General features: G+C 43.8%; 4 protein-coding genes across 5 annotated transcripts; 1 reads left to right on the forward strand and 3 right to left on the reverse strand.

Annotated features, from left to right (window-relative positions):
- Positions 1–1,139: 1,139 nt before the first annotated feature.
- Positions 1,140–21,608, reverse strand: ZFP28 (ZFP28 zinc finger protein). 2 transcript variants are annotated; one of them, XM_061173465.1, is made up of 8 exons: positions 21,265–21,608; positions 20,720–20,811; positions 13,880–14,006; positions 13,674–13,769; positions 11,672–11,835; positions 10,833–10,944; positions 10,393–10,488; positions 1,140–5,986 (listed from the first exon to the last, which is right to left on the reverse strand). In XM_061173465.1, the coding sequence occupies exons 1-8, from the start codon at positions 21,470–21,472 to the stop codon at positions 4,281–4,283; spliced, it is 2,601 nt and encodes an 866-aa protein (XP_061029448.1). In that variant the 5' UTR covers positions 21,473–21,608; the 3' UTR covers positions 1,140–4,280. The 2 variants fall into 2 exon arrangements, with proteins under 2 accessions (XP_061029448.1, XP_061029449.1); XM_061173466.1 differs by lacking the exon at positions 1,140–5,986 and adding an exon at positions 8,569–10,061.
- Positions 21,609–28,384: 6,776 nt separating this feature from the next.
- ZNF835 (zinc finger protein 835) lies at positions 28,385–33,405 on the reverse strand. Its single transcript, XM_061173491.1, is given in 4 exon segments — positions 28,385–28,501; positions 28,504–30,028; positions 32,011–32,102; positions 33,012–33,405. Coding segments are annotated over 2 exon segments (1,608 nt in total). The 5' UTR covers positions 29,995–30,028; positions 32,011–32,102; positions 33,012–33,405.
- Positions 33,406–55,249: 21,844 nt separating this feature from the next.
- Positions 55,250–56,221, reverse strand: LOC133077795 (olfactory receptor 6Z7-like). The gene is given in 3 exon segments (XM_061172540.1): positions 55,250–55,357; positions 55,360–55,501; positions 55,503–56,221. Coding segments are annotated over 3 exon segments (969 nt in total).
- A 679-nt stretch (positions 56,222–56,900) lies between these two features.
- On the forward strand, positions 56,901–57,874 carry LOC133077796 (olfactory receptor 5AR1-like). Its single transcript, XM_061172541.1, is given in 2 exon segments — positions 56,901–57,417; positions 57,420–57,874. Coding segments are annotated over 2 exon segments (972 nt in total).
- Positions 57,875–71,842: the final 13,968 nt, after the last annotated feature.

Raw genomic sequence — 71,842 nt, forward strand, 5'->3', positions numbered from 1 at the left:
TCATGATTAACCATTGCCCTATACTCCAGCTACTGCACATGCCCTAGTTCAGTACACTTTCCAAATGTAATCACTGTCATGAGAAATCCCAGTACCTAAAGGAGACAGGAGATTTTTAATATGCTGGTACTTCATGTCAAAAGAACATAGAAAAGCTCCTGGACCCTGACAGGGGAACTTGCAAAAGATAAGTCGGGGGTAGGGACATAAATGATCCAATCCAGCACTATAAACTCTTGAATTCTTTCAAGTCCTTACATATTATGCCATGTAAATTCTAACCCTCAAAATGACATCTCCAAAAAAGTGTCCTAGATTTTTGATAGTATAATAAAGGATATTAAATATTTCTGGATGACGTGAATCTCCTCCCTGTCTGCATTTCAAACTATAGGTCATTTTAAATCCAAGAAAGCAATAATGGTGGGACTAGAAAAGCAGACTCAAGAGTTTTGTCACAGATTTATGGCAGAGAATGAGTAGGGAGGTTTCTTAAGGTTTGAGAAAGTCAAAGTTTTCTAAGATGCTTGAATCTTTCGTGATAGCCCCATTCCAGTTACATGGATTCAAATCTTTCCCAACACTTCACTTTCATTTAAGAGAAGTGGCGAGGTTGGGAATTCAGTATCATAGCTCAGCAAACACCTGGATCTACTGTTGCACTTGGCTTTCAGGATTTGCCAGCCCCGTGGTTAGAAGCAGTTAAGACTCCCAACACAATCATAGAAAGATCTGACTTCAATGCTTTTCTTAATGTCAGAATTTCAAGTGGCCTTTCACTTTTAATTATCTAATTTCATTGTAAACAAGCATCACACTTACTTTTGGAGCTAGCATTGCTGCCTTTAGTTTTTGGTAAGAGCTATCCAGCCCCTCGTGTGCAGTGGGCTTATGATCCTGCTACATCATGAGTATCCTTTCCTAACACAACACAGGATTACAAGTTTCTCTTTTAACCTATCTCTTTCAATCAGCCCTTAATATTCTGCTTCTCTGTAGTCTGAGAATCATCCTCTAGTACCAATTTCTATATGAGAATAAAAGATGACTCCAACTTAGAGGTTAAATATTGAAAGGATACCAGAGACCTTGAAGATTTAAAGAACTGAACAAAACTAGGATGTGAGGATGCAAGAATCATTTTAATGGATCAGACAGGTAGAAATGCAGAAATCTTTAGGTTGCTGCCAAAGGTTGACTCAATTCCACCTATTTGCAGTCCAGGAGTGATGTTCCATATCTTTATAATAGCTGTTACAACAAGTGGCCCAACCAATCAAAATGAATATTGACTAAAAGAAAACATCCCTTATGGCCCATACATAAAGCCTAATATTTGCCCCATGTCTCCGGTCAAAATACAAAGAATGAAAAACCTGACTGGCTTCATTAGTGCCATGTGTGACTGGCAGTCCAACAGAACAATACAGAATGAAGGCAAAGTGCCAACAAAGAGCTAGGAAAAGCATGTGTTAAAGACAAAAACAGATTTCAACATATATACTGAAAAAAAAATACACACACACATATACACGCACACATATATATTCAATATTAATTTTGACTCTATGACTACAAGATTATTTTACACATAAAGTTCGGCAAATCACATATTGCATTTAATATATTGTGGACAGACAATACTCCATAGGAGCATATGTAGAGCTTAATCTCTGCTAACTGAACAATACTGTATTGAATAATCACAATTTAATCAATCTGCTTGGCAGGATACTGAAATCCTATTTGTTGTACTTAAAAAGATTTTGCAATAAACATTATTTATATCTATATATTTATTCCATTGGGATGAAACTCCTAGATCTAGAATTACTGTTTCAAAAGGAATGCATATTTATAGTGTGGATAGGTCATGCCATATTGCCACCCCAAACAGGAGGAGACAAATCTACACTGGTAATGCTGAACAACCTCCTGTTTTCCCACAATGATAACTAGTATGGGAAATTAACTGCAGTTTAGATTTTAATCCATCTGCGAGTCAAGAAGATTCGTTTTAAATCTGTAATTTTCTGAGCAACGAGGTTAAGAACCTAACAAATTTTCTTTATTCGAGTTCTTCCACTGTGACACGCCTGTTGGTAAGCACTGCCTAGTTCCCCGACTGCTTTGTGTCATAGCACTCTGTTCTTAAACGACATATTTTTTCATATGTGTTGTGTATTTTCTGCCAGCTGTCTCTTACATCTTTTTTGACACCTTTCACCATATCGAAGTTTATTTAAATCTTTGTACAGGCCAGCTTACTCTCTTCATGTCTTCCAGGGCTCCATGCCCTACTCAGTAAAGCCTTCCTGCTTTCTGTGTTTGCCTCTAACATATTATTTCATAATTAGAGCCGATAAATACAACTGTATTATATTTCTCTGTAAGGTCTAGGTATGCTTCGCTTTTTGGAGAGTGGATAATCAATTGTTACAACATCATTTCCCCAATAATGAAACACTAATCTTATTATATACCAAAACATTTTTTCAACGATTCTTTTTTTTTTTTTGGCCTCACCACGCGGCATGGGGGATGTTAGCTCCCCCAGCAGGGATCGAACCCACACCCCCTGCAGTGGAAGCACAGAATCCTAACCACTGGACCGCCAGGGAAGTCCCACCAAAACATTTTTTAAATGTCCTGCTATGTTTGACAAATCATCCTTCCTTGTGTGGTTTTCAACTAAAACTGTCAGAGCAAACACATCCTACTGGGGACTCTGTTGGGAGTGACAATTTACAAACATTTTAACAGTATTACTTCATCTAGAAAAACATAGTATTTCTCTTTTTATTGACATTTCCTATTGTTCAACAGTTTAATAACATTCTTTCACCTCTATTCATAAGTTGCTTTATAGTTTTTCTTGTTTTTGATGGAAGAGTTGTATTACCCTCATAGAAATAATTAGAAACTTCTGTGTATTTTTCTCTGCACTGGAGCAGGAGTCCACAAGCTTTCTCTGCACAAGGAGAGATAGTAAATATTTGAAGTTTTGCAGGCAATACTGTCTCTGCTGCAGCTACTCAGGTCTGCTATTGTAGAGTGAAAGCAGCCCTAAGCAGTATGTAAACAAATGAGCATGGCTGTGAGCCAATAAGACTTTATTTACGGACACTGAAATTTAAATTTCATATAGTTTTCATGTTGTCTTAAGCTATTACTCTTTTCACTTGTTCCTCCATTAAAATAATTTTTTTAAATGAATTTATTTATTTATGGCTGTGTTGGGTCTTCGTTTCTGTGCGAGGGCTTTCTCTAGTTGCGGCAAGTGGGGGCCACTCTTCATCGCGGTGCGCGGGCCTCTCACTATCGCAGCCTCTCTTGTTGCAGAGCACAGGCTCCAGACGCGCAGGCTCAGTAATTGTGGCTCACGGGCCTAGTTGCTCCGCAGCATGTGGGATCTTCCCAGACCAGGGCTCGAACCCGTGTCCCCTGCATTGGCAGGCTCTCAACCACTGTGCCACAAGGGAAGCCCTAAAATAATTTCTAAAAATCAGATCACGGGCCATACAAAACAGTCAGTGAGGCTCTGGCCACGAGTCATAGTCAAGGTTAGTGGTTCTTTGAAAGTTTAATGGAATTCACGCATAAGCCCAGGTGACTTTAAATGATCAAATCTTGCCAAATTTTCTAATTCTTGAGTAACATGTCAGAAGGTTTAACTGTACGCAGGTGAACCTTGTCTTTTCCTCTGATTGTTTCAGTTCTTTTCTTCCAGGTGGTCTCCTCACCCATGTTCTCTACACACTTTCTAAGACTGTTGTCAGATGTAATTTTCTCACCAACAAGGTCACAGCACCTTACACTTTATGCAGATAAATGAGAAGCCATAATACTAACTCAACATTATGGAATCAAGTTTTAAACCAGAACAGGCAAAGCCTCACTATCTTGAAACGCCTGTTCCTGATCTAATATCCGGCTTCTCTTAGCTTCATTCTATGCATCATTTTCAGTCAGAGTTGCCTATGGTAACTTTTCAATGTCTGAAAACAACGTTTTTAAAAGAGCTAACATTACTGAATGCTTAGTATGGACCAGCCATTGTGCTACACACATCTTATGCATTAACCAATATGAAGGATCTCAACATAAGTGTTTACATGAGGAGTAAATGAATTCTATTTTCACTTAAAACAAAAATCTTCATGTTCTAACTGCAACAACGTGAAAAACAAACTTGTACAGGACAAGAACAGAATAGAAAGAAGAGAGAGAACAGGTTTTAAACTGCTGGAGAGGTCTATCTGAGTCACAATGTCTCTGGACTAGAGTGATGGGAGTGAGGATGGATTCCAGAGAAACTTGGGTAACAGATCCACAGGATTTGATGTAGCAGGTAAAGAGGGGCATGCAGGTGACTCTCCAGTGTGGATTCTCTGATGTGCAAAGTGTGTGCTCTGCCTGAAGACCTTTCTGCTTCTCTTATGGTTGTGGGGTCTCTCTCCCGTGTGCACTCTTTTGTGCTGATTGAGGTGTCCGATTTGGATGAAGGTTTTCCTGCATTCCTTGCATTCATACGGTTTCTTTCCAGAGTGAATCCTCTGATGGACGCTAAGGGACTGCCGATGGCTGAAGGCTTTGCCACACGCGCTACATTCGTAAGGTTTCTCCCCAGTGTGACTTCTGCGATGACAGATGAGGGACGACTTTGTCTTGAAGGCCTTCCCACATTCAATACATTCATAAGGCCTTTGGCCAGTGTGAAGCCTCTGGTGCTGAGTGCAGGAGGAGTTGTCGCCAAAGGCCTTCCCACATTCCATGCACTTATAGGGTTTCTCTCCCGTGTGAACTCGCTGGTGTTGAATAAGGTGTGTAGTCTGGCTGAAGGCCTTCCCACATTCCTTACACTCGTAGGGTTTCTCTCCTGTGTGAGTTTTCTGATGCTGCGCCAGGTGAGCCTTCTGGGTGAAAGCTTTGCTGCAGACCTTACAAGCGTATGGCTTCTCTCCGGTATGAATTCTCTGATGGGTGGCCAGCTGGGAACTGATGCTGAAGGACTTACCACATTCCCCACATTCGAAGGGCTTCTCGCCAGTATGAATCCTCAGATGGCTAGCAAGGTGTATATTCTGCCTAAAGGCTTTCCCACATTCTTTACATTTAAAAGGCTTCTCTCCAGAATGCACCCTTTGGTGCTGAGTGAGCGAGGCATGATGGCTAAAGGCTTTTCTACACACGTCACATTCGTATGGTTTCTCTCCTGTGTGAATTCTCTGATGGACAGTCAGGGATGAGCCATACCTAAAGGCTTTGTCACACACATCACATTTGTAGGGCTTCTCTCCAGTATGAATTCTCCTGTGCTGATTGAGTCCGATGTGATCACTGAAGGCTTTCCCACAGTCGATGCAGTCAAAGGGTTTCTCCCCAGTGTGATAATACCTCCAGTGACGGATAAGGGATGTGTTCTGTATGAAGGCTTTCCCACATTCCATACATTCGTAGGGCTTCTTGCCGGTGTGACACCTCTGATGTCGGGCAAAGGATGAGCCATCACTGAAGGCCTTTCCACATTCCCTACATTTATAGGGCTTCTCTCCAGTATGAATTCTCTGATGCACGGTGAGGGATGAGCTCTGGGTAAAGGTTTTCTTACATTCATTACATTTGAAAAGTTTTTTTCCTGCATAGATTCCTGCATGTTTTATTACCACTGAACTTGGGGGGAAAGTTTTCTTAACTGAATCACAGCGGTGAACTCTCTCTTCTGAAATGTCCAAGTGGAACCATCTTCCAGATTTGTTATATGGACACTCTCTTTCCTTAGAGAGGATTTTGTTGTGAGTGACTGCCTCCTGCCTGAATTGTGTCTTCTGACCTGCCAGCTTCCTTTCAAACAGACCCTCAGAATCCCAGCTTCCTCTGAAAGTGGAACTCTCTAGGTTAGTGTTTGAAGTTCTGTCTGTTACCACTTCAGCAAATGAATCCTGCTTTGGTAATAACTCCTGGGTCTCATGTATAGACTGCTGGCCTGAAAGATATCAAGAAAATAAACAAGAAACAAACATTTCTTTTATTATAGGCTGGGAAAAAAGGAATCTACTAAAAGGAAAACTGTGAAGAAACTCACTAATTGGTGAATTAAACCCTAATTAAACCACATAAATTGTGCACCTCTAAAACATGTGAAAATGCAGTCTACAATGTATGTAAGACGACCCCAGACTGGGTTCATACGGGAACCCAAGAGAGGTGAATAGAAAAAAAGTTAAATGTATGTGGAATCAGTCACTCATCAGAAGCATCAGGAGTCGGAAAAATGTTCTGCAATCACATCACCTAAAAATACAGTCTATGACACTCATTCTCTTCACCCTTTCTCACCCCTGGCTATGCAGCTTTGATGCCAGGGCAGTCATCATGTCACCAAAGTTGTTCCAAGAAGCACACCAAACACAAAAGGACAGTGTATTCTATAACGTTAAGAGGCCTGAAAGCCCAATCACTCCCCTACAACCAGAAATGGTGTTTCTGTCAACCGTATCTTATTTGACTGATTTCAACAGAACCTACGGTGCCAACTGATGGCTAAAGTTCAGCGGTCACACAGAAATCATTTTTACACTGACCTGCTTCCTTCTGCAAGCCTGACAAAATCCTCACTTCTTCTCTGGCCATTTAGTAATGGAATTTCTCATTCTGGAGAGACTGTTTTTATAAAAATAGTGAGTGCTGATATTATATTTAATTACATCATACAACCACTGATCAGGTATATAGCTTACCTCAGACTACAAGCTTGCAGGGAGGAATGATTATGTCTGAAATCCCTTTGCTAAATCACTTAGCATGTACCAAAAACTTGTGCGAGTAGAGCTATATCACAATAAATGTACAGAGATGAAAGTGGTGTTGGGGAGAGAGATGATGCAGAGAGTCAGATGTTTGGGAAAAGATGATCTTTAAAAAAGGAAAATAGGGCTTCCCTGGTGGCGCAGTGGTTGAGAATCTGCCTGCCAATGCAGGGGACACGGGTTCGAGCCCTGGTCTGGGAAGATCCCACATGCCACGGAGCAACTGGGCCCGTGAGCCACGACTACTGAGCCTGCGCGTCTAGAGCCTGAGCTCTGCAACAAGAGAGGCCGCAATGATGAGAGGCCCGCGCACCGCGATGAAGAGTGCCCCCGCTTGCCGCAACTAGAGAAAGCCCTCGCACAGAAACGAAGACCCAACACAGCCATAAATAAATAAATAAATAAATAAATAAATTTTAAAAGGAAAATAAAGTATTTTTTTTAAATGGCATCTAAACACTGAAAGCTTTCCTTCTTAGGTCAATAACAAGACAAAGATACCTGGGAAGTTCCAGCCAGAGCAATTAGAAATAGAAATAAAAGCCATCCAAATTAGAAAGGAAAAAAAAAACTGTACTTGCTGATGATATCATCCCATATATAGAAAACCCTAAACAATCCACAAGAAAGGTATTAGAGCTAATACATCAAGTCATCAAAACTGCAGTATACAAGATCAACACACAAAAATCAGCTGTATTTCCATACACTAGGAATGAACAATCTGAAAAGGAAATTATGAAAATAATTCCATGAAAAATAGCAGTGAAGGAATAAATTATTGAGGAATAAAGTTACCTTAAAGGGTGCAAGACTGTACACTGAAAACTACAAACATTGCTTAATAAAATTAAGAGCTAGATAAATGGAAAGACATCCTGTGTTCATGGACAGGAAGACTTAATAATATATTCATGGAGAGAAACAAGGAAGAATTAAATAAGCAACAGAAACAAGACCAAACAAATTTGTTGTACAGTACAAATGGGAGTAATATTCTATTAACAAAAACAAAAAACCATGAATGAAACAAAAATCAAAGCTAAAGCTTCTATAAATGAAGCTACCACACAATCTAAAATACTGGATAGCAAGAAACACCACATGCAACCTTTCAAGCCACAGGAAATTGGGGGAAAAAATATCACATTTATAAAACAGGATTTACATTCATGCTATACACAGGCAAGGAAATATGACCCAGCAGAAATGTAGGCAATGGGCATGAAGACATCACTAACAGAGTATAAACCCTGAATGGATTTAAACACATGTATTCCCAACCTCACAAGTAGTCTGCAAAATAAAAATTAAACAAAACTCAATTTTCACCCCACAGCTTGGAAAACATAAAAAAAAACCTGAAATACTATTAGTGAAGATGTATGGAAACAGGTATTCTCATATATTGTTTACCAATGGTATTATAGCCTGTTATTATGTTCATGAAACTTAAAAAACATGTCTACTTTGATCATGCAAAAAGATATGAACAAACTGGACCACCGTTTATTACAGGTGAAAACTGGAAAAAACCTAAAGGTTCAAATATCCTCAACAGTAAATTAGTTAAGTAAATTATGGTATTTCCATATATTGTAATACTAGACAGCCACTTAGATGAAGTTTCTGTCTACTTTCTAAGGATACAAATAGACGGAGAAATCATAAAAGTAGTAATATATTAGACTAAAAAATTTTTTAAAATTTTATGTACAATTTAAAAAATTCTAGTGAAAAGAAAAATAATTACCATATGTGAAAGATAGTTTGAGATAATACATTAAAAAATTAATGTTTACATTAAGAAAAAACCCACTGGGACTGGACTGGCAGTGCAGTGGTTAAGACTCTGCACTTCCACTGCAGGAGGCACGGGTTTGATCCCTGGTTGGGGAACTAAGATGCCACATGCTGTGCAGCACAGCCAAAAAAAAAAAAAAAACCCAAAAAACAAAAAAATAGGGACTTCCCTGGTGGTCCAGTAGTAAAGAATCCACCTTCCAATGCAGGGCACGTGGGTTTGAACCCTGGTCAGGGAACTAAGATCCCACACGCTGCGGAGTCATAACTACTGGGCCTGTGCACCTCAACTAGAGAGCCCGTGTGCTGCAAACTGCAGAGCCCACACGCTCTGGAGCCCGTGCGCCACAGTTAGAGAGAGAAAACCCAGACACCACAACTAGAGAGAAGCCTGTGCGCCGCAATGAAAGATCCTGCATGCCACAACTAAGACCGGACACAGGCAAATATTAAAAAAAAAAATCAAAAACAAAAAAAATTTAAGACACAAATAGAGAAATGGATATAAATGAGGGACATTTTACAAAAGGATAAAGACAATAACAAAATTTGGGGAAAGTATTCAACTCATTTTCATAATATAAAAATAACTTTAGGCTATAATCTTTCACCAAATAATAAGCTAAACATTTTCACCAAACTACCCAATGCTATGATGATGCAATTAAACCCATACATCTAGTCATCTGGTCATTGCTAGTCACTAGAACAGAAAACTCTCAGAGCCCAGCAGATTTTCACTTCCAGGGATACAGGCATCCCCAAAATGTACAGCCTTCACTAACATAAAGGTGCCTATTATAAGTATATTTTTAACACCAAGAAATGTGACGCAACCTAATTGAGCAGTGGCACACAGAACGTGGAACTCACGTGAAAACATCAGTACGCAGGACGGAATGCAAACTCTATTTCTACCACGTAAAACAACATATGTGTTCATCAGGGCTTGAAGGGCCTAAAGTTGTCTTGTTAACATATTGTGATTACGGGTTATGATTTTCTATTCCTTTCCCAGACAGGTGACAGGATTACACTTTCTGAAAACCATTACTTTCAAAAGAAGTTTCTTTTCCTTCCTTGTGTATCGAAGAAATGGCCCTCCGCCCACGTCTTCTTGCAATCCGTCTGCCCACCCTCTCCAACCCAGACAAGGATTCTCTGGGGGGAACCCTCTCCTTTGCCTCTGTAAGGCCATGATGGGAACTTCACAAGCTCTGGTTTATGCAAGTCATCCATGCACATGTCATCCCCTCCATGGGAGTAAATATTTGATGGCTGAGGACAGAGGTGTAAATTCCCTCGTTCTCCAATCGCCTGCCAACGTCAAGCCGAGTGGCTCCCTCCTTCAATTTGTGGTTCTTACAGGAATGGATGCATCACGAAGTGAGTGGCCATCTGACCACGAACATCAGACCTTTGGAAGACAGCTCCAGAAACCCTCGGGGTCTGGAAGAGATCATTTAAGGAACCAAGTGGCTGATCCATGTCTGAGTGGCCAAGGACAGGAGCAGAGCTACAGGGAGGAGTTATCCACCAAGAGAAGGTGGGATGGGGGGCAAGGCGGAGGGGAGGAAGGAGGAGGAGGGGGAGAGGGGCAGGAGGGGGAGGGGAGGAGGAGGAGAGAACAGTGTAATTTTGAAAGCTCGGATCTCAATCTTCTTTCCAGACCCGAGGACGTGGTGGGTTTTCTCTGTACGTTAGGGAGCACCTGGCCTCTTTGGTGAGAACTACACTCTGGCTTGCAGTGGCGTTTCCACCCCAGGCCTCCCGCGCTCACCTGGGGACGGGCCTCTTGCCAGCTCTCCTTTCACCACCCAGGGTTCCTTCCCAAGGTCCAGCAAAGAGACCAAGTCTGGCTCAGACACACAACGTCCTGCACATGGGAAAAGACAGGGGTTTCAGTCACACCCTTGGCATTCTTAAATGGACAACCAATTCCTTGGCTTTGAAGGAAGAGTGCTTTATTACAGGAAGGACCAGGAAGGAAAGTGAAGAGTATTTTAAGGATATTGAAGATGATGCTTCAAGTATGACAAAGATATTAACTTTCAACTCTACAAACGTCACACTCTTAAGAATTGCGAGTAAATATTCAACCCAATGCTTTGGAAGACAACCCCGCCACACCACTCCCTCCCAAACACACACACAATTCAAAACTGAGGAACGAAAATGGGGGCTCCTGAAGATTCAGATTTGGGAGAGGAACGTCCTTACCTACTGCCCCCATACTGTGGTCCTCCCACACGACGTTCTTACGGAAACTCTTCCGAGTTGGGCCTGGCTGCTGGGAGACGTCTACAGCCATGTTCGTGATGGTTACCAAGCCCTGAAATGGTACAAACACGTTTTTCATCAAACCGTGCTCGTGAACCCACGATGGCTCTGCGGGGTGGGCTGCATCCACATGCTGTGAGAGGCACTCTGTACCAAGAATTCTCACTAGGTTCTGAGTGATCCTGGTCACATGCTGACTGAGTTAGTTATGTCGTATATATTTAGGGGGAAAGAAAAGAAAAATAGGGGAAACTGTTTGTGCCATGGAGAATCTATAATTTCTTGGAGGAGAATAAAGGTACAGAGGGTATGGATTTTCTCAAGTTCACTGGAGGCTTCCTGACATTCAACACACGTTGTTCAATTAAGTCTGCAGAGGGTTTTTCTCTCATATGAAATCTCTGATGAAAAGGAAGGGTTGAGATCCTATTCAAAGTTTTCTCACATCCATTACAAGTCGAACATTTCTGATTTAAACAGACTTGTTTACGACTTGCTGTGACCCAGCGTCCCCCCTTGTGTGTATCAAGACTGCAGGTACTCTCTCTTCTGGGGGGACACTGTCGGTAAGCAGCCCTGGATTCCAACGGAAACTTCTCCCACACTTCCTGCAGACAAGATCGCTTTCCTAAGGAAGGGTTTCTTTGTGAAGGACACAAGGAAGCTCCTGGGAGTCATCAGCGTTGCCTCTGTAAGTGCCTTACTAGGAATCTCGCCAAGTCTACCTCGTGCAACTTATCAGTAAGCATGTCTCCCCCTCCACTTACACCCTGACTCACCAGATGCCTCTCCAACACAGCACCGTAACCCCCGTCTTCCCCTAGAACGGAGCACTCCAGACTGTAGGTTGTGGGCCTCTCCATTAGCACCGCCTGGGATGACTTTTCTTCATAGAAGTTCTTCTCTGAAGATAACTCCTTGGTCTCTGGCAGAGCCCGTGAGTCTAAAAGATATTTTTAAGAAGGTAAATATCTCTTTGATTACATACTAGTATGAAGAAATCTTTCAAAATGTAATCAGATGGGAAAAAATCCTCAAAAAAAGTATACTGTTTCGAAAGCTGTTTTATATGACCAACTGGCCTTCCATTCACAAATTTGCGTAGCTTTAATCCTAAAGGACACAATGTGAGTTTTCACATCTAAATGTTGACCAAGTAGTGCACGTTATGGTTTTAGCAGGAGACTGGAGAAAGAGATTGAAGTGCAGGAGGTGAGAGAGCTCATAGAGATTTAAATCTAAGATAAGATGTGGCCAAAATAGACAAAGAGGGGGCAGAGCCTATTGAAGGAAATGCTATATGATCCTTATCTCAGCGCTATTATGGAAGTCTCACTTTGACTCTTTCTCCATTTTATTTAGCAAAAATTTCTTCTTCTTTTTTTTTTTTTTTTGATTACAATGCTAACTAACCAATGATCACATCCTGGCCTTAAAAGTACAAGTCTTCAAAATCAACTACAGTCTCAGCAAGAGAGGAAGGGTCAACAGAAGGGGAAAAAACAGTTCTGTCTCAGAAAACTAGCTCAGAGAATATGATTTAGTATCATGATAAATGGAAAACTTTCCCCCAAAACGCCATTCCAGTTCTCCTGGGCCATACGATGACCCATGTGAGTCGTCACAGTTTGTAAACTGTCCTGTTGACACAAACTTTTCCGCCGAAGTACGGTTTGAACAAAGAGGTCTTACAAGATTCTCAATTCTTTAGAAACGGTAGTCATTTCCTATTACAGGTACCTCCAAAAGAAATCTGTAATTCTGATTCCTTGTCTTACTTGGTTAACTTGCTATTCCAGAAATAGTGTTGTGGTTGAAATCTCTGTACTCCCAAGTGGTATAAATATGATGTATCTGCATCACAACATCTGCAAGAACATTCCATCAAATCAGAATCAGCATCCTTTCCTTCTGAGAGCCAGTCGCCCACCTGTGTGCAGCCTGTTTGCACGGGGGAAGTCCGCCTGGACCCCAGGCGGATCACGGCCCAAAACAAATCCCCTCCTGAACTACCAATCTCTTTCTTCTTGTTCTCGCCTTTCTGCTCAAGGCTCTACTCTTGTGCCTTGTTTCCCTGGCTTGAAACTGGGAATGACTTTTTTCTTCCTCTTAGGTACCTATTTACACGAATCATATGTAGGACAGCACTTTCTACTGCACTTATGTGTACAGAAATGTCTTATCGTCCCTACGGGATGGTTAGTTTTCTAATGGCTTAGGCTCATCTTCCCAGCCACCACCTGGTGGGCTCACTCAAAGCTGACGCGCAGTAACAATCAGTTAAAAGAAGTCTATAAATGAAAGTCATTTCATCAAAGAGAAATAAGATAGTAAAAACTACATCAGAATCAGCCGAAGATTTTTAAAGAAAGTGACGACTGTGTAAGTGTGAAAGGCAAAAGGGTAAGACGGGTGCTGGGAAAACATGAGATCCAGAGGAGAGGACAAGAGTTACAAGAGTTGTAACACAACTTCCCTGGTGGTCCAGGGGTTAGGACTCTGCCTTCCACTGCAGGGGGGCGCGGGTTCGATCCCTGGTTGGGGAACTAAGATCCCAGAGGCTGCGTGGCGTGGCCACAAAAACAAACAAACAAACAAGTTACACTTGGTGGGGGGGAAGCAGAGGTGGAGAGAAGAGATGGGGAGAAGGAGAATTTGCAAAGCCCAGGCCTTGATTTTCCCTCCAGGCCAGAGGCTCAAGTCTGCTGATGATCCCAGGTGTCTGAGGGCGCGGAGCTGCGACCGCCACGGCCTCACCCCACCTGGGTCTCCCACGCTCACCTGGACACCCGCCTCTTGTGAACGTTCTCTTCGCCGCCCAGGGCTCCTTCCTCTGTTCCAATGAGGAGATCATTTTGGGCTTAGAAACACAAAGTCCTAAATATGTAAGAAGAAACGGGACGTGGTCATGCTGTGGGTCTGTCCTTGGCTTGCAGGAAGAGGACGGCGCGGGGCGTGGCGGTGAGGAGGGAGGGAGGGGCCTTTACCCAGCGAGACCAGGCTCCCGTAGTTTTCCAGCATCACACTCCGGTACAGGCTCCTCTGAGCAGAGTCCAGCCACGCCCACTCTTCCGGGGAGAACTCCACAGCCACATCCCCGAATGTCACCAAGCTCTGCAACCACAAAGCCACATTCTTGCTGGACCAGTGCTCAGGCCCTGCCCCCCAAACGCACACGTCGAAGCCCTAACCCCCCGTACCCAGAAGGTGAATGTATTTGGAGACGGGGCCTTCAAAGAGGTGACTAAAAGTTCAAGGAAGTCACACGGTTGGGCCCTGATCCGATCTGACTGGTATTCCCGTAAGAGGAGGAAGAAATCAGGGACGGGTGAGCGCAGAGGGAGGACCATGTGACGACAGAGCGAGAGGGCGGCTGTCTGCCAGTCAACGAGAGAGGCCTCAGGGGAAACCAACTCCACTCACCCCTTGGTCTTAAACGTCTCTGTCCTCCAGAATGGTATACTGTTTGCTGTTTTAGCTGCCCAGCCTGTGGTGGTCTCCTTACGGCAGTCCTTGCAAGTTAATATAGGGGCCTAAGGGTTACCCCCTCTTCATTTTAGGTAGGAGATTATACATGTAAGGGAAAATACCCAGCGATGCGGAAATCTAGTTAATTACTGGACAGTGGGCCTCATTACATCGTAAACTTCAGAGAAAAGAGAAAAATAGAGAGCTTCTACCCTTGGAGAACTGGCAATTTTGTGCCGGTGACAGGAGGTACACACAAGAGAAATATGAGACATCAATTAGAAACAATAAATAACGGAGGCTAAACTGTTCCACGCACAATAGGTACCAGAGCATTTTTTACCACGAGGATAGTCAAGTGCCCTGGCTCAGCACAAGAATGGGGAAACAGGAAACACTGCTTTGGGAAAGATCCCCAGTGTTCTCATCACCTCCTGCAAGTAATGATAAATCCTTCTTTCTCCCGGGAAAAAAAAAAAAAAAGAATGGGGAAATAAACCTGGAGGTGAACATCACATGACTAAACCCCAAAGTGTGTTCTAAGGATTTCTATTTGCTTTTAGTGTTCACTACATGTTGAATGTTCATTTAAAACAAACAAACTAACCGAATTCTTTTTGTCTGAAATAAAGATGAGTGTATAATTAGAATGAAAAATATGATAAAGCTTTTCATTAATAAGATGCCTCTGAGAATCAAGGTGTATTGTACACCACAGGGAATACAGCCAACATTTTATAATAGTTATAAGTGGAGTATAACCTTTAAAAATTGTGAATCACTATGTTGTCAACTACAACCACAATTACAAAAAAAGAATCAAGGTGCCGTCTCAGAGGAGCGGGCGAATATCGCGGAGGCACTGCAAGCCCGCTTACGACTGGGTCTGCTGCTCATGCACTGCTGGTGGAATTTCATGTAGCATATTTTTATGATTTCAGTGTACAATGCTGATACATCCTAATGTATTTTGAACATTTATTCAATTCAAACTCTGACCCCCAGAATCTGAGGCTAACAGAAGGTATATTTAAATATCTGGCAGCCTTGGGATTTTCAAAGCATAGACTCAAATCAGGAAGCAAAAACGTCCAACTACCCCGAAGGCTGAATTCAGGACTCTGTCCACTCACCGGCTCTGAAACCTCGACTAGTTACTTAACCCCTCTATGCCTCAGCTGCCCATGTTTAAAAGGGAAACATCAACAAAACCAACCTCACAGACCGCGACGTGGGTTAAAAAGGATGGCACAAGCACGGCGCTCAGAATGTGAGGTGCCTTGTAAACGCCAAATGAACGTCCGCTGTGCTGACGCTGACCCATGGCTCAACCTTTCCATTTAAATTCTACCAGCAACGAAAGCCCCTTGGAGATTTGGTATCTGTTGAATAATATATAATACTATCACACGTTCTTTAACTTGCACCAACTTTGAAGATTTTTAACTGAACTGTGTAAAGGGTTCTGTGAGTGGTATTTTGCTTTGTGTGGAGATGGTGAAGTCCCGACGCAGGGCTCTCCTAAGCGGGAGAGGCCAAGGCCCCATAAAACACGGAAAACACCTGGTAATACTTGCGGGAAACAGCTGGGAACTGCTTAGTCAGCCTTGAGCAAAGACGTGCTCAAATGCAGGCCCGCTCACAGCAGCAAGTCCTCAAGTGAGCGCACCCAGCCTCGAAGGCAGAGGAACGGATTTGCTGGCTGAGTGACTGGCAGGGGCGCTTACCTCGCTAGGCAGGCTCGGCTCTTGTTCCCCGGGTTGTTCACCCTGATCTGTTATTGACCTGCATTTTGCACCAGCGGTTCCTTAAATGCCTTCAAGTTTTGAAAATTGCGCAAGACTCAGCAGTGGAAATCTTCAGGTATATGAAAACCCAAACATTTCGAAGCATGTGCTAAGTGACATAAGCCGGAGAGAAGGACAAACACTGCATGATCGATCTCACCTATATGTGGAATCTAAAATAGTCCCAACTCTTAGAAATAGAGAGTAGAATGGTGGCTTCCAGGGGCCAGTGGAGGGGGAAATGGGGAGGTGATGATCAAAGAGTACAAAGTTTCAGTAATGCAGGATGAGTAAGTTCTGGAGTTCTAATGTACAGCACAGTGCCTATAGCTAAAAAAACTGCACTGTATTCTTTTCTTTTTTGGCCACACCCCACGGCTTGTGGGATCTGAGTTCCCCAACCAGGGATTGAACCCGGGCCCTCAGCAGTGAAAGCACGGAGTCCTAACCACTGGACCAGCAGGGAATTCCCTGCACTGCATTCTTAAAGTCGGCCAAGAAGGTAGGTCTTATGCTAAGTGCTTTCACTGCCAAAAAAGTAAGAATACTAAAGAGGGAAGGGAGGAAACTTTGGGGACTGATATATAAGTCTATGGTCTTGATGGGGGTGCTGGTTTCATGAGTATATATTTATCCTCAAACTCAGCGAGTGGTACATATTAAAAATGTGCAGCTTTCTATGTGTCAATCTTGCCTCAACAAAGTGGTTTAAAAACAAACAAAACATTTCAATGCAGATTTTTTTTTTTTGGCAAACATTCTTAATTGCGTTCAAAGACATAGGTGCTGAGACAAAGGCTACTTTTCTAACCCAATTCTAAAAGATGGGTTTTGGGGACTTCCCTGGTGGTCCAGTGGGTAAGACTCCGTGCTCCCAACGCAGGGGCCCGGGTTCAATTCCACATGCATGCCACAACTAAGAGTTCGCATGCCGCAACAAAGATCCCACGTGCAGCAACTGAGACCTGGCACAGCATGAATGAATGAATGAATGAATGAATGATGGGTTTTTGCAGATTCCAATCTTACAATTCTAACTGCCTGCTCCTTGGCTGGGAAGTCTTGCACTTATTTTTTTCAGATATTCAAATAGCTTTCAGATATTCCTTACTAAATGGAACAAAATATATACATTACATGTAGTATATAAATTGTATACAAATTACAGTATCTTTTAAAATATCTTCACAGGATCTTTACAGTAACTTTATAAGTCTGTTGGAGTCAGAGAAAATGTTGCCTATTTTTCTAGCATTTGTTATTACTTTGTTATTGGTAAAACTGGAATTTGGGGGCCCTTAAAGAGAAGAATACAAGTTCAAATATTTTCTTATACTTGGCAACTGGGTTTTTTTGGTTTTGATTTTTCTTCTTAATAAGAAACATCCCCTTCCCCATCTCTCCAATCCCATGTTCCAGAGGGACCCCAAAGTAACAGTATGTGCATATCCTTTTAAGACATTTTCCCAGTTTATACAGATTGCTCCTTATATACAGAATCAATGACTTTTGTTAGCTCTTTGTCTGAATGTTTGTGTCCCCCTAAACTTCATATGTTGACATCCTAATGCCCTGTGCAATGGTATTTGGAGGTGGGGGCCTCTGGGAGGCCCACCCTCATGAATGGGATTAGTGTCCTTACAGATGAGGTCCCAGAGACCTCCCCAGCCCCTTCCACCATGTGAGGACACAGCGAGAATGTGCAGGTTCTGGTCTTATTCCTGTTGCCATCATACAGACGTGTAGACTTTCAAGTGGGTTTCACAGGGTCATACTACACCACAGAGGAAACATACAGGTACAGAATCTGTACTGATAATATGAAACTGATCTGGTGCTTTAACTCTCAATCATAATAAAGACGAGATAAACTTTAAAAACAAATAAAAAACAAAAAGCAACCTTATCCTTACAGAAAAATACTTTGTGTTAACATTTTACAGGAAAAAACGAGTAAAAAGTATTTTACAGGGGGACTTCTCTGGTGGTCCAGCGGTTAGGACTCCATGCTCCCAATGCAGGGGGCCCGGGTTCGAGCCCTGGTCGGGGAACTAGATCCCACGTGCCGCAATTAAAGATCACACACACCACAACAAAGACCCGGTGCAGTCAAACAAATGAATAAAAATTAAAACAATCTACAGTTTAAAAAACAACCAAAAAAAGTATTTTACAGGAAAAAAAAATGCATCAAAGGGGTTTTTTTTGGTTCAGTTCAATTCAGTTAATTTTTAAAATACACAAATGAAAAGTCTGTAATAATTTTTTTTGAGGTGGGTAAAGTTTACTTTTTTTTAAAGTAAAAAAGTAAAATCTAGAATTCTAGCTTTTGAGGCCCTACTGCTGTTCCATCCACATGTAATTTTTAAAGTATTTTGCTTTCATGTAAGTTTGATAAACTTTAATCCACAGGGAAAGAAAAACTTCTGGGAATATACTCATAGAAAGTAATCAGAGATAATGCACATTTTCAGGTATAAAAAGTATCATTGTAATGCTATATGAAATAGTGAAACATTGGCTCCAAGAGAACTTTAAGACTACATTCACACATTCATCCACCCCATATTTTCCGTATCAGGCGTTGGGGCAAAAGTATCCAAGATCCCTGCCTGTGTCAAATGTACTTTGTGGTACAAGAGAATCAGACAAGAGAAAACCAGATAAACTAAGTATATAGTATGTTGAAAAGTGCTAAGAGTCTTAAAAAGTAAAGCAAGGAAGAGGGGTGTGAGGAATTTGGGTGGGAGGCTCTGAAATTTTAGACACAGTGATCAGGAAAACGAGAAGGCAACTTCTGAGAAAGCAAAGTGAGTGATGGGGGAGTGTGGTAGCAAGTGTCAGAGGTCCAGGGGCCAGGTCACCCGGGGCCCTGTCAGTCACATTAAGGATCTGGCCTTCACTTGGGAAAGCCATCGGGGCGTCTGAGCAGAGAGTGACAGAAGAGACTCCTGGCTGCTGCCCTGGGAAGCGACCACGGGGAGCATGAGTAGAAGGGGCCAACGGTAAGATAACGAGGACCGAGGCGGTGGCGGCAGTGGTGATAACCGTCAGATTCTGGGTACAACATGAAAACAGTGCTGACAGGATTTGCAAATGGACCAAACGTGGGAGGTGAGGGCAAGAGAGGAGACAAGAATGACAGCGGAGCTTTTGGCCTGAATAACTCAGAGCATGAAACTGCCACAGAGACACAGACAACTGTCGGGGGGAACCCCAGGAACCTGGGTCTGGACGTGTTAGGTTTGCGTTACCTATTCGACACTCACGTGGAGGAGTCCAGTTGGATACAGAGGCCTGGAGCTCAGAGGAGAGCTTTGGGCTGGAAAGGTGGATTGGGAGAAGCCAGTGCTTGGCTGGTCTGTGCAGACAACAACGGGCTGACCTCCCCAAGGAAAGTGTTGCAGACAGACAAGAGAAGAGAGCCACGTACAGAGCCCAGAGGCACAGCGACAGCTGTAGGTCAGGAGGATGAGGAGGAAGCAGCAGTGAAAGCTGAGAAGTCAGGAAGGTGGGTGGGCCAGGGCGAGCTCTTTCAGGGGGTGGCAGTTACCTGTTTTTGTAAGTAAAATTTTTTTGGAACGCAACCCAACCCAATCACTTACATACTGTCTGTGGCTGCTTTAGCTCTAGAAGACAGAGGGAAGTAGCTGCAGCAGAGACCTCACAGCCTGCAAAGCCTAAAATATTTACTACCTGGCCCTTTACAGTGAAAGCCTGTCAACCCCTGAACTATTTCAAATGCCAACGGTCATCAAGTGCCAAAGATAATCAAGAAAGACGAAGAACTGAGCACTGCCTTTGGTAATGCGGGTGGAGATCACTGGTAATCTAGGCAGTCTGGGCAACGGGAACCCAGCTCATACGTTTATGAGCTGGCGATCACATATTTAGGAGACACAGCTGACAGAAACAAACAATTTATTAGCATTCTAAGAAGCAACGCAATCAAGTGAGGAAAGGACAGCCTTCCATATTGCACCAGGGCTGCCCTTTCCTCTTCTGTCTGCCAAACCTCTCCTCTCCCTTCAAAACAGGGGGCTCAGAAATCACCTCCTTACTCTTCCCCGACAGGCAGCTAGGAGCCAAGAGCTCCTCCCGCCCACTCTCGCAGTACCTGGTCCTAAAACTCACACTCAGAACCTTGTATGCTTCCGTGACTTTCCACCCACAGGCTGTGAGCTCCTTGGGAGCAGGGCCTGGGGCTTAGCCATCTGTCTCTCCAGGGGCTGGCACAAAGAGAATACCAAACACACCAGGTACAACACAAGGGGCTGTCCTGTTTGCGCTAAAGAGTACCTTTCTGCTCCGTCAGAGTCCCTCTGAGAAAAGCTGCACAAGGAGGGGCTGAATCGTTTCTTCAATGAAGAACGAACTCTGAGTGGGATGAAGAGGAAGCAGGGAGGGAGGCCCTGGGCTGTCCCTGTAGCCCCTCACTCACCAGAATGTGAGGAAATGGGAACCAGCTCCCCTGACAGGTCTCTTAGATTGAAAACTTTTAAAAGAAAATAAACATTAAGTCCTGAAAAGCAAGCTTGTATTTCAGAGAGGAGAGAGGAAATGCCAACTCACCTGGGAGGTGGCTTGCCGTTCAATTCCTGTCCCTGCCGCCTCCTGCTTGTGTCTCCTCACCTGGACGAAGGCCGTGTCCCTGGAAGGCAGAGCTGGGGGAAGAGAGAGAAGTAGCTACAGGCCAGATGTACACCACGCTCCCTTCCTGCTGAGTCTTAAACGACAGCTGTAAATCAGAAACGGATTCAACAAGTGCAGCGTCAAATGCTCGCGCATGTGTAGGATGGGACCAGTTTTGAAGGGTCACCTGGGATGTGGTCGCTACTCTACTAGGGGCTGTCACGAGTAGGGAGGGGGGGTTTCTTCTCTCTGGGAGCCCTGAAACAGGGAGGTGTTCGGTTAGAGTGATCCTGTACCGCGGACTGATGCTCTCGCGTTGAATTTCCAAGCCTTTGGATGCCCCCGTCCAACAGCCCCGGAGCCCAGGGACGCCATTCACCAGCACTTGGGCCCCGAGAGGGCTCCTGTCCCAGACCCCACCCTCCCCTCACCCTGAGAGGATGAATTCGTCCCCGTCCACCCGCCGGGCCACCTGTCACACTCACCTCTGTTCTCAGGCCCCGTGGTCGCCGCTCCCCGCTGGCCCCTGGATGTGAGGCCATTCCTCGCGCGCGGCCTTCCCCGGACAGGGCAAGGGAAAGCGACCGGGGTCCCCGCGCTCCGGCCGCGGCCCGCTCCGGGCTTTGTGCGGGGGAAGCCTTGCCGCGGCGGCGATCTCAGGCCGCGGGCCCGCGCGCTCGCCGCCCCCCGCATGTCACCACCGTGCGCGCACACGCCCCCGGGGTCGCGCAAACACACCCAGCCCGCCCGGGCACGCCGGGCACCCAGCGGGCCCCGCCCGGCCGGCCGCCGAGCCCGCCACCCTGCCTGGCCAGCTGGAACCCAGGTGGCGGGCCGCCGCCGGAAGTGGGCGTGTCCGTCAGCCGCGGCGCCCTCTGGGAAACGGAGTCCCGGCCGGCGTCCCGGCGGCGCCAAGAGGAGCGCGGGCGGGGAGGAGAGGGCCCGTTTGGGCCTACACAGCGTCCGTCGACTCGGCCCCAAGTCAGCGGCTCCTGGCCCTTCCGGACCGCGGCTGCCCAGGTGGTTGTCCACACAGGAACCGAGTCTGGCCGGAAGTACAGGCCGCGCCGCTAGACAGAACAGCGCCCCAAGGGCTTCTGGGAGTCGCTCCCGGCTTGGAGCGCGCAGGAGCAGTTGCAAGCCGGGGCGGGGCTTATGGCGAGGGGCGGGACCGCGGGGGATGTTGCTGATGTCTCTGGGCGGGGCAGGTAGTGTGGTCCTTGGGGTTCGTTTCTCCCGGGTGTCAGCCAACAGAACTGGGGGATGTGCGGTGGGGGAAGGGCAGGGTCCAGAATGTGATTGTGATGGGGTATGTGTGAGCACAGCGTGCCTTCGTGTGTCCGGTCTGCATCCCACCTTTCACCTCAGGTGGGTCCCCTCTGCTGATACAGGGGCCTCCCCCACCTCCCACACCCATCCTCCAAATGCCAGGCTTCAGGGACCAGCAGGAATGAGCAGTCTTCCCCCAAACTTTCCCCTGGGCTGGCTCCTTTTTGTCATTAGCCTCTCATCTCTTGGGAGAGAGCTGCCCAGCCCCGCAAATGCCACCAACCCCTTGTCAATGAAAATAATCAATAAATATATAATAAAAATAGAAAAGAGTTTTATTTGAGCCAAACTGAGGACTACAGTCCAGAAGACAGCCTCCCAGATTATTCTGAGAAATTTCTCCAGAGAAGCATGGTTTTCAGCACAGTGTTATATACTGTCAGAACAAAGAACATTAAATAAGTCAGAGGTACATTTCTTCAAGGTTTCAAAACCCAAACCAAAACCAAACCAAACAAAAACAGACCAGCACATATACAGCGAGTATACAGAGAGTCAGTATGGCCTTGGCACCTGGGAAGGGAGTCTTATTGAGGGAGGACCAGCATTGGCATCCCAGGAAGGGAGGCATTTAACCTTTCTTTTTAATACAGACGTTCTTTACTTCTGGTCAGTGTGCCCTTTTCTTTAATAATTAAAGCAGATGTACAATGCATGTTTGACAGGCCACAAACAAGCTATTTTAGCATAAAATTCGAATTAACTCATGTAAAATGCAGAATGACTTCCCCATACCTTTTAAAATCCCCCCCATAACGTTCATCATTATCTGAGTTAGCTGATGCTTTTATTCATTTACATGTTTAGGGCTGGTCTTATCAGAGTCGTTCAGAGCTTTTTTTTTTTTTTTAATTTATTTTATTGAAGTATACTTGATTTACAATGTTGTGTTAGATTCCAGATTTTAGTAGGAAGGCTTTCAGCTTTTCATCATTGAGTATTATCTTGCCTGTGGGTTTGTCATAAACAGCTTTTATTACGTTGAGATATGTTCCCTCTATACCCACTTTCATAAGAGTTTTTATCATGACTGGATGTTGAATTTTATCAAATACCTTTTCTGCGTCTATCGAGATGATCATGTGGTTTTTTTCTTTTGTTTTGTTGATGTGGTGTATCACATTGATTGATTTGTGTATGTTGAACCATCCTTGTGAACCTGGGATGAATCCAACTTGGTTGTGGTGTACAATCTTTTTTATGTGTTGTTGGATTTGGTTTGCTAATATTTTGTTGAGAATTTTCCCATCTACATTCATCAAAGATATTGGACTGTAATTTTCTTTTTTGGTGGTGTCTTTGGTTTTGGTGTCAGGGTGATGGTGGCTTCATAGAATGTCTTTGGGAGTGTTCCCTCCTCTTCAATCTTTTGGAAGAGTTTGAGAAGGATTGGTATATAAGTTCTTCTTTGTATGTTTGGTAGAATTCACCTGTGAAGCCATCTGGTCCTGAACTTTTGTTTGTAGGAAGTCTTTTTTTTTTTAAATTACAGATTCTATTTTATTTCTAGTGATTGGTCTGTTCAAATTATCTATTTCTTTTTGATTCAGTTTTGGTGCACTGTATGTTTCTAAAAACTTGTCCATTTCTTCTAGGTTGTCCAATTTGTTGGCATATAATTGTTCATAGTATTCTCATTTTTTTAATTGCATTTCTGTGTTATCAGTTGCTATTTCTCCTCTTTCATTTCTTGTTTTGTTTATTTGGGTCCTCTCTCTTTTCTTCTTGGTGAGCCTGGCCAAAGGTTTGTCAATTTTGTTTACCCTTCCAAAGAACCAGCTCTTTGTTTTATTGATTTTTTCTATTGCTTTTAAAAATCTCTATTTTATTTATTTCCTCTCTGATCTTTATTATTTCATTCCTTCTGCTGACTTTAGATTTTGTTTATTCTTCTTTTTCTAATTCTGTTAGGTGGTAGGTTAGGTTGTTTGAGATTTTTCTCATTTCTTGAAGAAGGCCTGTATCGCTATGAACTTCCCTCTAAGAACTGCTTTTGCTGCTTCCCATAGATTTTGTATGATTGTGTTTTCATTGTCATTTGTCTCAAGGTATTTTTTAATTTCCTCTTTGATCTCCTCCTTGACCCATTGGTTTTTTACTAGCATGTTGTTTATTCTCCATGTAATTATTTTTTTTCTCATTTTTTTTTCCTGTGGTTGATTTCTAGTTTCATGCTCTTGTGGTCAGAAAAGATGCTTGAAATAATTTCTATACTCTTAAATTTGTTGAGGCTTGTTTTATGCCCTAGTATGTAATCAATCCTAGAGAATTTTCCATGTGCACTTGAAAAGAATGTGTATTCTGGTTTTTTTTTTTTTTTTGGATGTAATATCCTGAAAATATCAATTAAGTCTAACTGTTCTGTTGTATCATTTAGGATCTCTGTTGCCTTATTGATATTCTGTCTGGAAGATCTGTCCATTGATGTGAGTGGGGTGTTGTAGTCCCATTGATTTCCCCCTTTATGTCTGTTAGTATTTATTTTATGCATTTGGGTGCTCCTATATTGGTGCATATATGCTGACGAGTGTGATATCCTCTTCTTTTATCATTATATAGTGTCCTTCTTTATCTTTCCTCTGTTTATAGCCTCTGTTTTGTTTGATATGAGTATTGTGACCCCTGCTTTCTTGTCACTTCCATTTGCATGAAATATCTTTTTCCATCCCCTCACTTTCAATCTATGTGTGTCCTTTGCCCCAAAGTGGGTCTCTTGTAGGCAGTATATTGTAGGCTTTTTTTTTTTTTTAATCCAACCTGCCACTCTGTGTATTTTGATTGGAGCATTTAGTCCATTGCCATTTAAGGTAATTATTGATAGATATGTACTTATTGCCATTTTAAACCTTGTTTTCCCATTGATTTTGTATTTCTTCTTGTTCCTTTATTTTTGTTTTTCCTTTTGTGGTTTGATGATTTTCTTTTGTATTATGCTTGTGTTCTCTTCTTTTTGGTTTTTGTGAATCTATTGTATGTTTTTTGATTTGTGGTTACCCTGTTTGTCAAGTATGTTAACCACTTCCTTTATCTACTTGCTTGGACTGGTAGTCATATAAGCTGAAACACATTCTGAAAAAAAACCCCACTACATTTTCTTACTCTCCTCCCCCACATTTTATGATTTTGATGTCCTCTTTTACATCTTCATGTTTATCCTTCTGCCATTCATTGTGGTTATGAGCGCTTTCACAGAAAATTTTGCAGAAGTTTTTTTGATTTTTTAAAAATCTGTGCAGTGGCTTATTTAAGTGATTTACTTTCCAGTTGTGATTTTCTCTTTCCTATAGAGTCTTGCTGCTTTTCTATTTAGAGAAGGCCTTTCAATATTTCCTTTGGGCTAGGTTTAGTATTGCTGTATTCTTTTACATTTTGCTTGTCTGAGAATTTCTTTATCTCTTCTTCTATTCTATTCTTCTTCTAAATAATCTTGGTGGGTAGAGTATCCTAGGTTGCAGATTTTTCCCTTTCAGGACTTTGAATGTATCTTGCCACTCCCTTCTAACCTGCAACATTTCTGTAGAGAAATTACCTGATAGCCTTATGGGGGTTCCCTTGTAATTAACTTTTTCTTTTGCTGCCTTTAGAATCCCCTCTTTAACTTTTGCCATTTTAATTATAATATGTCTTGGTGTAGGTCTGTTTGGGTTCATCTTGTTTGGGACCCTCTGTGCTTCCTGTACCTGGATATCTGTTTCCTTCTTTAGGTTTGGGAAATTTTCAGCCATAATTTCTTCAAATACATTTTCAATCCCCTTTTCTCTTTCTTCTCCTTCCAGTATCCCTATTTTGCATATATTGGCATGCTTTATATTATCCCATAGGTCTCTTATATTGCTTTCTCCTTTTTTTTCATTTGGCTTTCTGTCTGCTGTTCTGATTGGGAGATTTCCATTATTCTATCTTCCAGATCACTTATTCAGTCTTTTCCATATTCAATCTGCTATTTATTGTCTTTAGCTCAGCTTTCATCTCACCAAATAAGTTTTAAAATTTTTCTTGGTTCCTTTTATAGCTTCTAGTTTCTTTTTACAGTAATCTGCATTTCTATCAATAGCTCTTCTTAATTCCTTCAGTATTTTCATTATCTCCTTTTTTAAATTCAGTGTCTATTAGACTGAGGAGGTCTGTTTCATTGTTTGTTCTTTCAGGGGAATTCTCTTGATCTTTTATTTGGGAGTGATGCCTCTGCTTCTTCATTTTACTTATATTTCTCTTACCCTATGGGTTTAGGAGAAACAGTTATCTACTGTGGTCTTAGAGGGCTTTTTTTTTTTATGTTGGCTAAACACGCTGTGTGTCTTGCGGGATCTCAGTTCTCTGACCAGGGACTGAACCTGGGCCATGGCAATGAAAGCACCGAATCCTAACCACTAGACCACCAGGGAACTCCCGAGGGCTATTTTTATATGGAATGTCCCTGTGTAGCCTGCGTGGTTTTAACACTTTTGGTGCGAGGGCTGCTTTTAGTATGGATGCCTACTGCGTCTTTCCTCAGTGTGTGCTGGCCATTATCCGCTTGATAGGGGGTGTGACTGATGTTGCGGTGACCAGAGCTTGCCCTGGATAGTGAGTGGGGCCTCCTCTTTGCTCTGTGGTTTTCACTGCCCTGTTGGGGTAAGGGCATGCTCCCTAGTTGTTGGAGTAGAGGCCCCCAGACCCATTTCTAAGCTGTGGTGTGAGGTGGGTGGGATGGGAGAGGAGTCAGTGAGTATTCCTCAATTGGAGCTGCCCATCAGGCAGCACGCTGTGGTGTCACTTGTCACCTGTCATGTGGGCTCACAAAGTACACTGTTGTTGGCACTGCCCTCGGCCCTACCTCCACTGTGGGAAGGCAAGATATCAGCCCAGATGTCCCTCAGGCGCTGTGTTCACAAAACTACAAGCACAGATTTGTAGCCACTGATCCACTAAAGTCAGGCATCAGGACTGCAGCGGAAGCAGCCCAGACTCCAGGCCAGCCACACAGCTGCTAAGGCCAGACTATCCCAACTGTGGGAACACCTGCAGTCCACTTGGCTGTCCTGCAGGCACTGAGTTTACAAAGGCGGTGGCAGTAACGTAAATCCAAGGAGTGGACAGCCGCTGGGGATCAGCTCTGATTTCAGTCCCGCCTCCACTCTGTGGCCAATCACTGGTGCTTACGTGCTCCCACACTCCCAGAGGTCCGAGAAAGAGGCTGGTATGGCAGGCCTTCCCCTTCCCAACATCGAATGAACCTGGTCCAGACCTCCAGAAACACCCTGCATGGGAAACACTAAACGGACATTCTGGGTGATTTGTTACTTGGCAAGAGCTAACAGACACAACCATGAAAGTCAGGACTTTGAGTTGGGGGAAAACATCTGTAAAGGGGAGGTGTTTCCTCATACTGAAAAAAAGACTGGGGTCCACTCTAAAATTCACCCTCCACAGGTCTGTCACGGGAGAGGTGCTTCCTTCTAAAACAACTTTCCCTGCCCTGGAGTTCTCTGCTCATTTTTCTCTAATTTTGGAAGCACTGTTTCAGTCCTAGGGATCCACATTTATTCTTCTATAAATTTATTTATTTATTTACTTATGGCTGCGTGGGGTCTTCATTGCTGCGTGCGGGCTTTCTCTAGTTGCGGCGAGCAGGGGCTACTCTTCGTTGTGGTGCACAGGCTTCTCGTTGGGGTGGCTTCTCTTGTTGCAGAGCACAGGCTCTAGGTGCACAGGCTTCAGTAGTCGTGGCTCGCGGGCTCTAGAGCGCAGGCTCAGTAGCTGTGGTGCATGGGCTTAGTTGCTCTGCGGCATGTGGGGTCTTCCTGGACCAGGGCTCGAACCCATGTTCCCTACATTGGCAGGCGGATTCTTAACCACTGCACCACCAGGGAAGTCCCCACATTTATTCTTAAGACCCTGCTCCCTGTTACCATGCCAACTGCACCAAAGGAACTGAACCTTTTATTTATCTAAATGTGTGGACCAAATGTCTACTCAGTCATAAAATGAACAATCAAAAGGCCAGCCAGAGACCCACAGATATATCTTTGGGTCTACTTCCATGGGTCACAATTATAATTTTGAACCAGGGAGGTGGTGGAGGTGAGTCTGGTAGATGCGAGGTCCAGTCCTGACCCTGTGACGTCCTTCTTGTGTGATCTCGGGCACCCCACGGAGCCTCCCAGAGCCTTGGTTTCCTCATCGGCAACATGGGGATGGTAGGGTATCTACCTGCTAGTGCTGAGAGCCCGAGCATGCGGTATAAAAGGCTCAGTGGGGTGTCTGCCTATAGGAGGCCCTGGCAGCTCGCAGCCCTCATTCTTGGGCTGGTCCACCACGGTTTCTGCAGGACCGCCGTCAACAGGCTCCTCCTCCCGGTCGGAGCTCAGGTGTTGAGTCAGGTGCGGCAGCGGGGCAAAGGTGTCCCCCACCTTCTCGTCGGCGTGCATCCTCTGGTGTCGAGTGAGGGCGGAGGAGAAGCCGAAGGCCTTGCCGCAGCCACTGCACTCGTACGGCTTCTCCCCGGTGTGCACGACGTGGTGCTGGAGCAGGTAGGAGCGGTGGCTGAAGGCCTTGCCGCACTCGGGGCACGCGTAGGGCCGCTGGCCGGTGTGCGTGCGCCGGTGCAGCGTCAGCGACGAGCCCTGGCTGAAGGCGCGGCCGCAGTCCCCGCACCGGTAGGGCTTCTCTCCGGTGTGGACCTTCTGGTGCTCGATTAGGGAGGACACGTGGCTGAAGGCGGTGCCGCACTCCAGGCACCTGTAGGGCCGCGCCCCCGTGTGCACGCGCCGGTGCTGCACCAGGTGCGAGTGGTTGCTGAAGGCGCGGCCGCAGTCCCGGCAGGCGTAGGGCCGCTCGCCCGTGTGCACGCGCCGGTGCTGACTCAGGTGCGACACCTGCGTGAAGGCCTTGCCACACTGCGCGCACGCGTACGGCTTCTCGCCCGTGTGGAGGCGCCGGTGCTCGGCCAGCGAGGAGCTCTGGCTGAAGGGCGCGCCGCACTCGGGGCACGTGTAGGGCTTCTCGCCCGTGTGCACGCGGCGGTGCTGCGCCAGGTGCGTGAGCTGCGTGAAGGCCTTGGCGCACTGGCCACAGGTGTAGGGCCGCTCGGCAGTGTGCGTGCGCTGGTGGCGGATGAGCGCCGAGGAGAAGCGGAAGGCCTTGGCACACTGTGCGCACACGAACGGCTTCTCGCCCGTGTGGATGCGCTGGTGCTCCAGCAGGGAGGAGCGGTTGCGAAAGGCCTTGGCGCACTGGCCACACGTGAAGGGCCGCTCGCCCGTGTGCACACGCCGGTGCTGCGCCAGGTGCGTGGGGCGCACGAAAGCCTTGCCGCAGTCCGCACAGCTGTGTGGCCGCTGGCCCAGGTGCGTGCGCCGGTGCGCCGCCAGGTAGGAGCCCTGGCTGAAGGCCTTGCCGCACTCGCCGCACGCGTAGGGCCGCTCGCCCGTGTGCGTCCGCCGGTGCAGCATCAGGTGCGCGCTCTGGCTAAAGACCTTGCCGCAGTCGGGGCAGGAGAACGGCTTCTCCCCCGTGTGGGTTCTTTGGTGCAGGGTGAAGGCCGAGCAGTAGCTGAAGGCCTTGCCGCAGTCCTGACACTTCCACGGCTTTCTGGTGCCACCACCTCGTTCCTCCTCCTCCTCCACGCTGGCGTCTGTGTTCTTCTGGTTCGGGCTCTTTCTTGGTGCGCCGCGCCTCTGGGGCCTGCGGTCAGCCTGGGTAGTTGGGGGGCTCGATCTGGTCCTGGGGGTTCTGGTGCATTCATCATGCTCGGGGACGCAGTCCTCAGTGGGGTCTTCCTCGTGGACCTCCTGCTTCAAACAACTTTCCTGGTTCTCCCGGCCATCCCTGAAATGACCTTCGTGTTTCGGGGTTTCTCCCAACTCAGAGTCTTGCTGGACGGCAACCGTCAAGAGTCCTTCCATCCCGGCTTTGCGAGCTGCTGCCTTGATTTCACATCTTCGTTACCGGATGAGAAAGAAAGAGAGGGAGGGAGGGAAAGAGGGAGGGAGGGAAAGAGGGAGGGAGGGAAGGAAGGGAAGGAAGAGGAGGAAAGAAGGAAAGAAAGAAGAAAAGAAAGAAAGACAACAAAAAACCAAACAGGTTTGTCCCCTGTCCCGGGCTGGAAAAGGATCAGTGCAGGGTCTGTCTACCGACAGTCTGGGTCAGATCATGCTTTGTTGCGGGACCATCCTGTGCATTGCAGGATGTTGAGCAGCGTCCCTGGCCTCTGCTCACCGGATGCCCCCAGGTGTGACAACCAAAAATGCTTCTAAACCCTGCTGTTATGGGTTCAGTTGCATCCATGCAAAAGATGTACTGAAGTCCTAATCCCTGGTGCCTGTGACTATGTGCACGTGTGGAGAGCAGTCAGTGACCTGCTTTGGGTTCAGCCCCCTGGGGTGGGTGGGCCAAGTGGGGGCCATCCTAGGGGTGATGAGTTTCTCCTGGTATCACCAGCAGCACACCCCTCCCTGAAAGACCCTGCTCACGTGGGTCCAGAAGGCCCTGTGTCTGTCTCCCACCAGTAGCAACCAGCTTCCAGCTTGCTCCCTGCTGTGTGCAAAGTCACACTCACAGGCTGAGCCTGAGCCTCCCTCAAAAGCCTCTGAGCTCCCCTCATCCCCCTGGTACTCCCCACCCCAACCCCAGCAAAGACGAGCTGGAGGTGGCGACGAGCAGGTATGTGTGGCGCACAGAACACGCACAGCAGGTACAGGAAGCCAGTGAAAGTTTTCACGGGTGGGCGGGCCACATGTCCGGACCAGGAGGAGACATTTCATCTTAACTAGCACACAGAGTGCGACAGACGTCAACACAGAGATCCTGATTTCCACTCTGAAATCAACACCGCTCCACCCTGGCCCAAGACCCAGCAGCATCAGCATTGCCCAGGACAAGCGCAGAGCTCAGGCCCCTCCCCAGGCCTGGTAACTTGGAATCTGCCTGCTGATAAGAGGCCCGGGTGGTTTGTGGGCACAGGAACATCTAAGAGGCGTTGGTCCCGGCCACTCTGAAGCCAACTCGGGTGTATTATTATAGTGGCCAAAATAACCAGCACCCGTTGAACACAGACCTATGTGCCCAGCACCCTTTAAGCTCTTTTATTCTTCAGTGAGGCTCCCAGAAGTGGCAATACCAGGCAGGACCCACACCTGGGCTGCCCAGCTCCAGAGCTTTTCCTCTTCCTCTCTCTCCCAATTAAAATCACTAATGGCAGGACTTCCCTGGTGGTCCAGTGGTTAAGACACCGAGATCCCAATGCAGGGGGCCCGGGTTCGATCCCTGGTTGGGGAACTAAGATCCCACATGCCGCAACTAAAGATCCCGCACGTCGCAACTAAGACCCTGTGCAGCCAAATAAATAAATACTTTTTAAAAAATCACTAATGGCTCCATAAATGCCACACTCCTCTCCATAGCCTGCACAGCATCTCCCTGACCTCAGCCTCTAAAACACCCTCACCTGCTCTGGGTTTGCCCTGCTCCAGCCAGAGGCCTCCTCCCTGTTCCACAAACACTCCAGGCATGCTCCTGCCACAGGGCCTTTGCACTGGCCGTTCCATCTGCCTGGAAGGCTTCTCCCCCAGTGCAGGGCTCAATGAGCCGAGACTTGGAGGAAGTTATGGAGCGAGCATTCCGGGCCGTGAGCCCAGCAAGTGCAAAGGTCCTAAGGCAGGACCATGATGGAGGTGATGGAGGAACAGTTAAGGGGCTGGGCGGGGTTGGGGGGCGCTGGAGAAGAGTGACCTAGGCGGAGAGCAGGGGAGATTAGACATGGCAGGGTGAGGGCCAGATCATGCAGGGTCTTTGTGCAGAGGTGAGAACTTTGCCGGTGGGAGCCAAATGGGGCCACTCCCAGTTCTGGTGCCACCCCCACAGGCAGCCCTCAGGCTTGAGTGGGGCCTGACTGGGTCCCCAGAGCAGGCAGTCGTACCCACCTCGTGGGTTTGGGAGCATCGGGTCCTGTCCATGTCACTCAGGCTGTGGCCCCTGCCGTGGCCACACATGCCTCAGTGGGTCCAGTCGGCATCTGTGAGAGAAAGAAACAGGGACCCCTGAAGGAAGATGCTGGCGCAGGCGCAGGTGGGTGGGTGGAGCAAGAACGCAGGGTGCTTCCTCTGTGTGCGCGTGGGGAAGATAAGTGGATTCAGGGCGGGGTACACCTGGGCCAGTCAGGTACACAAGTAAGCAACCAAAAGGGAGACAGAGACATGCTCAGAGGCAGACACACATGTCATATCACACACACACGGAGTTGCATGCAACCACACGGGGGGGGGGCAGTTATACCACCCCCTGCCTTGGCCCTCAGATGCCCTTACACAGTCACCCGTATGCTGTGGCACAGTCCTTCCCATACACAAGGAGGCAGGCAGTCTCGCACACCCACACAACTCCAAGCGCGTCTGCGGTCACGCCTGCTCATGCACACCTGGGTACACACACAACAAAGTCACACATGCCGCCCTGCTCAACGGGCAGGCCTGGCCTGGGACACCACCCACAGTGGCACCCCTAGTCACACGCAGAGTCATGTGGTGGGCAGAGCTCCGCACGTGTCCAGAGCCGCAGGTTTGCAGGGTCTCCCCCACGCGCAGATACATACACACACACACACACACACACACACACACACACACACACAGACACGCAGCACCCCCACCCTTGCAGTGTCTCTCATCAACATCCTGTGCACAGCCCTCCACTCAGGCACACCCTGACCATCCAGCTCCATGATGGCAGGCACACCCACCCAGCCACCCTACGCAGTTGCACAGCCAGGAATTGTGGAATTATACACCTCACACCCACCTAGGAGAACAAGTTCCACACATGCCCAAACTCACAGATAGGCAGAGGTCCCCAAATGCTCAAATTCACAGGCACAGGCCGCTAGGGTCAGGCACGTGCAAACATATGGTGACACTTGGGGACTCACATGAAGTCTCATGCACAGATGGGACAGGCGGGCCTACACGCACAGTGACACACACAGCTACACGCCCGCACCGGCACAAAGTTCTGGAGTGGCACGCAGGGCAGGCCTGACACGCACAGGAACACGCCGCTGGAGTCGGGATCGTACCGGCACACACAGACACTCAGGGGACAAGCGTACACGCACTCGCGCATGCGCACCGCGGCGCCCGCGCCTCTGGGACCAGCTCTGAAGGCCTTGGGCGGCTCCCGCCGAGCCTGGCGGGTTTGGGTCAGTTTCTCCACGGTCTCTGGCCCTATACGGCCCACGCGGAGCCCCGGTGACCCCTCGTCCCGCGGTGGCGCGGACGTGCGGGCCACACAGGTCAAGGTAGCAGCCGCCACAAACTGGCCCAAGCTCCAGGCCGGCCCGGACTGCGCGTGCGCACTGGGAGAGTTGCGGCTCGCTCGGGTCCCTCAAGAACTACAACTCCCAGAAGGCGCCGCGCTGCGCCTGCACAGCGACTCGGGCCCGCCGCGCCGGTGTCACGGAAACTACAACTCCCAGAAGGCCGTGCGTCGGCACTCAGTGGGACAACGAATCTCAGCGGCTCCGGGAGCCCGAGGAGGGCAGGGCGGCTGGGGGCGGGGCTTGGGCGTGTCTACCCGAGCTCCGTTCACCACGACCTGGGCGCCCTGGTGGGCGGGGTCAGTAATATGGGGGCGGGACTCTTCGTCCTCAAGGAGGGGGCGGAGTACACAGGTGAGGGTAAAAAAGACCCTTAGGATCAGAGCGGCTAAGTGAGTCACCCCAGGCCACACAGCACAGAAAGGGCTTGAGCTGGAGTTTGCAACCCACAGTTCACCCTTAAGCCATGGAAGTCATTTGTCTCAGAGATGTGATGTAATTCTAGACCAGAGCAAAAAAGGTGACAAATCCATTGACGTGGGCAAATGATTATAGTACAGAACTCGACATAAGAGTCACTACTGGCCTGCTGTTTTTGTAAAGTGCTTCTGCATAGAGTTAGGCTTCCTAAATTATTCCGTTCATAGGATTAGCCTTCATAAATCATTCCTTCGGCCATTAGAGAAATGGGCACGAGCTCATTTTTAGACAGTTGGGAAAGCAGAGAAACGTGTGAATATACAATGGGAAGATGTAGGTATGTCACCAGAATCAACATGCTACAGATTGTGAGATACCATATTATTTTATGTACTCCCAAGGCTGCCCGTTAAACCATGACACCTGCTTTTTATTGTTTTTAATTGAGGTATAGTTGATGTACAATATTATATGAGTTTCAGGTGTACAGCATAGTGATTCAAATTTTTAAAGGTTATACTCCATTTATAGTTATTATAAAATACTGGTTATATTCCCTATGTTGTAAAATATGTCTTTGTAGCTTATTTATTTTATACATAGTAATTTGTATCTCTTAGTCTTATACCCCTATTTTACCCCTCCCCCTTTCCCTCACTCCACTGGACACATGCTTTCTTTACCTTTCAAGTTTTTGTTTTATGTGTAGATGTCCAGAGGCATTGTGGGTTTCCCCTCATCCTTCTGGAAGCTTCTGGCCTTGCATGGTAAGAACACGCCCATTGCCCCTCCAAGCCTGGGACTCATGGAGCAGAGCCTCCCAGCCAATCCACGGACCTGTAAGCATGAGAAGAAAGGATTGTTGTTTTAAGCCACCAAGGTTTTTAATTTTTTTTCTGGTTTAGTTTTACATTTGAATATTTAAAAAACATCAGGGAACTTCCCTGGTGGCGCAGTGGTTAAGAATCCGCCTGCCAATGCAGGGGACACAGGTTCGAGCCCTGGTCTGGGAAGATCCCACATGCCATGGAGCAACTAAGCCCATGCGTCACAACTACTGAGCCTGTGCTCTAGAGCCCGTGAGCCACAACTACTGAGCCCACGTGCCATAACTACTGAAGCCCACACACCTCGAGTCCAGGCTGTGCAACAAGAGAAGCCACCGCAATGAAGCCCATGCACTGCAATGAAGAGCAGTCCCCGCTCACCACAACTAGAGAAAGCCCACGCACAGCAACGAAGACCCAGTGCAGCCAAAACTTAATTAATTAATTAATTAATTAAAATAAATAAAAATAAAAAACACCTCTTACACTTTCCTCATAAACCATGTAGGGAGCTCAGAAGGCTGAAGGTTTTTTTTTTTTTTTTTTTTTACTAAAAAGCTTTTTTTTTTTTTCCCCCTGTTAAAAAAAAGGCAGGAATTACTCAAATACAGGAAAGGACCTTTCTATTCAAGTATATGATGTGGAAGTATTATGAAGAAAAACATTTTATTATGCTCATTTCATTATTCTGTGGTTATTAGGAAAAAACGTTCTATTAGTAGCAGTTCAAGCAGGGCACAGAGGGAGGGCTCCATCTCTGCCCCACAGTGGGACTTTATCGGGGTGGCGTGACGAGCCGGGGATGGCTGGGATGGCTCAGTTGGTCCATACATCTGGGGCCTGGCTCTCCTCCATGCGGTGGGTGTTGGGACTGGCCAGACACCTCCATGTGGCTCGCTTGGGCCTCCTCACAGCACAGTGGACCCAGAGTAGTAGAACTTCTCATACAGTGGTTCCAGGCTTCAACAGGAGTAAGCCAGGAGCAAGCCACTGGGTGGAGGGGCGATTTGTTACATAGCAGTTTATTGGCAATAAACTGACTGAGACAGAGGCAGGGTCCAGAGATGAGGCTGAAGTGTAGGCCGGGTAATTCAGGTTCTTGTGGGCCATGCTAAGAACACTTCCTAAATATGCGAGGCAATCGCTGCTGTGCTTTTTATCTTTTAAAGCTGGAAGAGGGAATTTCCTGGCGGTCCAGTGGTTAGGACTCAGCGCTTTCACTGCTGGGGCCCCGGGGTTTGATCCTTGGTGGTGGGACTAAGATCCCGCATGCCATGCAGCGCGGCAAAAAAAAAAAAAAAAAAGAAAGCTGGAATAGTCTGCATTTATGATACTACGTGTGCCTGCCTGGTGTGAGTACTGAACACTGTTTCCTTAACCCTTTTGGGAAGTTCTTTCGCTGGCCTTGGACCATGGTTCTGCTAAGCGCTCAAGGGGGACCCTCTGCAGATCTCTGGGTTCTCCGGGCGGCCCTATTCGCTTCAGTACCCTTTCCTAGGAACTCAGGCCATGTTGGTTTTCCTGGATTCTCAGATCCATCTCTTCAACTCAGGGGGTCCCCAGGGCTCTGCCTGGATTCCTCCCCCTGCACCGTGACCTAGAATGCTCTTAAGATAGTAAGCCAGGGAAATTGTAGGGCTCCCTTCATTCATTTGCCATGTCCCGCTGTCCTTTGTAGCCTGCTGTGCACTGTCTTAAAAAGCACTATGTTTTATGTTTTGCCCCTTTTATGGTTGTTTCATAAGGGAGGGTAAATCTGGTCCCTGTTACTCCAACTTGGCCAGAAGCAGAAGTCCATGGTGGTTTTTAATTAAATTAGCCTCATTTTGGATAGACAACAACACCAAGTATGATTTTACCAAAGAAAAGCAGGAATAGTTCAATTTATACCAAGAAAAAATATTTTTTCTTGAATAAAAAATAGTGGTGATTTTACTACAGTGATATAAATTGGGTTGGCCAAAAAGTTTGTTCAGTTAATGAATATTTTTTCAGTAAAGTTCGTGGGAAAAATGAAAAATGTGTCTTTTATTTTTACTTAAAACCGAACCAACTTTTTGGCCAACCCAATATTATTTTCACTCTTAAGGGTTTATGGATACTTGTCCGCCCTTGCTGAAATCATGAGAGGGGACATTTTCCTCAAAGAATGGACAATGGAAACAGCTCAAAGTTCTTTTCCTTTAAATATTTTTGTTTTTATTTTTTATTGAAGTATAGTTGATTTACAAGTTTGTGTTAGTCTCTGGTGTGATTCAGTTATATATACATATATTTATATATAAATATATTTGCATATGTATATATAAAACTGAATATATATATTCTTTTTCAGATTCTTTTCCATTATAGTTTATTACAATGTATTGAATATAGTTCCCTGTGCCATACAGTAGGACCTTGTTGTTTGTCTATTTTATACATAGTAGTTTGTATCTGCTAATCCCAAATTCCTAATTTATCCCTTCCTCCCCTTTCCCCTTTGGTAACCATAAGTTTGTTTTCTATGTCTGTGAGTCTGTTTCTGTTTTGTAAATAAGTTCATTTGTGGTTGTTTTTTTTTTTTTTAGCTGTGCCACCATGTGGCTTGTGGGATCTTAGTTCCCAAACCAGGGATTGAACCTGGGCCCCAGCAGTGAAAGTGCTGAGCCCTAACCACTGGACCGCTGGGAAATCCCCATTTGTGTCATTTTTTTTTTTTAAAGATTCCACATGTAAGTGATAAATGTGAGTTTTAAAATTGTTTTCTTTATAAAGTTATATTTACCTGTTATGAGCTGAATTGTGTCTCCCTCCTATCCCCTCCCGCCAATGATATTTTGAAGTCCTAACCCTCAGTATCTCAGAATGTTATTTGGGGGTAGGGGCTTTATAGAGGAAATCAAGTTAAAATTAGGTCATTAGGGTGGGTCCTAATCCCATAGGACTGGTGTCATAAAAAGGGGAAATTTGGATACAGAGCCAGGCAGGCATAGAAGGAAGATGATGTAAAGCGACACAGGCCATCCACAAGGGAAGGAGAGAAGCCTGCAACTGATCTTCCCTCAAGACCCTCAGAAAGAACCAACATTGCTGATATCTTGGTTTCAGAATTCCAGCCTCCAGAACTGTGAGGCAATACATTGCTCTTTCCTAAGCCCCCCCACCCCAGTCCATGGTACTTTGTTACGGCAGCCCTAGCAACTAATACAGAGGCTATAAACAACAGCTGTGGTTTAGTTCGTTAGCCGTGGGCTGGGTTCAGCTGAGCAGTTCTTCTGGTCTTTCTGGGCCCACTCATGCATCACTGGTCAGCCATGGGCTGACTGGGGACTGGCTCATTTGAGGTGGCCTCACCTGCGACGGCTCGTTTCTGCTCCAACAGGCTAGCCCAAGCCTGTCCACATGGCAGCTGGGTGGGGTTCCAAGAGTGTGAGCAGAATCTGCAAAACCACTTGAGTCCCAGGCTCCACGTGGATGCATTTCCATGTTCACAGCATTCTATTGGCCAAAGCAAACTACAGGTACAGCCCAGATTCAAGGAGTGGAAAAATGGAAATTTTGCAAGACAGGTGGATGCAAGAAAGGGTGGAAAATTAGCTTCACTTTTTGGGTAATCTATTACACACACACATAAATATAAGGAATCGGATGTAGTCTGGGGTCACACACACTAGTGAAATTGCACACACTCCTGCTCTATAAAAAATAGATGCAAAGATCTTTCAACTACTCCTCAAGTGACGTTGTTTCCAGACCTCTTCTTTCAGGGTCAACCCCTTTCACGCATAATTATTATCATGCTAAAATATATTCCCAAGTATGGCTTGAATCTCTCTATCCCTTATTGGTAAAAGAAGTCCAAAGTTGGCAAGTACCTAAATTACACCTTACATTTATTTAGCGAATCCTCAACTGAAGACCATTTATGTGATTTCCATATTCTCTCTGGGATGAAGGATGTTGCTGTCAACATCTGGTTTTTCTCAGTTTTAAAAATAGGTGATACTATGGGATGCAGCAAAAGCAGTTCTAAGAGGGAAGTTTATAGCAATATAATCCTACCTCAAGAAACAAGAAACATCTCATAAACAACCTAACCTTACACCTAAAGCAATTAGAGAAAGAAGAACAAAAAAACCCCAAAGTTAGCAGAAGGAAAGAAATCATAAAGATCAGATCAGAAATAAATGAATAAGAAATGAAGAAAACAATAGTAAAGATCAATAAAACTAAAAGCTGGTTCTTTGAGAAGATAAACAAAATTGATAAACCATTAGCCAGATTCATCAAGAAAAAAAGGGAGAAGACTCAAATCAACAGAATTAGAACTGAAAAAGGAGAAGTAACAACTGACACTGCAGAAATACAAAGGATCTTGAGAGATTACTACAAGCAACTATAAGCCAATAAAATGGACAACCTGGAAGAAATGGACAAATTCTTAGAAAAGCACAACCTTCCGAGACTCAACCAGGAAGAAATAAAAAATATAAACAGATCAATCACAAGCACTGAAATTGAGACTGTCATTAAAAATCTTCCAGCAAAAAAAGCCCAGGACCAGATGGCTTCACAGGCGAATTCTATCAAACATTTAGAGAAGAGCTAACACCTATCCTTCTCAAACTCTTCCAAAATATAGCAGAGGGAGGAACACTCCCAAACTCATTCTACAAGGCCACTATCACCCTGATACCAAAACCAGACAAAGATATCACAAAGAAAGAAAACTACAGGCTAATATCACTGATGAACATAGATGCAAAAATCCTCAACAAAATACTAGCAAACAGAATCCAACAGCACATTAAAGGGATCATACACCATGATCAAGTGGAGTTTATCCCAGGAATGCAAGAATTCTTCAATATATGCAAATCAATCAATGTGATACACCATATTAACAAATTAAGGAATAAAAACCATATGATCATCTCAATAGATGCAGAGAAAGCTTTCGACAAAATTCAACACCCATTTATGATAAAAACCCTCTAGAAAGTAGGCATAGAGGGAAGTTACCTCAGCATAATAAAGGCCATATATGACAAACCCACAGCCAACATCGTTCTCAATGGTGAAAAACTGAAACCACTTCCACTAAGATCAGGAAAAAGACAAGGTTGTCCACTCTCACCACTATTATCCAACATAGTTTTGGCAGTGTTAGCCACAGCAATCAGAGAAGAAAAAGAAATAAAAGGAATCCAAATTGGAAAAGAAGAAGTAAAGATGTCACTGTTTGCAGATGACATGATACTATACATAGAGAATTCTAAAGATGCTACCAGAAAACTACTAGAGCTAATCAACAAATGTGGTAAAGTAGCACGATACAAAATTAATGCACAGAAATCTCTTGCATTCCTATACACTAATGATGAAAAATCTGAAAGAGAAATAAAGGAAACACTCCCATTTACCACTGCAACAAAAAGAATAAAATACCTAGGAATAAACCTACCTAAGGAGACAAAAGACCTGTATGCAGAAAACTATAAGACACTGATGAAAGAAATTAAAGATGATACCAACAGATGGAGAGATATACCATGTTCTTGGATTGGAAGAATCAACATTGTTAATGACTATACTACCCAAAGCAATCTACAGATTCAATGCAATCCCTGTCAAACTACCAATGGCATTTTTCACAGAACTAGAACAAAAAATTTCACAATTTGTATGGAAACACAAAAGACCCCGAATAGCGAAAGCAATCTTGAGAAAGAAAAATGGAGCTGGAGGAATAAGGCTCCTGGACTTCAGACTATACTACAAAGCTACAGTAATCAAGAAAGTATGGTACTGGCACAAAAACAGAAACATAGATCAATGGAACAGGATAGAAAGCCCAGAGATAAACCCACGCACATATGGTCACCTTATTTTTGATAAATGAGGCAAGAATATACAATGGAGAAAAGAGAGCCTCTTCAATAAGTGGTGCTGGGAAAACTGGACAGCTACATGTAAAAGAATGAAATAGAACACTCCCTAACACCACACACAAAAATAAACTCAAAATGGATTAAAGACCTAAATGTAAGGCCAGACACTATAAAACTCTTAGAGGAAAACATAGGCAGAATACTCTATGACATAAATCACAGCAAGATCCTTTTTGACCCACCTCCTAGAGAAATGGAAATAAAAACAAAAATAAACAAATGGGACCTAATGAAACTTAAAAGGTTTTGCACAGCAAAGGAAACCATTAACAAGACGAAAAGACAACCCTCAGAATGGGAGAAAATATTTGTAAATGAAGCAACTCACAAAGGATTAACCTACAAAATATACAAGCAGCTCATGCAGCTCAATATCAGAAAAACAAACAACTCAACACAAATATGGGCAGAAGACCTAAATAGACATTTCTCCAAAGAAGATATACAGATTGCCCACAAATACATGAAAGGATGCTCAACATCACTAATCATTAGAGAAATGCAAATCAAAACTAAAATGAGGTGTCACCTCACACCAGTCAGAATGGACATCATCAAAAAATCTACAAACAACAAATGCTGGAGAGGGTGTGGAGAAAAGGGAACCCTCTTGCACTGTTGGTGGGAATGTAAATTGATACAGCCACTATGGAGAACAGTATGGAGGTTCCTTGAAAAACTAAAAATAGAACTACCATACGACCCAGCAATCCCACTACTGGGCATATACCATGAGAAAACCATAATTCAAAATGAGTCATGTACCACAATGTTCATTGCAGCTCTATTTACAATAGCCAGGACATGGAAGCAACCCAAGTGTCCCTCGACAGATGAATGGATAAAGAAGATGTGGCACATATATACAATGGAATATTACTAAGCCATAAAAAGAAATGAAATTGAGTTTTTTTGTAGTGAGGTGGATGGACCTAGAGTCTGTCACACATAGTGAAGTAAGTCAGAAAGAGAAAAACAAATACCGTATGCTAACACATATATATGGAATCTAAAAAGAAAAAAATAGTTATGAAGAACCTAGGGGCAGGACAGGAATAAAGACACAGGCATAGAGAATGGACTTGAGGACATGGGGAGGGGGAAGGGTAAGCTGGGACGAAGTGAGAGAGTGGCATGGACATATATACGCTACCAAATGTAAAATAGATAGCTAGTGGGAAGCAGCCGCATAGCACAGGGAGATCAGCTCGGTGCTTTGTGACCACCTAGAGGGGTGGGATAGGGAGGGTGGGAGGGAGGGAGACGTAAGAGGGAAGAGATATGGGGGTATATGTATATGTATAGCTGATTCACTTTGTTATAAAGCAGAAACTAACACACCATTGTAAAGCAATTATACTCCAATAAAGATGTTTAAAAAAAAGAGATTATACAGTGTATAGCACTTGGTAATCTTGCTTTTTTTTCACTTAACTACACATACCAAGAACTATTTTTTTTTTGTCATTAAGACTTTTTCTGCAACATATTTTTTTAATGGCTGCCAGTATTGAAACAACACTTTCTAAAAATGTTGACTTTATTTGCTGTATTGTTCTATAAGTATTAACACACGCATAGATTCAATACCGCCAGCACCACCACAATCAGGATGCAGAATGACTCCACCACCCCCAAATCCCCCCTCATTTCCCCTTTTTATAGTCACTTCCTGTCTCTTCCCCTAACCCCTGTCAACAACCAATATGGTTGTCATCTCTGTAATTTCACATTTTCCAGAATATCGTACACGTGTATCAAAGACATCTTTAAGAGGATGGAATGTCCCGGTTGCCGTGGTAACCTGCAGGAGGAAGCTTGACTTAGAGAAATGAATTCAGGAATTGAGAGAAAGAACATACACAGTGATTTGTTGCGGGGGGGGCAGTTAGGTCCATCCCCTCCCCTGCAGCTCATGTTAGGAATTCCTAACCCTTCCCCCACAGCTGGGGTGAGAGGTTTGAGGTGAACTTCCCAGCAGACATCTCCCCAGGGACCCCAACTCCATGATTCCCGGGGTGGCTGCTGCTGCCCGAGGTCCCACAGACCAAGCTCTCTTTACACTATCTGTAATCTCCCTGCACAGACGTCTGAGGCAGGATTAGAAGCGGCCAATGTTCTTGGTGTTTTCCACCTTCCCCATTACCTCATCCAGGTGTCTCATTCAGGTGTCTCACCTGAATCCCCAAGACCCCCTTCCCTTGTATCTTGTCCGCTCCACTCCCCTTCAGTCCCATTCAAGTCTCCACTCAGCAGACAAAAGAAATGTTCAGAGGAAATGAAGTTAAGGTACAAGTCAGATTAAACCCCACAGGGGTTTCTTTCTTTGCTCAGAATAAAACTCAAATTCTTCTGTGGCCAGCCAGGCCCTGCTGACTTTATCTCCCCCTTGGTCACTGGGCCCCAGCCACACCGGCTTCTCTGCCTCTTCAAAGAACCAACCTCAGGACCTCTGCACCTGCTGTTCCTCCCGTCCCTCCTCCCCTGAGTCCTTATGTGGTTCTTTCCTGTCTCCATTCAGAGTTCTGGCCAGAGGTCACCTCCTCAGGGAATTCCACCCTGACTGCCATCCCCAGAGGCCCTCCGTGCACACCTCTGCCTTGTTTCCATCACAAACCTGATGCTTCTCTTGTCTGCTTATTTCATTACTGCATGTTCCCCCATCGGAATGTAAACTCTTAGGACGATGGCACAAAGAATGGAGCTAAGTTTCTGGGTTTCTGCTGGTGCATATTTCTCACTGGGAATTGAAAAGATCCAAAGAGAAAAGATAACAACTGTTCCTGATTTCCTATGAAATTATTAAAATATTCTCTTCTTGTTGCTACTTTTATCAGGGAAACAGGAATCCAGTGACAATGAAGATGAGAGGGTCGATGTCTGAGGACAGAAGAAGCAGGTGTGTAGCAGGTTTTACTGGAGGTGGCCCAGTTTACCTTTCCTTGGATGTTCGGGGGTAGGATGGGGGGCTGATGCGGGAAACAGGGGCTCAGGACCAGACAGCCGGGAACCCTCCCGTCTCTGAGCCCAGCGTTCTCATCTGTCGGGGGCAGATGCTCCGAGGACCTCGCTGACAGTCAGGACTGCTGGGCACGGTGTGCATATTTCACGCTGCCGGTAGGCACCGTCCGAGGAGATGTGGGGATGTGAAACCCAGCCTAACTCCATCCCCAAGCCACGTCCACGCCAGGGCTGCAGGAATCCCACAGAATATTGTGCTGTATATCCAAAGCTCTACAGACTTCCAAGGCCGTGTGCATGATTATCATAATTTGGGGGAAAAGTCATATTAAACAAAAAACCCTTAAAAATACGAAGTAACAAAAGTATCTCGGTTATTTTCTGTTTCAATTTTAGGGAATGCTTTTGAGTTCATGAAGTGCCTGTGAGGTCGCTAGATGGCGCCCTTGAATCGTAGGAAAGTAAACAGGCTTTTTTTTTTTTTTTAATTAAAAAAAATGTTTGTGTGTGTGAAAAATAACGCATGTAGAAAAAGTATACAGGACAAGATTTTACAATGCAACGAATAATATTTAACATATAACCGTACCCCTGTCTAGTAAAATCATACATTTTCTTATGTTCAAAGATTTTTTCTTGATTCCTTTCCTCACTACCCTCTTGCTTCCCCCCAGACATGAGTACAATACTGGTGCCTAACAGTATAATTTGTTTTAGCTGCTGTTGAACTTTATATACGTGGCTTTGTACACTATATGTTTCTGGATATCTCGTTCAACACATCTGTGAGATTTAACTATGTTGTTGCATATAGGTGTCATTTGGTTATTTTCATTGCTTTTTTTTCCCCCATCATTTAGGTCCATCTTTTTACAATGAAATTTTATCTCAAGAATGTGACATTTTTAATTTATTTTATTTTTTCTTTTCTTTTTTTTCTCATTGCGTTTGTTTTTGGTTAAATTTTTCTCATATTTTGGTGTTAATGGACATTTGTGTGGTTTGTGGTTTGATGCTGCTATAAATATTCTCGTACGTGTCTGGGTGCTCAAGTCCATGCGTTACCCCTAAATACACATGTAGGAGTGGAACTGCTTTGTCATAAATTTGTGTGTGTTAACCTTTAGTAGATACTGCCAATTTTATTGCCACAGTTGACCGATTTACACCCCCAGCAGTAGTGAATGAGTATTTCCGTCTATTTCCCATTCCAAAACTTGGCAGTAAGCACGGTTTGGTGTTAGCTGTATATGAGGTTTGTAGTTGTATCTCATTATGTTTTTCTTTTGCATTTTCCTGATTGCTAACGAGTTTGTGTATTTTTTCATCTATTGAATGGCAGTTCAATATTCTTCTTTCTGATGGGCTAGTTTAAGTTTCTTCCCCACTGTTTTCTTCTAAGTATTTTCCCCTCTTTTTGCTTTTTTTTTTTTTTTTTTTTTTTGCTTCGCCCCGCGGCTTGTGGGATCTTAGTTCACTGAACAGGGATCGAACCTGGGCTCCCATCAGTGGAAGCACAGACTCCTAACAACTGGACAACCAGGGAATTCCCTCTTTTTGCTTTATAGACGTTATTTCTGTGTTCAAGATATGAGCTCTTTTTCAAATATATATGTAACAAAGAATTTCCCACACCATAGCTTGACTTTTCAGTCCTTTCACTGTGTGTGTGTGATAGAGTGCTTAGTTTTCATATAATTAAACCAGTTGCGCTTGTTTCCAAGTCTAAACAGACCCCAAAGCAATGTGTCTTCTACCATCTTCTAAGAGTTTTATTGATTTTGAATTTACTTTTCCTTCTTCCTTTAGAACATAATATTTTTTTTTGGTCTTTTATCTTTTTAAAAAAATTTTACTGGAGTATAGTTGATTTACAACTTTGTGTTAGTTTCGATATATGTATATTATAGAGGGCACATAGTTTTAAGAAGAGTTTGAGCTTGAGAAAATTTCACATTCTCTCTTTTTTTTTAATTTAAATTTATTTATTTATTTATTTATTTATTTTTGGCTGCGTTGGGTCTTTGTTGCTGCGCGCAGGCTTTTCTCTGGTTGCGGAGAGCGGGGGCTACACTTCGTTGCGGTGCGCGGGCTTCTCATTGCCGTGGCTTCTCTTGTTGCGGAGCACGGGCTCTAGGCACGAGGGCTTCAGTAGTTGTGGCACACGGGCTTAGTTGCTCTGCGGCATGTGGGATCTTCCTGGACCAAGGCTTGAACCCGTGTCCCTTGCATTGGCAGGCAGATTCTTAACCACTGCACCACCAGGGAAGTCCCCTCATGTTCTCTTAGTAGTGGTGAATTGGGCTAAGGCCGTTTATTGAAATGCCTTTACTTTCTTCACTTCTCTGCAATGCCATTTTTTCTTATCAATTAAATAAACATTTGTGTGTTGGCTCAGTTCTTTGCTCCCTTTACTAGCTCACTGGTCAGATTTCCTTATTGTTAATTTCTGTAGCTTTGAGACAAGCATTGTTTTCCACTAGAGTTGGTTCTTTACCTTCGCATATAAATTTTAGGATTCAGTTTGCTTAGTTTCACACATACAAACACTTACACATGCACACACATACCCTTGTGGGTATGACTACTCAAGTTTATAACATGCGCGCATTTATGTAGGTCCTCTTTAATTCTTCTTTTTAATGTCATTTAATTTTTAAGTGACAATTGTATCTATTTAAGGTATACAACATAATTTTTAAAAGTTTTAAAAATTGAAGTATAGTTGATTTACATTATTGCATTAATTTTGGGGTACAGCAAAGTGATTCAGTTATACACATATGTTTTCAGATTATTTTCCATTATAGGTTATTGCAAGATATTGAATGCAGTTCCCTGTGCTATCCAGTAAATCCTTGTTGCTTATCTATTTTATATATAGTTGTGTGTATCTTTTAATACCATACTTCTAACCTATCCCTCCCCCACTTTCCCCTTTGATAACCATATGTTTGTTTTCTATGTCTCTGAGTCTGTTTCTGTTTTGTAAATAAATTCACTTGTATCATTTTTAAGTTTCCACATATAAGTGGTATCATATGATATTTGTCTTTCTCTGTCTGACTTGCTTCACTTAGTATGATCATCTCTAGGTCCATTCATGTTGCTGCAAATGACATTATTTCATTCTTTTTTATGACTAATATTCTATTGTATATATATGCCACATCTACTTTATCCATTCATCATTGATGGACATTTAGGTTACAGCATAATGAGTTGACATACATATACATAGTAAAATGATTACTATAGTCAACCAAATTAACGTATCATCTCCTCACAAAGTTACCAATTTTTTTGTGTGTGTGATGAGAGTACCTGAAAACTACTCTCTCAGCAAATATCCAGTATTCAATACAGTAGTCTTAACTACAGTCTACATGCTGTATGTGCAATTTCTAGGCTTATTCATCCTATATAACTGCAACTTTTAACCAACATCTTTCCATTTCCCCACCTCACAGCCCCTGATAACCATCATTCTACTATCTGTTTCCATGTACTCGACTTTTTTAGCTTCCACGTACAAGTGAGATCATGCAATTTTTTCCAGAAAGCTTTGCCTTTTTTTCTTTGGGGCCAAAAAAGAAACCAACCAACCAACCAAAACCACACAAGCAAATCAAAACTACTGACTTTCTGCAAAGAGGGATTTTGAAAACTAGTAACAGAGTCCAGTCTCCTCAATTTCTTTGGATAGAAGAAGTCCCAAGGACAGCATGTGCTGTCTCAAGGTTACAAGCAGGCTGACCAGCCCTCCTGGTTTGCTCAGCACTGTTTCTGGGATGCAGGACTTTCAGTGCTGAAACCAGGGCAGACTTGGGAAAACCAGAATACATTGCTCACCCTTAACGTTGGAGAGACCTTGTTTTCTTTGGCTAACACTCGTTTTTGTCTGAGTTCATCCATGATTACAGGTCTTATTTATGTTTCCCTCCAACACGGTCACAGAATGGCCATGTCTGCTGGCCGTGTGCTATGACATTCTGGCTGCTCCTCAGGAGGACACCAAGGCCTAGCCGTGACTGCCAGGCCACTCGTACGTGTCAAGGGCTGCTTCTCTCTATCTCAGATTAAAGTCACCTGCAGACTTCTCACTCCAGGTCTGTGAGCCCTTTCTGGGCCACGGCGACTGGATTTCTCTGTCCAGTTCACACACAAGAAATGTGACTCTCAGAAAGGCCCCCTAACCAATCCAGGATGAAGCTGCCATGACAACCCTGTGAGTTTTCATCTGGAGTCACCTGCATGGCACAACAGCACAGATTCTGGTGGGAGGGAGGAATCCACTCACACAGACCTTTTCCTCTACAACTCTGAGCGATGCAGAAAGTTTTCTTTTTTCCAACGTCCGAGCCCAATCTCTGCTAATGAGCACGATTCCCCGGGTGGTGCCCAGGAATCTCCAGAGATGCAGGGGGAAGGGTCTTCAATTACTCAGTTCTCCATCCATTCCCGCAGGACTTTCAGGAGACTGTGTGGGAGACTGAAGGGGAAAATACAGAGAGAGGGAGATGGGATGCCTTTATTCTCAGGGAGACCGCTTCAGAAAGTGCTGGGATCCAAGATGTTTCACATGGGCTCCTCAGATTTACTTTCTTATTCTCCCCTAGGTTCCAGAGCAGCCTGACTCCTGTTCGTGTGTGGTCTCTTCATGGAAAGAATGGGTGAAGTTCCTGGATTAGACCCTACTGGATCCAGGTGTGTGGTTGCATAAGGGAGAAGTGTGGGAAGAGGATGTTTTACCTGATGCAGCTTTATCGATCCAAGCCATACTTCCATCCATCCATGCATCCAACCATCCATCTATCCATCCATCCATCCATCCATCATCCATCCATCCATCCACCCATCCAACATCCATTCATCCATCCATCCATCCATCATGTCCTCTCTGCCTGGTATCCTCTTCCCTCTCCCAGCCATGCTAATAGGGTCACCTTTTTCCCTCCCAACACCCTTCCATCACTTCCTCAGGAAGCATTTCTGTCCTCTCAGATTAAAGCAGAGTCCCTTTTGCTCATGTCAGAAACTCAGATTCCTACAAGTGCTAGGCAGGTACTTAGTGTTCCCACTGTGTTCCCGTACCCTAGTACAGGCATGTCCTCTCTCATCCCTTTCAAATGACAGCGTTCAATTTGGGTGTCAGGTCAGAGGAGGAGATAAAGATATACGCATATTTCCTCCCTCATGTTAAAAAAATTGTAGCCTACCCACTGTTCTCTCCCTCACTGTGGCATCCTAATTACTGCCCCCACCAAACTCACTCTTCCATCCATTTCATTAACAAAGTATTAGAAATCTATTTCTATAAGTATAAAAAGTTTCCTTATTCTTTTCATTTCTGCATAGTATTCTGTGTTATGGATGGATCCTAGTTCCTTTACCCAGTCCCATATTTATAGATATTGTTATAAAACTATATATATAAAACTATATAGATATATATATATAAAACTATATAGATATATATATATATATAACTATATAGATATAGTTTTCCATCTTCTGGAACATAACCTAGTACTTACATTAAAAAAAATATGTTTGAAAATAGTCTTGTTGCTCTCTCGTTTTGCACGTGTGATCACATCGGTACGAAAACTTCCTAGAAGTTGCAGAACTTGGTAAAGGATACATGCAGCTACAGATTGTCAGGGAACGGAGCACAGTGGGAACAGATCAAGGTCCGTGGATGCTCCAGGAGCAGTGGGAGACCCTGGACTTGTAAAGGGAAGATTAGAAAAGACTTCAGCATCCAGGATGGACCAGACAGTTTTCTGCCTTACTACTCTCTTCTAATTCAACCCCTCAACACTCCTCTCTACGTGGTGGGGGTGATTCTTCCCATCTCCCAGATGAAGAGCTGAGACCATGAACGGCGAAGGGACTTGGTGATGATGACACCAGTTCTGGAGTGCGGTGACTCTTCCTGTGAGGTAGGTGCCATGTACAGCCCCCCTTAGGGACCCTTTGCTGTAAGATGCTCAAATTCCTCACCAAGCCCCCAAAACCCTGCACTGTCTGGTATCCCTTTATCCTCAGTTCCCATGATATTGCACTGCAGGGTCTGAGGGTTTGATTGTTAATTTATTTACATGCTTATTGTCTATATCCTTGTCTCCACCACTGATTGGAATTATTTAAAGTTTGGACCTTTACTTTTTTATTACTGTCTCTGTACCTAGAATAGACTTATAGGAAATGCATAATAAATATTTGTTGGAGTAATGAGTGAGTGAATGATAGATAGGGCTTGGTCTTTTCCTTTTATTTTTCCTTTATATCTCCACTTCGTTCTTAGAATTATTTTAAAATATCCATCCATATCATTTTACTAAGGAATTTCACTTCCTGATCATTATCTTAAGGAAATAATTTTACAAGTGTGTAAAGATGTATGTATAATAATGATTCACAAAAAATTGTTTATTGTAATTTAAAAATGGAAATAATCTAAAATTTCAAAATTAGGGATTAAATGAATAAACCATGACGTACTTATCAATGCTTTGGAATATAAAATGATTTGAAAGACTTATGGAAAAATGATTCATTTGTCTGAAAACATGTCAGTGCTAACTTCATAAGTGAAGAAAAGCAGTTTACAAAACAGAATGAAATATACGTCCCCGTTTTGCTTCTGGGTGTGCATTTGTGTGTTTCTAGGTTTTTGTGTATGCCAAGAAATACGTTGCAAAAGAGTTATAGTAAAATATTAACAGTGGCTACATTGGTAATGGACTCACGGGTTTTATTTTATTTTAATCTTTGCAATATTTTTTCTATTTCTGAAAAATTTAAACATGATTAATTGAACATTGAGGATAATGAGTAACATAAAGAGTTGCCTTCATTTTGCATCTACAATGTTTCAGCCTCTGTGCTTGTTACTTTTTTTTTTGAATTTTTGAATTTTATTTATTTTTTTATACAGCAGGTTCTTATTAGTTATCTATTTTATACATATTAGTGTATATATGTCAATCCCAATCTCCCAATTCATTCCACCACCACCCCCTCCCACTTTCCCCCGTTGGTGTCCATACATTTGTTCTCTACATCTGTGTCTCTGTTTCTGCCCTGCAAACCGGTTCATCTGTACCATTTTTCTAGGTTCCACATATACGTGTTAATATACAATATTTTTCTCTTTCTGACTTACTTCACTCTGTATGTGAGTCTCTAGATCCATCCACGTCTCTACAAATGACCCAATTTTGTTCCTTTTTATGTCTGAATTATATTCCATTGTATATATGTGCCACATCTTCTTTATCCATTCGTCTGTCGATGGGCATTTAGGTTGCTTCCATGACCTGGCTATTGTAAATGGTGCTGCAATGAACATTGGGGTGCATGTGTCTTTTTGAATTATGGTTTTCTCAGGGTATATGCCCAGTAGTGGGATTGCTGGGTTGTATGGTAGTTCTATTTTTAGTTTTTTAAGGAACCTCCATACTGTTCTCCATAGTGGCTGTATCAATTTACATTCCCACCAACAGTGCAAGAGGGTTCCCTTTTCTCCACACCCTCTCCAGCATTTGTTGTTTGTAGATTTTCTGATGATGCCCATTCTAACTGGTGTGAGGTGATACCTCATTGTAGTTTTGATTTGCATTTCTCTAATAATTAGTGATGTTGAGCAGCTTTTCATGTGCTTCTTGGCCATCTGTATGTCTTCTTTGGACAAATGTCTATTTAGGTCTTCTGCCCATTTTTGGATTGGGCTGTTTGTTTTTATAATATTGAGCTGCATGAGCTGTTTATATATTTTGGAGATTAATCCTTTGTCTGTTGATCCGTTTGCAAATATTTTCTCCCATTCTGAGGGTTGTCTTTTCATCTTGTTTGTAGTTTCCTTTGCTTTGCAAAAGCTTTGAAGTTTCATTAGGTCCCATTTGTTTATTTTTGTTTTTATTTCCATTACTCTAGGAGGTGGATCAAAAAAGATCTTGCTGTGATTGATGTCAAAGAGTTTTCTTCCTATGTTTTCCTCTAAGAGTTTTATAGTATCTGGTCTTACATTTAGGTCTCTAATCATTTTGAGTTTATTTTTGTGTATGGTATTAGGGAGTGTTCTAATTTCATTCTTTTACATGTAGCTGTCCAGTTTTCCCAGCACCACTTATTGAAGAGGCTGTCTTTTCTCCATTGTATATCCTTGCTTCCTTTGTCACAGATTAGTTGACCATAGGTGTGTAGGTTTATCTCTGGGCTTTCTATCCTGTTCCATTGATCTATATTTCTGTTTCTGTGCCAGTACCATATTGTCTTGATTACTGTAGCTTTGTAGTATCGTCTGAAGTCAGGGAGTCTGATTCCTCCGGCTCTGTTTTTTTCCCCTCAAGACTGCTTTGGCTATTCAGGGTCTTTTGTGTCTCCATACATATTTTAAGATTTTTTGTTCTAGTTCTGTAAAAAATGTCACTGGTAATTTGATAGGGACTGCATTGAATCTGTAGATTGCTTTGGGTAGTATAGTCATTTCCACAATATTGATTCTTCCAATCCAAGAACATGGTATATCTCTCCATCTGTTTGTGTCATCTTTGATTTCTTTCATCAGTGTCTTATAGTTTTCTGAGTACAGGTCTTTTACCTCCTTAGGTAGGTTTATTCCTAGGTATTTTATTCTTTTTGTTGCAATGGTGAATGGGATTTTTTGCTTAATTTCTCTTTCTGATCTTTCGTTGTTAGTGTATAGGAATGCAAGAGATTTCTGTGCATTAATTTTGTATCCTGCAACTTTACCCAATTCATTGATTAGCTCTAGTAGTTTTCTGGTGGCTGTGCTTGTTACTTCTTAACCATAATTGCTTGTAATCGTTCCAACATTGCTGTGAGGGGGATTCTTTAATGATTCCCATTTTACAGATGAGCTCAGGATTCTGTGTGAGCTTTTCCAAGTTTGCACAGCTACTAAAGGACAGAGCTAGGATTTAAACCTGGGCTATAGTGACAGCCGAGGTCTTATACAACACTATCTCCATTCTGGTTTTGGTTACAGGAATCTAAATATGTTAAAACACATAGAAGTGTAGACCAAGTATATCAGTTTTATGTATATCAATTTGAAACCTAAAAAATTTTAGTTGGTTCATTTAAGGAATTAAATGAGTGAAGTAGGAGGGAAGAAAGCCATCTCTATATCCCACACTTGCTGTTAGATGATGACTCATAAATTCCAATATGGACTCCAGGGAAATCTATCCATAGGTGAATCAGTCCAGAAGGAAAAGTTCTACAGCTTTAGGAAGATGATAAATGGCAGCTGTCCTGGAGACTGTGGTGACCTAGAGAGAATCCTCATCTGAAGAGGGCAGGTCCACATCCCAATCTCTAGACGATTTTAAATGTTTTCACAGCTAATAAGTGATCCAATTAAAGCATAGATGAGAGCCAGACTGAACATACTAGTGCTACTCTTCAAATTTGTCTTTAGGCTGCCAATTCCTTGAGAGCAGAGCCTATTTTCTTTGCTCACTACTGTAGTTCCATTGCCTGGGATAGAGTCTGGACTGAGTTAGTAGCTGCTCAAAAATATTTGTTGAATGAGTGAATGAATCTACTAAAGGAACGATGAATGGGGACTTCCTGGCAGTCCAGTGGTTAAGACTTCACCTTCCAATGCAGGGGGCACTGGTTCCATCCCTGGTCGGGAAGCTAAGATCCCATATGCTTTGCGGCCAAAAAACCAAAACGTAAAACAGAAGCAATACTGTAACAAATTCAATAACGACTTTAAAGAAAATGGTTCATGTAAAAAAAAAAATTACCTGTATTTTTTTTTTAAAAAAAGAAATGATGAATGAATCAAACCATAAATGGATTTACGAATAAATGACTCAAGTAGAAATGCATGAATGAAATAATCCGCTAGCCAACATGTAAAAGAGTCAATGAATGATTGACCCAATCCATCCAACAATCCATCAATCCATGAATCAATGAATGATTATATGATAGGATGAGTCAATGAGGGATGCTGAATGGTGGATTATATTAAGCAACATTCCCACCAAGGGACATAGCAATGCAGGGTAAAGGAGTAGTGATCTGAGCAGCAGTGCCAAGGAACTCACTAGAGTTTGTGCCTTGAAAGAGTCAAACCGTAATTATATGAAGCTGTCAGCTTCTGAACAACTCACTTAAGATGACCCATATTTTCCCACCCAGCTAAGTTTCAGAAGGAGCATGGACATCCAGAATAACACAAAGAAGATCTACTTCGTTCTGCCTGGGCTGTCCCAGTACCCACGGGTTCAGACCATGTTCTTCTGCCTGCTCCTCATGTCCTATGTCGTCACCCTTCTTGGGAACAGCCTTATCCTGCTACTACGATCCTCGGCTCTCCATGCCCATGTACTTCTTCCTCAGTAACCTGTCCTTCCTGGACATGTGTTACACCACATCTAGTGTGCCCCAGATGCTGGTCAACTGCTTGGCGACCATCCCTATCATCTTGCTAGGACAGTGCTTGGCCCAGATGGCTGCAGGACAGTACCTGGGTGTTGTGGAGTGTCTCCTGCTGGCTGCCATGGCCTATGATCGCTGTGTGGCCATTGGTGACCCCCTGCATGGGGGTCAGTACGCATGGGGCCCCGACTTCGTAGCCTGTTGGCTGGGACCTCATGGACTTCAGGCTTCCTGTTGACTGTAGTCCCTGTGACAACCATGCCCTTGGAGTTCTGTGCTTGCCAGGTAATCAACCACTTCTCGTGTGAGCTCCTGGCCCTGCTCAAGCTTGCCTGCTCTGACCTGCATTCCTATGCAGGTCATTTCTATGAGTCGCTCCTATGTGGCCATTGGTAGCGGAAGCACGGAGTCTTAATCACTGAACCGCCAGGGAAGTCCCCCAACATGAATTTTTATTACTTAAAATAAAAATGAAAAATATGCTAGTATGGTAGTAAGTCATTCTATAGAAGGTCTTTCTTTGAATTTCTGTTTTCTCTTATAAAATGCATATTTATTCAATTATAAAGGTAATACAAGCTTATTGCAAAATATTCAAATGTATAAAATAGAACATATGAGTCCCCTGTGGTCTCATGCCTAAAAACATAGCTAATAACTCTTTGATATATATCTTTTCAGATTCCTTTCTAGGTTACTAGTTATTAACATAAATAACTACTGCAATTAGTCTATTATTATTGTTTTACAAATCTTTGACATACTCTTATACTGCTTCTTTCATTTTTAACTAAACAACGTACCGTCTCCCCATGGCAGTATCTGCAAGTCTGGTTTAATCTCTTTAATGAATGCCTGTTATTTCACACTATGTATATAATGTAACATATTTAAATAATTTCACGTTGGTGGACATTTGAGTTATTTGCAAAAATTTCCAATAAAATAATGTTTATTCCAAATTTCACAGTGTTGTAATAAAAATTCTTGTGCTTAAATTTTGTATTATACATTTTTTTACAGTGGGCAATGAGTAAATTTCCATTTCTTGTATTACTAGAGGACGTGCACATCTTTTTTGTAGGTTATCAGCCACTTACATGTTTCCTTCAATAGCCTTCCTGTTCATGACCATTTTCCTTTTGGTTTTTCTCTCGGTGGAGGTCTTCATATTTTTCTCCTTTATTTAAAGAAGTCTTTATACGTTATGTTGCAAATATTTTCCTCCGGATTTGTATTTGCCTTTGAAAGCTGTGCACGTGTTTTGGCCACGAAAGTGTTAAAATCAGGAGCAGGAAATGTCAGTTCTCGCTGAAGAGACTCGGCGCTGGGGGAGGGTTTTCCGCAGCGCTGCGCGGACCTCCTTGTTCCGCAGGCAGTAGACTAGATCAGGCAGCACATGGGCGTGGCCACCGTGTAGATGACGGACAGCAACTTGTTGAGGTCAGTGGGTTCGACACGGCTGGGGCGGGAATACGTGAAGAGAACCACTGAGCAGAAGATGTCCACCACAATCAGGTGGGAGGCGCAGGTGGACGGGTTTGCTGCCGGCAGCAGCCGAAGGCATTTGGAGCACAGCCCTCCTGATGGCCGCATACGAGGCCAGAGCAACTAGCAGGGTCCCGCAGATGACGACGGCAGAGATGAAGTCGACCAGCTCCGTCAGGGTCACGTGGGTGCAGGACAGGTTGAGCAGAGGGGAGACATCACAGAAAAATTGGTTGAGGACATTGGGGCCACAGTAGGACAGGCTGGCGATGCATGATATCTTGACCACCGAGACCAACAGCCCACCAAGCCATGAGGACAAAGCTAAACCCAGGCAGATCTGGGGCCTCAGGAGCAGCAGGTAGTGTAGTGGGCGGCAGACGGCCACATAGTGGTTGTAGGTCATGGAGGCCAGGAGGGTGCACTTGGTGCCAGGGAGAGAGATGAATAAAAAAAGCTGAATTATGCAGGCTGTGAAGGGCACATGGCATGCACTGGACCTCAGCCCCACGAGCAAGCTGGGCATGGTCACTGACATGTAGCACGTCTCCAGGCAGCTCAGGTTGCCCAGGAAGAAGTACATGGGCTTTCAGAGCTCACCATGACTGCAGACAAGGGAAATGATGAGCGTGTTCTCCAGGAGGGTCAACAGGTATAGAGTCAGGAAGACGGCAAACAGCACAATGCTTATGCCTTGCCTGGCAGGTAAACCCAGGAGGATAAACTTTTGCACTCTGGACATATTGCCCAAGTCCAGAGACCTCTCCATCTATGTAAGAAAGAAACAGGTTTGTAGAGACCACGATCCATGCAGAAATAAACTGATCAAAGGGGGAGAGCATATACAGTTAGGGCCCCTAGAGCCAATGCTACTTTGCTGTAGGTTGACTCTTGTTCTGAGCGCCAGCAAGGAGCAATTGGGAAATTGCAAAACCGGAAACGGAAAATTTAACACTATTTACTACATCTCTGATCATTGACAAGATACTCAACCTTTATGAGCCTCCATTATCTTATCTGTAAAATGGAGGTGAAAACTATCCCCAGGAGGTCCTTAGTCCTTATGGATATTAAACATGGCAACAGACGAGAAAGTGCTTTATAAAGAGAGTCATGATTATTCCTTTACTTTTTTTTTTAAAATAAATTTATTTATTTTAGGCTGTGTTGGGTCTTCGTTGCAGTGCATGGGCTTCTCTTTGTGGTGGTTTCTCTTTGTGGTGTCTTCTCTTGTTGTGGAGCACCGGCTGTAGGTGCGTGGGCTTCAGTAGTTGTGGCACGTGGGCTCAGTAGTTGTGGCTCACAGGCTCTAGAGCACAGGCTCAGTTGTTGTGGCGCACGGGCTTCATTGCTCTGCGGCATGTGGGATCTTCCCGGACCAGGGCTCAAACCCGTGTCCCCTGCATTGGCAGGCTGATTCTTAACCACTGTGCCACCAGGGAAGCCCCATGCACTGCTTTTTGAGCATCCCCTGCCATTCGCGAGCTTTTCCGAAGACACAACATGACCAATCTCAAGGCAGTGCCTGTTTTCTTCCTCTGGGTTTCTCAGCGGTCCCTGAGATACAGCTGCTCAGCGCTGCTGCCTTCCTTCTGGTTTACCTGGCCGCGTTTCTGGGGAACATCTCCATTGTGGCCGCCGTGACGCTGGACGCCCGCCTGCACACGCCCATGTACTTCTTCCTCAAACACCTCTCCTTGGTGGATATCTGATCCGTGTCCACCACCCTGCCCCGGGCCCTGGTGGCCACCCTGCTGGGCTCGGGGCAGATTTCCCTCCATGCGTGCACGTCCCAACTCTTTGCCTTTGTCTGCCTGGAGTCCACAGAGTGTTTTCTCATCACCTCCATGGCTTATGACCATTGTCTGGCCACCTACAGGCCCCTGGTGTATGGGGCAGCCATGAGGCCCCGGACCTGCGTCTCCGTGGCAGCGGCCTGGGGCAGCGGGCTCCTCTTCTCTGCCTTCCCCTAACCAACACCTTCTCCCTGCTCTTCTGCGGCCCCAACGTGATTGACCACTTCTGTGACATCCCGCCACTCATGCGCCTAGCCTGTGCCAACACAGGTGTCCACAACATTGTGGGATTTGCAGCCAGCGGTTGCGTCATCATCAGCTGCTTCAGCCTCACTGTCCTGTCCTATGTGCGCATCTTGGCCACGGTGGTTCAGATCCACTCAGCAGCCAGCTCCTGGAAGGCCTTCTCCACGTGTTCCTCCCACCTGGCCACCGTCCTCCTGTTTTACGGTACTGGCAGCTCTGCCTACATGCAGCCCACCGTGCGCTATTCCCCGTGGCAAGGGCGCCTGGCTGCCGTCTTCTACTGCATCCTCATGCCCACCCTAAATCCACTTATCTACAGCTTGAGGAACAAGGACATGAAGGGGTCCCTGCGGAAGCTGTATCTTCAGGTGCCACCTTAGGACATGGAGTGACCCAGAAATCCAGCCTCACAGGATTTTCCTTGTGATCATAGTGGAGGTGTTAATATCTCCAGAGACCACCAGGAACACACTGGGTGGCCCAAAAAGTTGACAACAACGTTGATGACGATTCATGCAGGAAGCCCCAATAGGCAGCTGGATAAAATGGAGACGTGTCCAAGGTGCATTTAATTTAGGCAAATGGTACTGTACATACACAGGGGAAGGTAGAAAGAGGGAGAGAATAATTTAAAATACAGTCGACTTTCGGTATTCACGGGTTCCACATTTGCGGATTCAACCAACCGTGGATCGTGTACTCTGTTTACAATCCCTGGTTGGTCGAACCCATGAATGCAGAACCTGTGGGTATGGAGGGCGGACTATGGGACTTGAGCATCCATTCTGGTATCCTGGTGGGTACTGAACGACAACTGTAGTGAGGGCTCATTTCATCCCAAAGCCCACCAATGACCCTGTATCCTGGAGTGTGAGGCCACTAGGGGACTGTCTGCTCAGCTCATCCACTTCCATGGACCTCCCACAAGTGACCACACCTTGGCCTGCTCAAAATGATTCTAATGCTTAGTGGTACACATTTTCCATCTAATATTTGTCTGAAATGCAAGTCAGTGAGTTCATCAGAAGAAGCAACTATTCTGGAAGAAAAATAGTCCATATCGTACTTGCAGAGACATGGTCTTCATGTGGCTCTTTCCTAAGAGAACATCAGGGATGCTTTTTTCTTTCTGTAATGTTTAACTGATAGCACTGTATTGGTTGGGTTTTGGGTTCAGCTGCTTTAACAGACCAAACAGTGGCTTAAATAATACAGAAGGTTTTTTTTTCTCTTTCCTGTAAACATGGGTGTCTCTACACCACAAAGTCATCCTGAGACCAGGTTCCTCCCGTCTCATTGCTGTACCATCCCATACAGTCTCCTTATCCATGTGGTAGGAGAAGGCTCACTAGCAACTCATCCACAGTCCAGCTGCAGGAAGGAAGACAGAGGAAGCAGAGGGCAAGGAGAGTGCTTTTCAGATGTGACCTGGAAGTTGCACCCATCACTTCTGCTGACATCCCATTGGCCAGTGCTTAGTCACATGGCCACTCTGACCTGCAAGGGACGCTGGGAAATGTTGTCTCCAGCTGGGTTGCCATGTGCTCAGATAAAGCTCCAGAAAAAAATGGAGAGAACAATATTTACTATTTTTTAATCACTCCTCCACATCTGATCTCTTGATGAGCCACCATTTTTAAAAATAAATTTGTTTATTTTATTTTTGGCTGCATTGGGTCTTCGTTGCGGCGAGAGGGGGCTGCTCTTCGTTGCCGTGCGCAGGCTTCTCATTGCGGTGGCCTCTCTTGTTGCGGAGCATGGGCTCTAGGTGCACGGGCTTCAGTAGCTGTGGCTTGCAGGCTCTAGAGCGCAGGCTCAGTCATTGTGGCACACGGGCTTAGTTGCTCCGCGGCATGTGGGATCGAACCAGGGCTCGAACCCTGTCCCCTGCATTGGCAGGTGGATTCTTAACCACTGCGCCACCAGGGAAGTCCCCAAGCCACTATTTTTTTATTCCACCTATTGTCATGCTTCCAATTCTTCCCCTTTTCCCAGGCCACCTGTACTAGTCACTTTTATACATTATCTCTATCACTCTTTATAAAATTCTCTTCATTTTACACGTGGAAGATGAAATTCAGATAGGATAGGCAATCTACCCAAAGTTCAGAGGGTTGAGAAAGGATCCAATATTTTTGCTCCAGAACCATTTGGGGTTCTACTTTTTTTTGGGGGGGGTTCTGCTTTTTAATGATAGAGATTGGATTGTATTTCTCTAGGACTTTAAAAACTCTTACCTTGTTGAGACATTTCTTTGGGAGTTTTTAGGAGAGGGTTGCAGTGCTACCAACATATCCTTGAGGGTTGAAGAGCTCTCCTTTACTTGAGAACATCAACCTCTTGATCAAATGCATAATCCCTGGGAGAGACATAAATTGGCATGTGACCAGCCAGCCACATCAGGCAAGTCTTTGGTGATTCCTGGGGTTGGCAGGCACACGCCAATGAGTCCCATCCTGGTATAACCCCTTCCCCTTGTGTGGGAGGAAACTGTGATTTAACGTTAGCAAATAGAATACAGCAAAGGTGATGGGTGTCACTCCCACGATTACCTGAGATACACTGTCTGAGGCAGAAAACATCTAGGCGCTTGGTGTAACCCCCAGACCCTTGAGTGGCCAACTCCCTATCAGCTCCAAGGTCACCTCATCTGAACGACCTTCTGTGGCCCTGCCATCCAAAGCAGATCCCTTCCAGGTGACTCACCATGCTTGCATCCTGTTTTGTTACCTCCATTGCATTTATCATCCTTCTGAAATTACCTAAGTTATTCAGTTTGTTCTGCCCCGAATCCCCATCCCCTTCCTTCAGATATAATCCCCATGAGGGCAGCGCTCTGGTCTCCTCAGTACTGTATCCCCTGTGTGTTGTAGTGTCTGGCATACACTAGGTGTTCAATGTGTATTTTTCTGAACGAATATGAAGCAGAACAGCAAAACACAAAAATCAGAGCTTCTCTGGTGTGAGCTGGGGTCCGGGGGCTGGGATCCCTGAGCCTTGGTGGTTTCCTATCTCCATGGTCATTTCTGCAACACCAGCCTGGAATCTTTGGGCTCCACAAACCCAGTTCAGACACCCCTTCCTGAATCAGATTAATACCTGCTAGTCAATCTAAACCACCATTCATTGAAAGATACTCCATTATTTTATGTTCCACTAAGGAAGAAAAAGATACTGCCAATCAAACCATGACACCTCATCAATAGAACACATCCTGATCTCCTATGTTAAAACGTGTTCAGCCTTCAGATCACAGTTCAAGCATCACATCCTTATCACCCCCTGCTGGCCAACTTAGACCATTTTTCCTTCTATACTCTCATTTCTTCAAAATATGCATTGCAATTTTAATTATTGTGTAATCATTTGTTTAAAATTTGTCCCTGACACTAGAATGAAAGCTGCATGAAGGTAGATATTACTTTGGCTTGTTTACTGTGGTGCTGATAAATCAACTCTCTGGAAAATAAAAATAGCATTTGCCAATTTCCATGGTGTAAACAATCTCACCACAGCTAAGGCCAAGCTACTGATAGCTTAATGACTGATTTGCAACATTCTTGCATGTTTAACAATTAGCTCTTGTGAGCTGGTACTAGCATGCTCCAGCACACAGTTGACCCAGACCAGATTCTCCCTGTACATAATAGAAGCTCAATAAACAATTGGTAAGTGAATGGGTAGACTGTCGTTGAATCACATTGAATGGACGTGTAGCAAGTACTTCAGACTTCACACATCTACACAGAGCTCTTCATTTATCCTCCACACCTGCATCTTCCCCAGTTTTCACCCCACTTAGTGGCATTGTCATCCATGAATCAGGACAGAATCTTAGAAGGCATACTGTATGGTCAGGCCACTCAAGGTGGCTGTTTTCTTGCTCTCTCTACATCCCTGCTGGACCAGTGCCTGCATCACCTACACTCACGCACATGACTGACTTTCCTACACTTGCCCCAAGCCCCAGCTGGTGATTGTTCTTATCAAAGGGGCCGTGAGGGGCGTGCGGCTCTGCTGGTTTCCCTGGTAACCAATGAGCCCACCTGATGTTAATTCCCCCATAACTGGCAATCTCCCCTTCCTCGCCAGGGAGTGAAGACGCCATATCCTGCCTGCAGTCTGCCACAGACGGTGGGGTGTTGCTTCAGACGTGTAAGCGCCCCAACCCATTAAACCATTGATGTCTCTGTTGCTGACTTTAGGCTTTCTTCGGTCTTGAGGCCAGGCAAGTTCAGGCCTTGTAGGCCTGTGGGGTGAAGCCCAACAACTGGCAGAGCCAGCCAGCAGACCGAGGAAACTCCTGTGAGCACCAAGATGTCGGGAAATACAGGATGGGAAATGGAAAGTTGTGGGGGCTGTACGCTCACGTGTGGGGCCCAAAGGTTCCAGGGGTGATCCCGAATGTTGCAGGGGAAATCCCGGGGTGGCTGTCCACTAGTATGCGGGGCCCTGTGGTGGCTGTTGATAAAAGAAATGTTCACACATTGAGATACAGGGAAGTCATTCAGGCTTATACCTGAGTTAACTTGAATGTTATGCTACTTAAAATAGCCTGTTTGTGGCCTGTCATATATACATTAATAGCCTGTTTGTGGCCTGTCATATATACGTTGTACATCTGCTTTAATTATTTAAGGGCACACTGACCAGAAGTAAAGAATGTCCATGTTAAAAATAAAGATTAAGTGCCTCTCTTCCTTGTCCTCCTTTGATGATAAAAGGCTCCCTTCCCAGGTGCCAAGGCCATACTGACTCGCTGTGTATGTGCTGATCTGGTTTTTTTTCCCTGAAACATTGAAGAAATATAACCCTGACTTGTTTAATGTTCTTCGTTCTGACAATATATAAAACTGCTGAAAACTGGAGCAGCTTCTCAAGAGTAATCTGGGAAGATGGCTTTCAGGTTAGCCCTCAGTTTGACTTATAAAAATAAAAACTCTTTTCTATAAGAAATAAAACTTTTCTTTTATAGATTATTATTTTCATTAACATTGCTTTGGCGTAGTCGGCAGGATATCAGAAGAACCCACCTGAGGTCACCTGGAGTCTACTTTAGGCCACGCTTGTAACAGGCATGGGCCCCTTGAGACCCTCTGGCTTCACAGCACCCTTCAGGTGATTTGGTGAGTTTTTCCTGATACCTGGATCTCATTATTATTAAGTCATGGTCCACGACTTTTATTTGAGCTGTTATCTTAAGACTTGGAGTCTTAAGAGGGTGCCGGTACGTTTCCTAGGCAGAGGACCTGGGGGAAGTTCCAGGCAGGAAGGCCTGGAAGGAATTTTGGAGTGAACTGGGTTGGCTGACTTTTTAAATGTGGCTTAAAATTGGAAATTTAAATTTAGATTTGCACTTTATAGTAAAATGAAACTAAAAGAAAGCAGGAGATTGTGCTTCTAAAGCCTCCCAGCTCCTGGACAGGCAGCCACCCACTGGAGCTCCGGCTGGCTTCTACAATTGGTACGGAGCCAATACTTACAGATACTTACCTAACCCTAAATTGGCCAAGATGAAATTTTTTTTGACATTCCAAAACTGATTTTTGCATGCACAGTTAAACACAGCTGGCTTGATAAAACATCTTTTCAAAATTCTGACCCTCAGAGAGAAAAGTACTCCTAGGAGTAGGCTTGAAGTTGTAACTCTTATCATGTCCTTGAAATGCAAACACAGCCCATGCTGCCTGAGACTACAGCCTTGGCTCAATTAGTAGAAACTAAAACCTTAAAAAAAATGGACTTTTAAAACTCAAGCAGGAAAACTATGAGATCTCTGTGTCTATCTGGATGTATGTATGTTTGTGTATGTTATAAATGTGATCTGTTTCTACCTACAGATGATATTATCAATATGAATTTGTAAAAGAGCTCTACTGACTTAAAAGTAAGCATTTACAAATTAGATATTTTTAAATGTAACAAAAAAGTAATCCAAATGTTTAAAGGATCATGTGATACAGAATTACTCTTTAATAAATGAAAACAAGCCTAAGTTGTTGCTTTAATACAGACATGTCTTTAGGGTCATCAGCATTAATACTTTAATTGTTCCTAGGTTTACTAGAAGTCAATAAGTTCATGTTATCTTTGTTACAAAATTTGTCAGCAAGAAAATTAACTTGGTATGATGATATTTTCATAGGTAATGAAATAGAGATCAACGGGATTAAAATTTTTACATGAATTCTTTAAAAATGATTGTTTTATGGTATGTCTACCTAAAATTAATTTCTCCAGATGTTTGATAACTTGAAACTTTAGAGTTTTCCTAAATTAAATTAAATGATGGGAATTCATTGAATATCCAGATCATTTCCAGTTAAGATAAAAATACTGAAACATTCATTGCTAAACGTGTCTAAATTTACCTACTTTGTCGTCTTTAGAGAAACACTAAAGATTTTGGGTTTATTAAACACACATCTTATACCATATTAAAAAGAGAATGTGTATGTATAACTGATTCACTTTGTTATAAAGCAGAAACTAACACACCATTGTAAAGCAATTATACTCCAATAAAGATGTTAAAAAAAAAAAAAAAAAGAGAAATTATGGGTCGGGGTGGTGGGGGGACTTTCCTGGCAGTCAAGTGGTTAGGACTCCGTGCTTCTACTTCAGGGGGAGTGGATTCGATCCCTAGTCGGGGAACTAAGATCCTGCAAGCTGCGTGGTGCAGCCAAAAAACAAACAAACAACCACCAAAAAAAAAAAAACCCACAAAAAACCAAAAAAATACCCAAACCAAAACAAAACACAAAAAAACAAAACCCACACACCTATAGGCAATGAATCCAAATGGGTCTCTTCACCTGAAAGGCTGAAGTGGGTTGGGTACCATGGCAATGTACCTGTACTTCATCCCTCCTTCAGAGTCCCACCTGGAGGAGACCTGACTATCAGATGGTCTGGGCACCAGCCCTAGACCCAGGGTGGTAGGAGATTCAAAGCTGGGGCCCAGGTGGGCGTTTGGCGGACCCTTCTGAGGTGGTGGTATTCATAAGTGTGTGTGTGTGTGTGTGTCTGTGTGTCTGTGTGTGTGTGTGTGTGCGCACATACTTACTGCTATGCTTCTCTGCATTTTCCTTCAAGAGCATCTGCGGCCCCCAACTGCTGGAAGTGTAGGGTTTGGCTAGCTTGAATGCATGTAGTGGGGCAACATTGAAGTAACCCCATTTCTGGGATGCTGGCTTTTTGAGAATTATAACAAAAAAGAAAAACCCTACACAAAGAAACCTACAACTGCAACAGTATGTAGGAATAACTAAGGGGAACTTACTTTGCCGGCTGATAAAAACGCTTGAGTCCATAAAAGAACAATATCATATTCCCGGATGCTAAGTTTAAATGTAACAATGTTAATTCTTCCTAATTCATTTATAAATTCACTTCAATAATCATCAAAAGGCTGTTTTTAATTGTTAAACAAATTTTCATCTGGAAGAGTAACAAAATTCATTTTTCTCATATAAATATCACACACATAAATAAACTTCTTAAAGGCACAGTGATAGAAAACTCATATGAGACTATAAAAGTTAAAAAGAAAACAGATCTATGATACAATAGGGTGACAAAACAATGAAACAAAGTGGATGATCCAGATACAGAACTGTATTACAAAATAAAATATTATGACTATGTATCATTTACTAAAATTGATGTTGGGGCAATTAACAATGGGGGATAATTTTTATCTTCACATAATACATCAAAGTAAATTCAATAATAGTTAAAGTATATTTTACAAATAATAAAAAATATTATTACAAATAATTATTATTATTACAAATAATAAAAACAGAAAAAATACAGAAAAAAATACTAATGTTTAGAGAAGGTTAGATTTTTTAGGTTTAAAAAAGATATCAGAATTGAGCTATATAAAAATTGAAACCTTGTCAAAAAAATAATTCAAAGAAAAGGCCAAACTGGGGAAAACATTTATGGCCAAAATGAAGACAAATAATATCTTTATTACATAAAGAGACTTCAAATTGATAGGAAGATAGTAAAGCCACATAGACAATGCAAAGAGAAGAAATATAATTGCTTAACAAGCTTAGAGGAAAATGCTCAATGTCCTTAAAAACTAAATAAATGCAATTAAAATTAGATGCCCTTTCCCTTATTAAATTAGCAAAGGTGAAAAGTGCTCTTAATACACAATGTTAGCGAGAATGTGTGGAACACACACCATCCATCATGTGTTAATTGCAGCAGTGCAAACTGGTGCTCTTTCAAAGGAAAACTTAGACGTGTGTATCAGGAACCTTAAAACAATTATTCCCCTTCTGACACAGTAATCCCCCATTGGCGAAATCTTAAAGAATCCTAAATTTAGAAAAAATATTTTAAGTACCAAAATGTTCATTACAGTATCATTTACAATTATGAAAAATCATAACTAAATTAAACATTCAAACAACAGAGGGTGTGGGAGGCATGCAGTCTTAGCCGGAGGTAACTCCTGGAGGAGACAGTATGTCTCTCACAAAAAGCAAAGCCCTTACCCTTGACTTGGAACGCACTCTTTGTCCCAGGCCTGAGGAATGTAAAAGAGATTAGCAAAGCTATCTCAGGCCAGGAGACCTCAGGGAGCTGAGAGTCCTGGTTGTTCCTTATGGCTGGGGGCTGTGTGTGAGCCTGGTTAAGGGAAGATAATGTTCAAGGATGGTCGTTGTAACCTTGTTGACGTCCATGGTGGTGACTGAACTGAGATGATAAGCGATTCTATGGGTTCATTGTCTAATAATGAGTTCCTCTTCTGTCTATATAAGATTCAGTAGATTCTAAATAAAGCACCTTGCAACCATCAGTTGTCTTGGTCCTTCTGACCCCATACTCGAGGTGCTATTCAGTCCCTTACCCCTCTCTGTCGGGACCTGGAAGACCCCCTGCGGTGGCTGGACCCTTGCAAGAGGGGGGGCCACACAGATAAAGCTCTGGGTATACTGTGCAGCTATTAACAAGGTGAAAACGACTGACAAGGGGGTGATAGAGCAGTCTGTAAGGTGTACAACAGGGTGGAAAAAATATGCTACTGCACACATGGAATGATCACAGCTATTTGAAAACTATGAACACCTTACAGCCACATGCATAAATAGGTGAAAAAGAACAGAGGTACCGTGAGAACTAGACCTCTTCCCCACCACTCCCTAGAGGCAAGCACTTTCATAAATCTGGCAATTATTTTTAAATTATAAGAAAACAAACCAAAACGTTAATGGTGTTCATGGTGTATTGGGGGCACGAGTGGCAGCAAGGCAGAAGGAGTAGGAGATCTACCTTTCTGTAAAATAGAAATTGTTTTTTTTTTTTTTTTTTTTTTTAGAAATTGTTTTTAATGAGCTAAGTATTGCTTTAAAATGAAAAACATGAATCTTTCAGAAACGCATACTTTAAGAAAAGGAAAGTGAGTTCAGGCAAATCAGAAAGAACAAGCACAAAGACACAATAGCTAAAATGGGCAAAAGGCCTAGATTACACACAAAGACCTTTAAAAGCATATGGGCGGGGGGGGGGGGGGGGGGGCTTCCCTGGTGGTGCAGTGGTTAACAATCCGCCTGCCAAGGCAGGGGACACGGGTTTGAGCCCTGGTCCGGGAAGGTCCCACATGCTGCTATGCAACTAAGCCTGTGCGCCACAACTACTGAGGCTGCGCTCTAGAGCCCGCGACCCACATCTACTGAGCCCATGTGCCACAACTGCTGAAGCCCACATGCCTAGAGCCCATGCTCCGCAACAAGAGAAGCCACTGCAATGAGAAGCCCATGCACCGCAATGAAGAGCAGCCCCTGCTCGCCGCAACTAGAGAAAGCCCGCGTGCAGCAATGAAGACCCAACGCGGCCAAAATAAAATATAAATAGGTAAATAAATTTATATTAAAAAAAACATATGGGGGAAGAATTCATTAGTAAGCAAGAAGCACTTTTCTGGCTTATCAAATAGGCAAACTTTTTCGTTGGTTTGTTTTAAGTAATAAATATCCAATGCTGGTAAAATTGTTCAAATGCTTATTTATACCAGGCGTAGCAAAGACATTTCTTTGCATGTACAAACTGCTCAGTTTTTTTTACCTGGGTGGTATGCTGAGAACCATTACAAGCCTGTCTTCAGGTTCAGTGGACCCAGAGAGAGCGTGATTGATTAGCAACACCTGTCACTGACTTAGGATGGAGACGTTTGCCACACCCCTGGGCCCCCCTTAGCTGGGGGATGTGAATGCCCCTCCACAAACAAATTCAGCACCATCTTTCGAGAACCATAGAGATGTTTTTTACGTCGCATCTAGTGATATCACTTTTTAGAAATCTATCTTAAGAAAGCAACTATAAATACAATGCTTTATGCTCTGTTAATCAAACCTTTATATAATTGTCATTTTAAAATTGCCATTACAAAATAGGTGAGAAAAAAAGAACTTCAAATTTGCAATTATATGAAAAACCTTACTCACAGAAAAGCTTATAAGTACAGAGACTACTGAAACATGATAAAATGTGGTTGTGTCTGATGTGCGGCTGTGGTTTACAATCCTGTAGTTTACTAATTGTCACTAAGAAAACTCTTAGAACAGCCAATGGTTGCTGAGTGCCTCCTATGTACCAGGCAGTGTTAGGCTCTGTTACACAGGTGAGCTCCCAGCCTTTCAACAGTTCCAGTGGGAGGCACTGTTACCTCAGTTCCTAAGAAAATGAGGTTTAATCAGCTTCTAAGGAAGGGGCTGGATTTGGCTTCAGGTCAGCCTGGCTCCAAAGCCCACACTCTCCCTTCCCTGCCAAGGGGCTCTTCTACCAGTGAACACAACTACAATCCCGGGCTTGTAGTGATTGACAGCATCCTTGGGAAGTTTATTAGCCTTCTTTGCTTTCTGAAATTTTATTTAATATGCTTAATACTGCTTAATGAGGAAAATAAACCTAATAGAACTGTTAAAATGAGGGTTTGAACAAACTCTTTCATCTGTGGCTCTTTCCAGGCCTGATGTCAGTCCTGTTATTCCCTAAGATGGGTTCAGAGTGCAAATTCTTCACAGAGAAAGCGAGTGTAGGGGAGAGTTGAATAGTTTAATTGTTCCCAAGAGAAAAAAATCAGCACAACTTTTAGACCTTGAGGGGAGGAGGCCAGGAGTGTTTCCAAAGCCTTCAAGATACACATACCTTTTGGCCTAGAAATTCTACTGCTGGGAATTTCCCCTTGGGAAACAAAACCATATGCAAAGACATCAGAGCAAATTGCTAAGGGAAATTCCAAGACCCAAGAGATAAAGGGGAAGTGTAACTACAGCAGCAATGCACACATAAGAGATAAATTACAGGTGTACAACATAGTGAGTCAATATTCTTATACATTATGAAGTGATCACAATACACCCAGTTACCACCTGCCACCATACAAAGTTGTCATAATATTACTGACTATATTCCCTATTCGTACATTACAATCCTCTGACTTATTTTTTTTGTTTTTTTAAAACATCTTTATTGGAGTATAATTGCTTTACAATGTTGTGTTAGTTTCTGCTGTATAACAAAGTGAATCAGGTATATGTATACATATATCCCCATATCTCCTCCCTCTTGCGTCTCTCTCCCACCCTCCCTATCCCACCCCTCTAGGTGGTCACAAAGCTGATCTCCCTGTGCCATGCGGCTGCTTCCCACTAGCTATCTGTTTTACATTTGGTAGTGTATATATGTCAGTGCCACTCTCTCACTTCGTCCCAGCTTACCCTTCCCCCTCTCCGTGTCCTCAAATCCATTCTCTACGTCTGCGTCTTTATTATATGAGGCGATGGGGGCACAGACCAAATAGGTGAAAGAGATTAAGAGGTACAAACTTCCAGCTATAAAATAAGTAAGTCAGGACAGGAATAAAGATGCTGACTTACTTATTTTATAGCTGGAAGTTTGTACCTCTTAATTCCCTTCACCTATTTGGTCTGTCCCCCCATCTCCTCATATAATATAATATGTTAATTATAACTAAACAAAAATAAATAAATTTTAAAAAGGTTTTCAATGGAATAAAAAGAGATAAATTACCGTAACCCCCGTTTCCAACCCTAGAAGTCTAGTGAAATCAATTAGGCCACATCTATGCAACCAAGTACCAGGCAGTGCTAAAAGATGAAACTGAGAGATATATTTATGAATATGGGCAGATGTTCATGATATATTAGTATGAAAACTGCAGCCTTTAAAACAATGTTAGGGAGGGAGACGCAAGAGGGAAGAGATATGGGGATATATGTATATGTATAACTGATTCACTTTGTTATAAAGCAGAAACTAACACACCATTGTAAAGCAATTATACTCCAATAAAGATGTTAAAAATAAAATCATTTGAATAAAATTACTTAAGCAAGTGAAAAAAAACAATGTTGATGGTATGATTCTATTTCATAAAAATATATTTTATTTAAAAATCTACATAAACCTATACATAGGAAAAAATGTCTGGACAATGTCTACCCCTTTTAGCAGCAAGTCTATTTGAGTTGAGACACAGAAATACAAATAATCCAACAACAACAAAAAAACCCCAGAGATGTATTTTCTAATTTTCTTCAACAGATATGTACTACTTGCATAATCATCAAAGCTTAAAACATGAGTGTTTTTAATTAAAAAAAATTAACCTGAATATAAGAGCAGTGCCCAAATTGTCTGATACATTGCAAATTGGTTGGGAAAAACAGGGAAGAAGAAAAGCATTATCCTTGGGGGCCCACTAGGACAGCATCAAGAAAAGCAGCAAGGTGAAAGTCAAAGTAACAGGCTGAGACACCTGCCATTGCAGTCAGCTCAAGTCAGCTTGTAAAATGTGGAGGCAGTGGCTTGTGCATATTCTATATGTTCCAAATACTCCAGGGGTGACAGGCAGAGTTAGCTCTCCATATTGTCACCACTGCCCTTTGTGGCATGAAAGAAGCATTAGAACAAAGTCAAGTCTGATGTTCCCTGACTTTCTTGAGAATCCCTGGCTCAGGGACTTCCCTGGTGGTCCAGTGGTTGACTCCTCGCTCCCAATGCAGGGGGCCCAGGTTCCATCCCTGGTTGAACTAGATCCCGCATGCCGCAACTAAGACCTGGTGCAGCTAAATAAATGAATAAATGAATGAATGAATGAATAAATATCAAAAAAAAAAGAATCCCTGGCCCAGGGTCCTCAACAAATGGCCCACACCAGACCCCTCAAGGAGTCTCCACCACCTCTTAATTCAAGTACCTAAAGACCAGGGTGGAGTAATGGAGGGAGGCACATTGAGAAAAGTCTAGAAGAGGTAATGAAGAAGGAACTAAAGCAGCTGAACAATGAGTGATGGTGAAAACTTTGAAACCTCATTGCCTGTGAATGGTGCAGTGGCTTGGAGAATGACTTTAAAAGGCTGGACCTTTGGGAAGAGCCAAAAGCCTGATGGGGTATGATATAAAGTACACAAAACCACCTATGAGGTGTTCTTGCCAAAGAAGTTGAAGATGAATCTAATTAAGCCTCCAGAGTTTAGAGCTAACTTCCATTTACAGAAAATATAGAGAGAGGAACAAGCTTAAGGATACCACAGGAAGCAAACAGACACATTTAGAAGGGGGGACATTCCACAGGACAACCGACCCAGTTTCTTCCAGTATTACTTGCATAATCACACAAAGCTTTAAAGGAAAAAAACCAAGAGTGCTAGAATGATGGTTGCCAGGGCTGTAAGGAGGGGGAAAGGGGGAGTTACTGTTTAATGGATACAGAGTTTGAGTTTTGCAAGATGAAAAAGTCCTGGGGATCTATTGCACAACAATGTGACTCTACTTAACAGTACTGAACGGGACACTTTAAAATGTTTGAGATGGTTAATTTTATGTTATGTGTTTCTTACCACAATTAAAAATTTAAGAATTTAAAAATGAGTGCTTCTAAATTAAAAAAAAATTAAACCTGAATATAAGGAGTACCAAGACTGTTAGATATATTAGGAATTGGGTGAAGAGAGGAGGGAAATACATTTCTACATTATTCTTCGGGTCACACAAGGCATTAAAAAAGTGAGAGGAGATTGCTTTAGATTGAGAGAGAATCAAGAGGTCAGACAACCAAATGCATGTTTGGATCCAGATTCAAACAAGCCAACTGTTAAAGGACATCTTGAAAATGATTGGGAAAATCTGATTATGGTCTGGGTAAAATCCTTTGAGTTGATTTAAAATTTTCCTTTTTAGGTAGATGTATTGAAGTTTTTTAAAAAAATAGAGATGACACAATTGAAAGAAAGTGTTAAGCAAATAACAAACCAAGTAGAATACAGATTTAGCAAAAATGGTGAAGGAAGAAATGAAATGAC

This window comes from Eubalaena glacialis, chromosome 18, assembly GCF_028564815.1.
Source record: "Eubalaena glacialis isolate mEubGla1 chromosome 18, mEubGla1.1.hap2.+ XY, whole genome shotgun sequence".
NCBI lineage: Eukaryota > Metazoa > Chordata > Mammalia > Artiodactyla > Balaenidae > Eubalaena > Eubalaena glacialis.

What these genes read in the sequence shown, in the direction of transcription:
- ZFP28 (XM_061173465.1), bottom strand. Translation starts at nt 21,472, where the DNA reads ATGCGGGGGGCGGCGAGCGCGCGGGCCCGCGGCCTGAGATCGCCGCCG. An exon ending in AACGGCAAGCCACCTCCCAG is followed by an intron (nt 14,007 to 20,719) that starts GTGAGTTGGCAT and finishes TTGTGGTTGCAG; the next exon opens with AGCTTGGTGACATTCGGGGA. An exon ending in CGGGAGCCTGGTCTCGCTGG is followed by an intron (nt 13,770 to 13,879) that starts GTAAAGGCCCCT and finishes TTACATATTTAG; the next exon opens with GACTTTGTGTTTCTAAGCCC.